This window comes from Quercus suber, unplaced genomic scaffold (genome assembly GCF_002906115.3).
Source record: "Quercus suber isolate HL8 unplaced genomic scaffold, Cork oak 2.0 scaffold_219, whole genome shotgun sequence".
NCBI lineage: Eukaryota > Viridiplantae > Streptophyta > Magnoliopsida > Fagales > Fagaceae > Quercus > Quercus suber.
The window spans coordinates 43,417-115,062 of NW_027069677.1; the positions used below are offsets into that span (position 1 = coordinate 43,417).

Below are 71,646 nucleotides of genomic sequence, written 5' to 3' on the forward strand. Positions count from 1 at the left end.
AATCTATGTGAGTAAATCACCATGTGTGTGTATGTGTGTGGAGTTATCTTTTGATTTTTTTTTTGTTGAGTTTTGAATCTTGGACTGTGCGTGTGTGTGTGTTGGGGGGGGGGGTGTTGTGGAGTTATAATGTTCTGATTTTAAAAAAAAAAAAAAAAAAAAAAAAAAACAAACGTCAATTTCATATAATTTCACTAATAAGACTAATTTTATAATGCAACAATTATAATAAATTACGGCAATTATTGTGAAAGTTGAAAATTTTTGTGTCCAAACTTATTGATTGCTTATTGCCAACAGCCAATATTAACATTGCCTAAGTATATTTAAACATCCCACGCCAAACAATGCCTTGAACCTGCCCTCTATTTCTTTTCTTTTCTTTTTTGTTCTTTATTTGACAGGGATAGCTCCAGGATTTTTGTGCAAGGGAGTCAATAAGACTATAAGTTCATTTGACATTTTTTTTTTCTAATACAATAAACATATTAATAATTGTTGTTGAGTGATTTTTTTTTTTTTTTTTTTGCAATTCTTTAATTTATAAGTTTACAATTCTTTAAATATTTTATATTTTTATTATCCTTTTGTGGAACTGTAGAGGTTCTTTAAATCCAAATTTCAAGAGAAGAGTTCTAGAAATAATGGTGAATCACTTTCCTGTGATAATGGTGATCACTGAAACAAGAGTTGGGAGAGATAGAGCCAAGAAGATTATTGAAGACCTTCCTTCTGATGGGTCTCTTGTGGCTGATACAATAGGATACGCTAGAGGCTTATGGCTACTCTAGAAGAAGGATGAGGTGGACATTTCAGTACTCTCCTCCACAAAACAGGAAATTCACGCAACTGTGAAGGTATGCTCTAATAACCTTTCCTGGCTTTTATCATCTATATATGCTAGTCCTCGTATAGTTGAAAGGAAAATTCTTTGGTCAAATCTGTCGCAAGTAGCTCAATTACACAATATACCATGGTTGCTTTTGGTAGATTTTAATGAGGTGCTTACTGGTAGGACAAGTTTGGGGGCAGAAGCATTAATCTCAATAGAGCCTTGGATTTTAAAGATTGTTTAGAATCTTGCAACCTTTTGGATTTAGGTTTCTCTGGGCCAAAATACACCTGGTCAAACGGAGACAGTTGACAAATTTAATTCTGGAAAGAATTGATAGGTGCTTTGCTAACCCCTCTTGGAGAATTCTTTTTCCAGAGGATTCGATAACGCATCTACCTAGGGTTTTTCTGATCATTATCTGTTTATTGGAGCTTGCAAAACCACCAGCTGAGATAAGAAACAAACCTTTTAGACTTCAGTCAATGTGGCTACTGCATCTTGAATTTCCTGGTGTAGTTAAAGAATCATGGGATAAGGAACCTTCACTCAATAATGCGATTTTTTTTTTACAAGGAAAGCCAAGCATTGGAATGTAAATGTCTTTGGTAATCTATTCGCTAGAAAAAGGAAGTGCTTGCAAGCCTAAATGGAGCGCAAAAAGATTAGCAAATAATCCTTGTGATTCCCTTATACAGCTTGAGAAGCAACTGATTGAAGATTATAACCTCATTATGCTTAAGAGGAGGAGTACTGGGCACTTAAGTTCCATCTAAATTGGGCTTCATTTGGGGACAGGAACACATCCTTCTTTCACGTTTCAACTATGGTGAGAAGGAACAGAAATAAAATTTGGTGCATTAAGGAAATAATGGGGAGTGGATCATGGAGGAAGAGGGAGTTAAGGAGTTCATTTTGACTGGATATAAAAAGCTATTCTCAACTGAGCTGATTTACTCTACTCTTCTTTGGAGGTCAGCCATTTCTCTAGCTGGTTTTTTTTTCGAAAAGGAGAAAATAGACTTAGTCAGAAAATTTCGGAGGAAGAAATAGAGCAAGCTTTGGGCTCTTAAGGCCTTCAAAGCCCGGGCCTGATGGTCTTCATGCAGGCTTTTTTCAATATTTCTGGCATGATGTCAAAGAATCAGTGTTATGGAGATTAAGAGGATTTTTGCTTCGGGGTCTATGCCTGACTACTTGAATAGAACTTTAATCTGCTTATTCCTAAGTGTCAGCATCTAGAAACATTTGGAAGCTACAGACCCATTAGCCTGTGTAACTCTGTGTATAAGATTGTTTCAAAGATTATTGTGGGAAGGATTCGTCCTCTTCTCAACAAACTTGTCTCTCTAGTTCAGGCTGCATTTGTTCTAGGCAGGAGAGGTCTGGACAATATTATAATTGCACAAGAGCTAATCCACTCCATTGATAACAAAAGGGGGAAAGAGGGGTACATGGCGATCAAAGTGGATTTGGAGAAGGCCTATGATCGGCTTGAATGGAATTTTATAATAAAGTCCTCCAAGCTTATCATTTTCCTAGCAAGTTGATCACTTTATAATGAGATGTGTCTCCTCAACAAGTATCTCTATCCTATTTAATGGAAGCATGATGGACTCCTTCCAACCCTCAAGGGGCAATTGACAAGGAGATCCTTGTCCCTATACCTGTTTATTCTTTGATGGAGTACCTTGGAAGCCTTATTGACAAGGAATGCATTGAAGGGGATTGGGCCCTATTAAGGCATCCCGAGGAAATTTAAGATATCACACTATTTTTTGCAGACAATTTATTATTGTTCACGAAGGCTAATAGGAAGGGAGTGAGCCATAAAGGAGGTGCTGGATCTGTTTTGCATTGAGTTTGGGCAGAAAGTCAGCTTAGCTAAGTCTAGGATCTACTTCTCTCATAATGTGGAAGTTGGTCTAAAATCCAAGATTTATGAAAACTAAACATCTAAGCTACCAACAACTTAGGAAAGTGCCTAGGATTTCCTTTGAAGCATAAGGGTTCAATCAGAATCAGTTTAAATTTGTTCCTGAAAGGGTCATTAACAAGTTGGCTGGTTGGAAAGCCCAGCTTCTAGCTTTTGTGGAAAGGACAGATTAGTTAAATTGTCTTGTCTGCCATTCCGAACTATGTAATGCAAGGTGCTACCCTTCCCTCCCATCTGTGTGATAAGCTTGACAAGATCAGTAGGGATTTTCTATAGGGCACCACGCAAGAAAAAAAGAAGATGCATATGGTGGGGTGGAGTAAAATTATCAAAACTAAAGAGGAAGGAGGACTTGGCATTCAGGCAGCAAAGGCAAAAATATAGCACTTCTAGCTAAATTAAACTGGAGAATGTACCATGAACGCAAATCCCTTGGGCGAAAATTTTATTGAACAAGTATTGCACCCAAGCTCGAAGAAATGCTAAGGACCCAAACAAACTTCCTTGTTCTGTTAACTGGAAAGCAATTAAACAAAGATTCCCAATTTTCATGAAGGGAATAGGATGGAATGTAGGGAGTAACTCCAAGCTAAAATTCTGGTCTGATAATTGGGTCAAGGGTAAATTAGTTAAAGAGCTAATTCAAGGACCACTCTGCTAGGTAGAGCAAGAAATCACTATTGAAAAGATGAGACAAGGAGGTAAATGGCAATGGAATGCCATTTCTTTTGATCTGCCGCTGTGTATAAAAGTAGCTTCTTGCCACGCCCATTCAGCTATATGGGTTGAAAAGGGACACTATGAATTAGAAATCCTCAAAGGATGGGGAGTTCACTGTGGCATCAACGTACACTTTGGCAAGACCTGAAGAGGAGCATAGTTATGGTTTCAAAAGGAGTTGGATTTGGAAATCGACACACTACCAATGATTTGTCACTTTTTCTGGCTGTGTCATCATAATAGTGTTCCAGTTAGGGAGGTAATTGCATCGAGAGGAATTGAATGTGAAGCTGTGTGCCTTTCTGNACAAGTAAGGTATTCCCATGTCAAATGGAATAGACCAATGGAAGGATGGTGTAAGTTAAATTCAGATGGAGTTTCGTTGGAAATCCAGGGAGAGCAGGGGGGAGGATTAATTCGGGATCATAGAGGTGCCTGGATCAGAGGTTACTCTCGTAATATAGGATTCACTACAAGTGTTATTGCTGAATTTTTGGCATTATGGGATGGGCTACAGCTTACATTACAGTTGGGAGTTGTTTGCCTGAAAGTTGAACTCGATGCAAAAGTGGTGGTAGACCTGGTTCTGTCTACTTCAGTCACTAACAGGGACTATTCCTCTCTCTTGAATGATTATAGGTACCTTCTCACCAGGTTCCAACAAACCAGGGTGAATCACACCTATCAAGAAGCAAATAGGGCAATTGATGGACTGGCATATGAGGAATGTATGCAGCAAGAAGATTTTGTTATTTTGTTTTATCCCCCTACCCTGATATTGTAGCTTTTGTTAATGAAGATGCCACTGGTCTGTACTATTTAAGGCGTGTAGCCAATACTTTGTCTTTCATGGCTATCTAAGTTTAATAAAGATCCCTCTTAACCAAAAAAAAATGCATTCACCAAGTCACATAGCCAACAACCACTCACATGTCATATTCAACAAAATTAAAAAACCATTCACAAGTCACAAATTTAGTCAAATAGTCAAAGTGCACAAGACAACCCATAACTCAACTTTATATCAAATCAATACAGCAACACTGCAACAATAAAGAAAATCAAAACACTATAACCCATTAACCCCCACAAGCCCACACACACAGTCAAACTTAGAGAGACTCAAACTCACAATTTTTTTTTTTTTCAATCATAACTTTGTCATTAGAACAAGCTGCGAACAAACTGTCACCTCATAAGCAATAAGCCGGTGATGGCATATGCATGAGATCATGATCCTGAAAACAAGATCACAGTGACGTATTACCTCCTCTATAAATGATTATAAATACCTTCATAGCGTTATACTCCAAATGCATTCGCTCAACACTGCATTACACTAAATCCGTATCTCTAATTTTCTTCATCTCCAAGCAAGAAAGAACTTGATTTTCTATTCCATAATGGAGGTTGAGAATAAAGAAATCCTAGACAATGAACCAAATTCGGTTAAGCTTAAATATGTGAAGCTAGGTTACCACTACTTAGTCTCCAACGCCATGTATCTTTTCCTCGTGCCACTCACTATAGCTTCCACTCATCTTTCTGTCGAACATTTCATCCGTTTGTTCAATTATCTTAAGTTCAATCTCCTGTCAATTACACTATGCACTGCGCTTGCAGTTTTCCTTGCAACCCTTCACCTCATGCGTCGTGCTAAACAAGTTTACTTGTTGAATTTCGTATGTTACAAGCCCGAACCAGGTCTAATGTGCAGCCGAGAAGCTTTTACGGAAGCATCTAAGCGTAATAGGAGTTTCTCTGAAGAAAGTTTGGCGTTTCAAAAGAAGATTTTGGAGAAGTCAGGGTATGGCCCGAAGACATATGTCTCCAAATCACTCTTAGATGTTCCAATGAACCAAACTTTCGAGGAAGCGAGGAAGGAAGCGGAGATGGTGATGTTTGGAGCAATTGACAAGTTGTTAGCAAAAACAAGGGTAAATGTTGAGGATATAGGGATTCTTATTGTGAATTGTACTCTTTTCAATCCAACACCATCCTTATCAGCCATGGTTGTGAATCGCTACAAGCTTAGAGGGAATATTTTGAGCTATAACCTTGGTGGGATGGGCTGCAGTGCTGGACTTATTTCAATAGACCTAGCCAAGCGGTTGTTAAAGGTTTGTGTGCATGTTATGAAAAGGTTTGAGATAATTTTTATAGACCATATATGTACATGTGGTGCGGTAAGATGTTTGAGTATTAACCTTGTTGCTTTTTTATAGAGAAGAGAAGATAAAGATAAAAAATTAATTAGTACAAAAGATAAGGATAATCGAACAATAGTTACCAGTCGGCCAGCTATAACAAAGTAATGTAAATTTTACAAATTATTTTTTATTAAAGTAACTTCTTTGCAAAATAATCTACGATAAATATAATTATAGATGTTAATAAGTATGGAAAACAGAAAAAAATTATTCTTATCTATTAAGTGTTTATTTAACTTGAAAAAGAAAAACTTGAGTTCTATGATGCAAGAATATATGTTTTTGTACTCTATTAATTGATCTAATCCAACTTTTTAAGCAAAAATTATTTAATGTGTTGTCTTTTAGTTAAAACTAGTTGCTAAGTCATGCGATACACAAGAAATCTATTAAATATATAAAAAAAAAAAATAAAATCAACAATGAATAAAGAATAGACAAACCCATGGAATGAATTTGAAATTTTTTCAAAAAGAAAGAAAGCCTTAAGTGAAGTTTTGTGAATATGATACCTTATGTTTTGTGAAAATGAAGATCATATTTGATATATTTCATAAGCAAATAAATATCTAACCATTTAACAAACCCAATAAAGAAGAGGTTCGAAGTTTTTAAGGCCGGACTGAGATCGAACCAAAGTTGAATTGTAATGACATTATAATTAATTTAATATTATTTAAAATATAATAAATATATTAAATTGGTAAAAGTTGACTAAAATAGTCCAAATAAATATAAAAATATATCTTTCAAATATATTTTTAAATCACTACTTTTAGGTAAATAAAAATATTAAATTCTAAGTAAGCATATATAGATATTGAAGTTTGATAGTCTAATAATATGTTAAGTTTTTAACCCATATTTTCTTCTTCTCATAGGATTTTATTTCCTTAACCAAAGAGTCTCCAGTTAAGTGGGCAGACAATCTAAGGAAGCTACTAAAGCAGTGTTTGGATTCAGATAAAAGCAGTGCGTTTTGCATCTGTGTTTTTTTTTTTTTTTTTTTTTTTAGACATTATAATTAATTTAATAATTAATTTAATAATTATTTAAAATATAATAAATATATTAAATTGGTAAAAGTTGACTAAAATAGTCCAAATAAATATAAAAATATATTTTTCAAATATATTTTTAAATCACAACTTTTAGGTAAATAAAAATATTAAATTCTAAGTAAGCATATATAGATATTGAAGTTTGATAGTCTAATAATATGTTAAATTTTTAACCCATATTTTCTTCTTCTCATAGGATTTTATTTCCTTAACCAAAGAGTCTCCAGTTAAGTGGGCAGACAATCTAAGGAAGCTACTAAAGCAGTGTTTGGATTCAGATAAAAGCAGTGCGTTTTGCATCTGTGTTTTTTTTTTTTTTACCAGAAGCTCATGAACACATACCTGCCAGTGGGTCTCGTGCACTGTGCACGAGAACCACTACCACTTTCAACGTCCACACATTTCACTAAAATGGTGCACGGGACCCACTACCACTTTCAATGTCCATACATTTCACTAAAATAGCATTGTCAGTAGGTCACGTGCACTATTCACGGGACCCACAGACATTTTTTTTCACCAAAACTTTAATTAAAAATGAGTTTTACAGCATTATTCACATATTTAAAAATTATTTTGCTACAGTATTTTTAGTTTTTAGTTTTCAACAAAATAAGCTGTATCCAAATAGACTCTAAAGAAAAGTGAACAATATTAACATAGAATGAAAAGTTATCAAGTTCCAAGAATGTGTTGGCAGCACAACATCTACGCAAAGTGCTTCAAACTTTCATAGTTGGCCTTTTTATTTCTTTGGATAAAAAAATTTCAAACTTTCTCTTCATTTTATCTTTGAAAATTTTAGACCGTGTATAATCAAATTATCAGCTGCTAAAACTTAAGTTTCCTCAATCGTGCCTGTGAGTTTCTATTCTTTTTTTTTTTTTTTTTTTTCCATTTTACCTCCCCTGTTTCTTTTGTCACCAATTTCTTTCATTTTCTTTATCTCATCTCGCTATCTCTTCTCTATCATTTGAAGAGAGAGACATGAAATGGAAGATCTGAGAGCGAAAAGAGAAGGAGTGCAAAGTCTGAAAGAGACTGAGGTGCAAAGAAGGAGGTTTTGTGATTTGTGGGTTTGGCTTGTATTTGTGATTTATGGGTTTGGTTTATGCTGCTTGTGCACTATATTTGAGGAAATTTATGGGATGAAGATGAAGATAATGAAGAGAGAGAAGAGATTATTTTGGTTTTCATGATTTATGGGTTTGGTTTGTGCTGGGTGTGTAATGTGTTTGAAGAAATTTATGGGATGAGGAGAAAGATGACAAAGCCAGAGATGGCGTGTTTTGGTTTATGCTGAGTTTGTGATATAGAAGGCGATGGAGATAGGGATAAAAGGAAGAGAGAGTTGATTGGTGTTTTTTTATTTTTATTTTTATTTTTATTTTATTTTTGATGTTGAAAACATATTGATGGGATTGATGAACTATATTTCCTTGGACGACCTCATCAAATACATTCGTCCACCTCGACACGGCATGGACGAAGGTAGGCGAGTCATGAATAAGAGAATTCAATACCTCGAACAGTTACCAACTAGCTGTTAAACCGTTAGAGGCTCATCAAAACTCACATTTATAGTCATAGAAGGAGCAACCGTTGAAGACCAACTACTCCAGATGAACCAAACTCTGATATTCTCTAGGAAATGAGCAAGGAGATGGACGAGTAGAGGAACACCATCAAAGGGAAGACAGGTCAAAGCCTGGATAGAATGGTCAAAATGACGGATTCACCTTTTATGGCAGCAGTCTTGGAATGCCTAGTGCCATCAAAATTTTGCCTGCCCTAGCTTGAACCGTTTGACAAACTTAAGGACCCCTTGGACCACCTCAACACTTTCAAGACGACACTAGGTCTTCAACAGCCTCTTGACAAAATCCAAGAAGTTCGTGGTCTCACTCGCGAAGAATCCTTCAAAGACGATGGAAGAGATGCTCCAGAAGGCACAGAAATACATGAACCCAGAAGACGCCTCAGCCGCGATAAAGGACATAAAGAAGTCCAATGAAAAAGTAAGGAAAGAAGGCGACAGGAAAGGACAAAAAGGGAGCGCTTAGATCGTTAGACTAACGACTAGGGTAAAAGGAAAGACGAAAAAGCCCCTCGAATGGTAAAATTCATCCCTTTAGTTATGCCTGTTAACAAAATTTTGGTGTAGATTAAAGATAAGCACTACCTCAAATGGCCAAGGCCATTACATTCGTCACCCAATGTGTGTGATAAGAAGAAGTATTGCCGTTTCCACAAGGATCATGGCCACTACACAGAGAATTGTAGGGACCTAAAGGAGCAGATAGAGGAACTCATACGTAAAGGGAAACTGCAAAGGTTTATGAAGAAGGTGGAACCTAGTAGGTCCAGAGACCATAACAAGGACAAGTGCGAAGCCTCACCAAGGGATGAGGACCACAAAACCCAACGTTTGCCAAGTGTGATCGGGGAGATAAAGACGATCACAGGTAGGCCATCTATAGGAGGGTCACTTAGATCCCTTAAGAAAGCATATTAAAGGCAGGTGAACAATGTCTACATAATACCCCCTTGAAGCAAAGACAAATGGACAAGGATATGTTTTTCTCAGAAGAAGATACCAGGGGAATGAAGTAGCCTCATGACGACCCCTTGGACATAATGCTCATTATAGAAGGGTTTAATACTAGGAGAATCCTCGTGGATAATGGCAACTCCGTGGACATCATCTACCTCTCCACTTTTCAATAGTTAAAGCTAGATCCAAGAAGGCTAAGTCCTTTTGAGTCCCTCCTCATCAGTTTCAATAGGGTGTACCCTAAAGGCATAGTGACGTTGACGATCATAGTAGGATCTTATCTGCGACAGCTGACTCATCAGTTGGATTTCCTAGTGGTAGATTGTCCCTCTTCATACAATGTGATCATTGGGAGGCTCACACTCAACCGCTGAAAGGCAGCCACATCCACCTATTGCCTGAAGGTGAAATTTCCAATGGAAAATGGTGTAGGTGAAGTAAAAGGAGACCAAGCACTGGCTAGGGAGTGCTACCAAGCAGTGTTGGCAACCAAGAAAAATTATATATGGATGATCGAGGAAAAAGAAGAAGAGAAGGTGGAAGCCCTGGAAACTGTAGGGCTAGTAGACAGGGAGCCAAAGAAAACTACCAAAGTAGGGACGACCATAAGTGCAGACATGAAGAAGAAGCTAGTCCAATTCCTTAAGGAGAACCTAAACATTTTCGCCTGGAGCCACGAGGACATGCTAGGCATATCCACGAAGGTTATCTAACATAAGTTAGATGTGGACCCTGAGAAGAAGCACGTCCAGCAGAGGTGACGAGTGTTTACTCCAGAAACCAGGCGATCATGGACGAAGTAAACAAACTACTAGTAGTGGGCTTCATCCGTGAAGTCTACTACCTGGATTGGCTGGCCAACGTCATCCTTGTAAAGAAGGTAAATGGAAAATGGAGGATGTGCATAGACTTCACATACTTGAACAAGGCCTGCCCAAAGGACAGCTTCCCCCTGCCAAGGATAAATTAGATGGTGGATTCCACAGTAGGGCACAAGCTCCTGACTTTTATGGACGCATTCTCGGAGTACATCCAAATAAAACTGGCAGAGGAAGACTAGGAGAAAGCTACATTCATCACAAGCCAATGGCTCTATTACTACAAGGTGATGTCCTTTGGGCTGAAAAATGTAGGAACAACCTACTAAAGGTTAGTAAACAAGATGTTCAGCAAATAGATTGGGAGGAACATGGAAATGTATGTGGACAACATGCTCGTCAAGAGTAAAGAAGAGTCTACTTACCCGGACAACTTCCAAGAGACATTCGTGACTCTCAACGGTATCAAATGAAGTTAAACCCCAGCACGTGCACCTTTGGAGTTGCATTAGGGAGGTTCTTAGGGTTCATGGTGTCCTAGAAGGGAATAGAAGCAAACCTAGAGAAGGAATTAGAGATGGCGTCACCCAAGATCGTGAAGGAAGTCCAGAAGCTCATAGGAAGGATAGCAGTGCTCAACAGGTTCGTCTCGAAAGTAACGAAAAAATACCTACCCTTCTTTAAGACACTAAAGCAGGCCTTCGTTTGGATGGACGAGAGTGAGAAAGCCTTCTAGGAACTCAAGTAATACCTGAAGGGGTGGAGTAAGAGTCATTCTCATTACTCCTGAAAGAAAGATGCTCAAATACAGAGTTTAACTAGCATTCCCGATCACCAACAATGAACCTAATATGAAGGAGTACTGATAGGATTAAGGGTCGGGAAAGCACTAGGAGTCAAAAACTTGCTCCCCTAGAGCGATTCAAAGCTCGTCATAGGCCAGATAAAGGGGAAATTCGAAGTAAAGGAAGAAAGGATGCAAAAATACCTGAAATTGACGAAACTATTGACACAAGAGTTTGACCGGGTGGAGTTCACACAAATCCCCAAAACCCAGAATATAGGTACAGACGAGCTGGCGAAATAGTCGTCGTTAGAAGCAGGACCAACAAGTAAAGTCCTGGAGATTGAAGTCTAGAGATTCCCTAGCATCAAAAAAGTCTATACATTCACAATCCATAGTGAAAGCAGCTGGATGACCCCAATCTTATCATTCCTTCAGGACAGACGGCTCCCACAGGATGTCGAAGAAGTAAGGAAGGTCAGGAAGAGGGCAGCAAGATTCATGATCTTGAATGATACCATGTACAAGAAAGGCTTCTCCATGCCCTAATTGAGGAGTGTCAACGAAAAGGAAGCTAAATATATTCTGGAGGAGATACATGAAGGAATTTGCAAAGATCATACAGGCTCGAGATCCTTGATTAGCAAAGTTATCCGAACAGGTTACTTTTGGCCTACCCTGCAGATGGATGCAAAGAAGTTCGTCAAGAAGTGCGATAAATGCCAGAGGCTTGGAAGCATCCAATGCATCCCATCTGAGAAACTAATGACAATATCCTTCCCATGGCTATTTGCTCAATGGGGACTCGACATCGTTGGCCCATTACCCCAAGGTAAAGGATAGGTAAAATTTTTACTAGTTGACGTTGATTATTTCACAAAACGGGTTGAAGCAAAAGCATTATCAACTATAACAGAGACAAAGGTCCAAAACTTTATGTGGAAGAACATAGTCTGCCGATTCGAGATACCATAGACTATCATATCAGATAACGCACGGTAGTTTGATTGTCAAGGTTTTAGGGAGTTCTACTTGGGATTTGGAATCAAGAACCAATTCTCATCCCCTGGGCACCCTTAACGGCCAAACAGAAGTCGAACCAGAACTTGCTTAAGATCATTAAGGCTCAGCTAGATAAGGCAAAGGGAGAGTGGCCTAATGTTTTGTGCGCATATAGAACTACAGCAAGAACTCCAACAGGAGAGACCACCTTCAACCTCACTTATGGCACCGAAGCAGTAATTCTAGTCGAAGTAGGAGTTATTAACTTGAGACTAGAAGCTTTCGACGAAGGTAGGAATGACGACCAACTGAGAGTCAACTTGGATTGCTTAGACGAATCTAGAGATAGAGCATCACGCAAGATGGCAAAGTACCAGCAGAAGATGTCCGAGTACTACAACAGAAGAGTGAAGCTCAAATGACTTAATATTGGAGACCTCGCCTTCGCAAAGTCACACTTGCCACCCACAACCCAACTCAGGGGAAGCTCGGTCTAACCTGGGAAGGACCCTACAGAGTCACCCATTATTCCAGGCAAGGCAACTATCACCTGGAGACATTAGGCAGGAGGAAACTACCACGACCATGAAATATTGAGCATTTGAAGCAATACCATTAGTAGATGTAGTGGACGAATGTATTCATGTTTGAAATAAAGCAATAAAAGAACTATTTAGCCAGTGTGATGCATGTGTTAAAAAAAAAAGGCTAAGTAACAAGATTCCGCTTAGACAGATGTAAGTTGCTAACGAAGCCAAAGATGACAAGATCCCTTCAATGGGTGTAAGTCACAAAAATTAGTTAAGTAACAAGATTCCATCTAGACAGATGTAAGTTACTGACGAAACCAAAGATGACGAGATCCCTTCAATGGGTGTAAGTCACAAAAATTAGTTAAGTAACAAGATTCCGCCTAGACGGATGTAAGTTACTAACGAAGCCAAAGATGACAAGAACCCTTCAATGGGTGTAAGTCACAAAAAAAATTGGCTAAGTAATAAGATTCCGCCTAGACTGACGTAAGTTACTAACGAAGCCATAGATGACAAGATCCCTTCAATGGGTGTAAGTCACAAAAATTAGTTAAGTAACAAGATTCTGTTTAGATGGATGTAAGTTACTAACAAAGCCAAAGATGACAAGATCCTTTCAATAGGTGTAAGTTACAAAAATTGGCTAAGTAACAAGATTCCGTCTAGACGGATATAAGTTACTAACAAAGCCAAAGATGACAAGATCCCTTCAATGGGTGCAAGTCACAAAATTCAGTTAAGTAACAAGATTCTGTCTATACGGATGTAAGTTATTGACGAAGCCAAGAATGACAAAGTCCCTTTAATGGGTATGAGTCACAGCAAAAATTTTAACTAAGTAACATAGACAGGGGCAAGTAACTGACAAAAAAAGGAATGGGGAATAAAAGAACGAAGTAGACAGAGATCACATGCAAAGAATCATACAAGGCAAGAAAGTAAAAAAGTACAAAATTTCTAATGTAATTGAAGGCCCAAAAACAATGGGCAACCAACATTGTTTTAACATTATAATCAAAAGCCCATAAACATTGAGCTAAAAACATTGTTCTTAAATTAAAATAAAAACATTGTTCTAGAAGTAGAATAAAAAAGCCCAAAACACACTAGGCCAAAAAAAAAAAAAAAAAGGAGATTACAAAGAAAAGGTTGACGAACATAAGCAAGCTCAGGCATTAGCAATTGCGTCACCACCAGCGGGAGGTGGAAGAGCACTCTTAGAAGTATCACCCTCAAGAGCTGTGGACTGGGAGGCTTCGTCAACTGCCATTTCTTTGTCCACCTTTTCCAGATCCAAGTTCTCTAGATCCACTCCGGTGGGGTGCCTGACGAAGTATCACCTCAAGAGCTTAAGTCCTTTATAGTACCAATTGAAGAGTATAGTGTTGTACTCTTCAGTCCGCTAGAAAGCCTTAACGGCCTTGGCAGCAACGGTCTTGACTTTCTCCTTCACTGCTAGGAGTTGCTCATCCTTTTCTAGAGTGAGCTACCACTCAGCTCTGAGGTTGTCCCTTAAGGCCTTAGCCTTTTCCTTGATGGTTTTGGCCTTGTCCATGGCAACAATCAGGTCCTTCTTCAGTTTGGAGTTCTCTACCTCCAGAGCCTCCATTCTGGACATCGCAGATGTGGACTTTGCCTCCTGAATAAGATACTTTGAGGTGATATGAAGACTCCCCCAGCACTTGAAAAGAAAATTAAAATTTCTAGGACAATGCAAAAAGAAGAGAAAGAAAATGATGGAATTGCACAAGTACATTACCTGTACGAGTTTGTGGATATGACAACCCATAACCTCGTTGGAGGGTGTGCCAGAGAAGACTTTCAATTCCTCGGCAATGATGACCTAGTGTGCCCTTGCCACCATGAGTCAAGCGCTATCCCAAACGCTGGATGAATGGGAATCAGCCTTTTCCTTCCTTTGTCAGCCATCAGTGACTTCTTTCGAATGGGAGTAATCTCTTTGACCAAGGTAGCCGGAGAAGCTGTCCTCGTCATCTCAGTGTCAGGGGTAGCTAGAGTGACAGAGACTCCCTTCTCTATGATGTGCACTATCCTTTTCCTGAGATTAGATAGAGGCTCGTTCTTCTTGGACCTCATTTTCGCATACATGTCCTAGTTAAATTTTGTCGTCATTCCTGCAAAAAGGAAACACTTGTTAAAAAAAAAAAAAAAGAGAGAGGATAGAATCAATGATGAACTAAATAAAGTGCTTACTTTTCTTCTCTTCATTCTCAATAGTGCGCAGGATGAAAGCGGAAGGCTCTGGGCTAAGGCAGTACAAAGCCAAAGTGCGAGGATCGACCAAATCCTTGAAATTGTCAATTGACTTCACGTACTCAATAGTAGCCTCAACACGTTGCTTATACTTGCTCTTAAGATTAGGCCATCTCTTAGTTGCACGAGACAGCAAACAGAAGAATTAGTAATGACAGAATGAACACGAAAAGAATGAAGGACAAAGGACTGGTAGAAATAACGACGCACCTAAACTCGGGGTTCTCCACTGACGGAGCAACCTAGGGAGATCACCCTAAACCTCGTCAGAGGGAGTCTCCCATTCATCCTCGGACACAAAAAAGAATCGAGACTTCTAATATCTGAATGACGAAGGTAGGTCCCGGACGATCCTAGTTTTCCTCTCCCAAGGCACCAATTCGTAGTACCCATGTTCCTTGGACTCCTTTAGATGATACAAATAAACAAGCTCGTCCACCTTAATCATATCTCCTTTAGTAGCAACCAGCTATATCTCCATACAGCTGACCACTATCCTCCACGAATTGGGCATAAGTTGCCTAGGAGCAATATTGAAATGGCCTAGAAGGTCCATAATAAAAGGGTGGATGGGGAATCTAAGCCCGCTTAGGAAAGCTGCCTTGTAGAAGCATACCTCCCCGGGCGAGAAGTGACAAGCTCGTTCCTTCTCGTGAGAAAGACGAACCCTAACCCTATCAAGAAATTGGAACCTAGCCTTGAACCTAGAGAGTGTCTCATCATCTAGACTACACACCTCCCCAAGGGCATGAAAAGCCCTAACCTCCCGAGGGACGGAGATTGCGATGTCTTCCTCCACCTCCACAGGATCATCGCTAGACGACAACTCGATTTCATGCTCACTCAATCTTACTTCAGACATTGCTCCTGCTCACTCACTAAACCCTCAAACCAATCAATTGACTGATAGAGCAAGGGGAGTAAATCGGCCAATGCAACGCTTAAACTACTACCCTCAAAGACAAAGTTTTCAACTAAAGGGAAAAAGGTACGGGGAAACACCTAAAGAAGCCCCCAAACGTGCAAAGAGGAATGAAATTGAGGGGCAAGCTATCCTAACTTCAGAGCTACTAACCATGGAAAACCAGAAAATAGAGGAAGAGAGAAGATAATCCTAAAAGCCCAAAAACAGAAAAGAAATTAGAAATCAAGCACAATTTATTTATGCCATAAAAAAGCAAAGGAAAAGGGAAAAGAGAGACATACCTCAAAAAAAGCAACCACAGAATGCGAAAGCTCGAAGAAAATCGCAAGAACATATTGGAGAAGAAGAAGCACAAAACAATGATTGAGAGTTGGAAAAAGTGAAGGGGAAAGAGGAAAGAAAGGATGTTTAAAAACTAGGCATAAAAATTGAAATTCAGCGGGAAACCCAAGAGTCACACAAATAAGGCATTAACTCCACAGGTCAGAACACGCCATGTGGCCACGATATCTGTGGCGCCGCCACTACGCATTGAATGTGGAACAAAACCCTAAGAGCCATGTCTGGTTAGAAAACCTTTCATCTTCTGATGGTCGTCTTGGCACGCTGCGATGACCATAGAACCTGGGGAGCAGCTGAGGGGACAGACGAACTCTATTTCCTTGGACAACCTCATCAAATAAATTCGTCCACCTCGACACGACATGGACGAAGGCAGGCGAGTCATTAATAAGAGAATTCAATACCTCGGATAGTTATCAACTAGCTGTTAGACCGTTGGAGTCTCATCAAAACTTGCATTAATAAGCCCTAAAGGAAGAGCACTAAAGCCACAATTAAGGCCCCAATGGCTAGAAACTACAAAACAATATATACACATTCATCATAAACAAACAAGGTATATAAATTCACCCAAAAATACTCTTACTTAGATACTCTGATATCCAGACCTTTCTTACTTCTCTCAAAAAGCTTCTATACACTAACTTTGGCATCAGAGACATTGTGGCAGGCACCATATCGATGACCATTTTAGGAGAGCTTTTGTCCTACGTTTTGCAAGAATAGTGATGAGGATTTAGCTTCATCTGGACGAACCAACTTGACTGACGTTTTACGCATCATCACATATAACAGAACTAATTTAACTTTAAATTTGTGGAGGAAAAAAAGTCAGAGAAAGAATTACCCGTCGAAGTCATTGTTAACCAAAAAGTCAAAGGGAACTTTTTTTAGTCGACTTCATATGCCTTCTTCTACTTCTTTTTCTGGAAAAATCAAAAACCAAAAAGGTCGTTTTACTGGGAAGTAGTTCTCTTTTTTCTTGATCAGAATGTCTAGAAACAAAGATTGAAATAGGTCTTTAAGTTTAGAATGATACATGATCCTTCCGACCGGTAAGAATCTAGACTTGGATTGTTTCTCAAATTCTCTCAGTTTTTCAATTTAACCAAATTTTGTTTTAAACCGTATGGGATAAACTTTAAAGTTTAAAGCCCTCAAACGGTGTAAAGAAACAGAACAGGGCAGAAGAGCAGATCTCAGTTAGAGTGACTTTGAAGTTTTCATTTGGAATGCGGCATTTGGGTTTGTGTTTTTATAAAGAAGTTTGATATGAAGACTCTCAAACGGTCGGTCATTATAATGCTAGTATAGCATTATAACATCTCTAACATCCTTAAATAACGTAAATAAATTATTTTATTCTCATTGTGGAACAGGTGCAACCTAACTCCTATGCACTAATAGTAAGCATGGAAAGCATGACTCTCAACTGGTATCGCGGCAATAGCCGATCAATGCTCCTCTCAAATTGCCTATTCCGTCTAGAAGCAGCTGCAATCCTCTTACCAAACCGATCATCAGATCGCCGTCATTCAAAATACCAACTCATTCAAACTCTACGTACTTACAAAGGTGCAGATGATAAATGTTACAATTGTGTTATTCAAAAGGAAGACATGGACAAAGAACTTGGCATTTCACTCTCCAAAAATTTATTGACAGTGGCCGGTGAAACCCTTAAAAACAACATCACAACATTAGGGCCATTAGTCCTTCCCTTATCGGAACAAATCCGATTTTTTGTGAATTTAGTTGGAAGAAAGATATTTAAAATGAAGATAAAACAATACGTTCCAGATTTAAGTTGGCTTTCGAGCACTTCTGTATACATGCAGGAGGGAGGGCAGTGTTAGATGAACTAGAGAAGAACCTTGGGCTGAGTGAATGGCATATGGAGCCCTCAAGAATGACCCTTTATAGGTTTGGGAATACTTCTAGTAGTTCCTTATGGTATGAACTAGTTTATTCTGAGGCCAAAGGGAGGATCAAGAAAGGTGATCGGGGGTGGCAGATTGCGTTTGGATCAGGATTCAAGTGTAACAGTGTTGTGTGGCATGCATTGGGAACCATCAATCCGAAAAATGAAAAGAATAATCCTTGGATTGATGAAATTGATGACTTTCCCGTTTATGTTCCCAAAGTAGTAGCCATCATTTCTTAAGACTTCTACTTTAAAAAAAAAAAAAAAAAAAAAAAAAAAAAAAAAAAAAGAGCATCCATAAATGTTTGTGTATTTATTTTGATTTGGAATTTGCATGCCTATAATCTATAAAAGCAAAATAATAATAATTAAAGATTAATAATTGTCTGTGTATTAGCTAGAGCCTTCCGTATCGCAAGTGAAATTATAATAATGCTCTTGCTCTTTTTCCGTTCATTCCTCGATATTACTAGTTGGGAATTGTGTCTCCAATTACTTACTTGAAATTATTTGAATTGTTTATGAGATTGAAAAAGTGAGAGAAGAGAAGAGAAGAGAAGAAAAAGACATAATAGCGTAGCTAGATCCACCAAAAAAATAATAATAATAATAATAATGATAGAGTTTAAAGTGTCATGCCATTCACACCAAATAAAAAAAAAAAAGTGTCATGCCATTCAAAATCTTGAAAGACGTGATATTGATACATTTTTAAATTTTTAATATTTAATTTAAATTATTAGATAGCATTTCAAGTAAAGAAGATTACAATATAGAGAAAAAAATATTGAAAGATTACATTTTTAATTTTTGAAATTATTGTGATATTTCTCTAACATTGATGATATACATAGAAAGACTGAACTTAGGCTAACCCTAGATATAGTACAAGTTATGATGTGCAGTACAAGTTGTATTTGTCCATTTAATCTAGACTAATATTTCTCTAACATCCACCGAAATAAAGCGAGTAAAATTTTTAAGTATTGGCTAATTCCATGACAACTTTTCTTGTAATTGTTTGTTTTGATGTTGTAATGTAAAAAGTGGTAATAAAGGCTGAAGGTTCACGATTATGTTTATTGTGTAAGAATGACTAGCTTGGTCATCCAAGTTCTTTCTTTTATTTCAAAGAATGAAAAACGGGTAAGGTGGGTGAGCATCGAGTCTCATGTGAAGACAAGTAAGGTTGGCTTCTTCTTAACTTGAATTTGTGTCCGAACTTCCTGTGTTTTGAGATCCCAACTTTGCACATTTGATTGAAGGCCTTCTAAAACTGCGTTTTGTGCGTTCTTGGTACTGTTGAAAAGATTAGTCATTCTACTTTCTAAATTTACCAACTTTACACAATTTAATAAGTTGTGGTTGGAGAGATATTCAATTGGAAAGTGATGATGCTCAGAGATTGTCAGTAGAGATGTTCGTCTAGAGTGAAGTCGTACACAGCCAATCCAGATCCTAAGGCAAGCCAAATTGTAAAAAGGAAGAGTGTGGTCACCGGTGTGGCGCCAATCACAGAGCCTCCGATGCCAAAGTTAGAACAGCTGGAGGTGAAAGAAAGTAATGTGGATGTATTATAAAATTTTGTATGTACCTCTCTATCGGGTCTTGTCAATGGGTATATATATGTTCTTTCTTCTTCCTTTTAGCCGTTAGTTCTGCCTTAATTGATGTGCGCATTGAAAGCGAGACCACTGGGCTAAGCTGGGACTCGCTTTGGCTGACAACTTATTTGTGTGGTGGGCTTGGGCTTCCTACACTGGGTTGTTCTCAACACTGAGACCCAATGAGGTCACTTTTCTCTCTTATCCTGCCTGGACCGCTCCCCCCTCTTTACTGTCTGTTTCTCACCCTCTCCCTCTTTCCCTCTCTCTCTACTTGGCTTCCTTTTCTCCACCTCCAACAACCCCCCCTCGTCCCTGCGTTCCTCTTATTTGTAGCTTAAACTTTGTGGAGTGGCTGTGATTATTTTCAGGTTTAGTGCCCCAAGCGGTCCAATGCTATCACTTGTAAGTGGGTGGTTAGGTGGTAGTGGGAAGCGGTTCAAGTGGCCTGGGAACTTGTTTTTCCCACTCTGCGAGTATCCTCGGCGGAGGTGCTGTCTGAGGAGCCGCCGAACATGCAACGAACGGGGCACCTGTTGGTCGTTCATATATGCTCGGAGAATGGAACAGACGATTCGCCGAGAAACTCTAAAGTGGTACATTATGGGCTCGCGGGCCATTCACCCAAATCGGGCCCCTAGGCCTAGATGGGCCCTGGCGTAAAGTGTCGTACAATAGCCCCCCCTTGATTCGTCCCCGCTCTCGAGTTGAATCAAGGATCCCAAGGGGTGGCAATCCACCCGGGAATCCGAAGAGTCAGTGTCCGTCAATTGAGGAACGTGTTAATGCGCTTCTCAAAAGACTCGTCCAAACTTGACTAATGGCCTAGCCGTCATTATTGTTTGACGGTTTGCAAACCGAGGCGTCACGCATGTGGCAGTTACGACAGTGATTCGCGTGGTTCCCCATCAACGGATCATTTAATGCATCTTGCCTGGTCTTTTTATCCCTATAAATAACCATTTCTGTCACTTTCATCCACTTTTGCATTTCTCACCATTCGCCCTTTTACTCTGCCGAGCATTACTCCTTCGTGGTTCATCTCTTAGCCTAGAACATACCTCCTCCTTAGAGCCCAGTAAGTTCCTCTCATTCATTTTCTTCTCCCTGCTTGTTCCATTTCATTTTGTTCTTCAGTATTCTCAGTATCTCTTTTCTTCTTAGCATTTTTGCCTGTAGAATGGGTTACTCATACCTCCTTTCCTCTGCCAATGCTTTAGCTAGTTTTAGGGTTGCCTTCAATGTTCCTAGGGACATTGATATTGCCTACTGTAACATGGGCGATATTGACATTCAAAGGCGCCGTGGTGTAAACACGGTGTTCTTTCCCTTGATGGCCATTCTAGAGGGTGGACTTAGGTTCCCGATTGACCCCCTAGTCTTTAGTACCCTTAGGTTTTATGGCCTTTGTCCTGACCAACTCCCTCCCAACTTGTACCGGGTAGTGAGTTGTGTGAGTAGGTTGAACCAGTTGTACGGGTTACAACTAAATCACCATGACATTAATTTTATGTACAGTTTATGTGGCAATATCGAATCGGATTATTACTTAAAAACAAGAGACGTAACGGTACGACTCATTTCGTGCCTACCGGACTCAAATAGAAACTCGGCTAGAGACTTTGTTCGGGTGAGTGGCAACTGGTTTGCCGAGGAACTCCCATGCGCATTTTCGCCGCGCGATGTTGGTCGGTACCATGCATCGTCCATCTAATTTGTTTCGATTTTGATTCGTGTATTACTACTGACTAACTCTTATTTCCCGTGTAGAGAGCAAAAGGTTCAGGCCAGATCTCAGGGTGGTACATGTTCGGGACTTGAATTTTGTTCTTAGGTTGGAAATTTTTGTTCACACCGACGGACAACTCCGAGCGTCTCACCTTATCCTCGGCGTAGATCTCGTTTACTCGACTTGGCAGGGGTTTAGTCAAGCCTTGTTAGTTGACAGCCCGCCCCTTTCCTACATAGACGTTCTGTACTCGAACTTTCTTCCTCCCAAGTTTACCGTTGGTGAAGCGCGTGCTCACGGTCCCAGGTTTATTTGTTCGGACGAACGACCGCCCATTCGTGACGAATCGGCTGAGCGTGTGTCGCGAGCGCGCCGAGAGAGGGCTCACGAGCAGGTTCAGCAAGAAGATCCCCCTCTGCTCGAGGACCATATAGAGCTCGGGGATCCTGTTCAGCAGGTTGAAGGCGTGGCCGCAGAATCAATCAGCTCATCTAAAACAGAATCCGACTAGGGCAACAAAATGGTGGTCAGGAGAAAAATGACGATCAACCGCTTCATCCCGAGCACACAGCCTGCGCAGCAACAACAGCAACCCCTTGCCCAAGATCCCATTCCTTCCCCTACCCCCGTGAGCTGTGCCCGAAAGAGGCAATGCACGACCGAGCAGATGCAGACAAGCTCAGGCGACGCGCCATCCAGGCCACCGCTCCGGCCGTCCTCGGGCATCGTAATTCGAGAGCAGACGGCACCCACCACGGCGAACCTGGCGTCTTCGTCTCGGTCCTCGGCTGAATGGCAGCTCCCTTTCCAGCTAGACGGCAAGCCCCTTCCTGCCACAGCCACCGTACGAATGTGGGAAAAGGGTCATGGGGGACACGTTGCTCAGAGTCTGGCGCGTGGCCTTCTTCTACCTAAAGATGTGCACGCCTTCTTGGAAGGGACGGATGAGTCTTTGGGAAGGCGATTACAGTGGCACACCATAGCGGTAACTGTTCTGTCCTTTTTATCATTCTCGGTTTATTACTCGTCCTTGTACGTGCACTTTTTCTTTCCCCTTATAAATATCGTTATAGTGGGTAGGTCGCGCAGTTATCGTACATCGTGGACTGGCGGATGAAGGAGCTGGCCGAAGATGCCGAGCGGGAGAAAGCTTTGAAAGATGTTGCAGAGGCCACAGCCAAGGAGAAGATGAAACATGCCAAGGATGCAGCGGAAAAAGTTGCTGCTGTAGAGAAGGCCCAGGCTCTGGCCAAAGGGAGGTCCATGAATCTTGAAGTGCAATTGGGGGGAACCGAGCTTAAGCTGGCAGAAGCCCAGAGTTTAAACGTCATACTGGAGGGATAACTAGCCGATTCAAAGGCGGCGTTGGAAGCTTGCGGAAGCAAGTGGTACGACAAAGGGTTCGCCGACGCGGAGAACTCAGTAGAGCCAGTCATTCGCTAGGCTCACCTGCTCGGTTTTGAAGAGGGCTGGTTCGCTGCCTTCCAAGTCATGGGGGTTCCCGAGGATTCCTCTCAGCAGGATCGCGGCAAAATTCCCTTCCTGAGCCCCCCACTGCCACGCAGAACGCTCCACTGGTGATCGATGAGGAAGAGACCACCAGCATGAAAGAGCTGGTGGACGCCATCGATTCTCACGCGGAGCCAGTCGATATGGAGGCGATTAGCCATTCTCAGGCTGGGGGGGATGCCCAATTGCAAACATCTTCAGCCGACCAGCAACCTCCCGAGGATCCATCTTTTGTTCAAGCAGCAGATCTTTGAAGTTGACCACCGTACCGGGTTTCTTGCGCTTTATTCTTCCTTTTCCTTTACAATGCTTAACCGAACTGGATTGCCTACATCACTAGGCTGTGGTGACAGAACAATTTATTTATTTTACGCCTTTATTTTCCTTTTGAGTTGCCCGGTTTTTGGCAATTAAACATCAGTTTAATCTTTAAGTGCTGCTCTAAGTTATATTTGTGAATGCTTTACTATGGGATGCTTTCAGTTGACCGAGCGGTCCATCTTCATTGGTTGTCGGGTTTTTTGTTAGGTCCACCTTGCCCAGCAAATAAGGTTGGGCCCCTGTCCTTAGAAGCAAATAAGGTTTCCACCCGCTTAGTGACGGGAATCGAACCGAGGGTTAGGCTTCTGTCCTTAGGAGTAAATTAGGTTTCCGCCTGCTCGGTTATAGGAATCGAACCGAAGGTCAGGCTTCTGTCCTTATGAGTAAATTAGGTTTCCGCCTGCTCGGCGATAGGAATCAAACCGAGGGTCAGGCTTCTGTCTTTAGGAGTAAATTAGGTTTCCACCTGCTCGGTGGTAGGAATCAAACTGAGGGTCAGGCTTCTGTCCTTAGGCGTAAATTAGGTTTCCACCTGCTCGGCGATAGGAATCGAACTGAGGGTCAGGCTTCTGTCCTTAGGCATAAATTAGGTTTCCACTTGCTCAGCGATGGGAATCGAACCGAGGGTCAAGCTTCTGTCCTTAGGCGTAAATTAGGTTTTTGCCTACTCGGCGATAGGAATCGAACCGAGGGTCAGGCTTCTGTCCTTAGGCGTAAATTAGGTTTCCACTTGCTCGGCGATAGGAATCGAACCGAGGGTCAGGCTTCTGTCCTTAGGAGTAAATTAGGTTTCCACCTGATTGGCGATGGAAATCGAACCGAGGGTCAGGCTTCTATCCTTAGGCATACATTAGGTTTCCACTTGATCGACGATGGGAATCGAACCGAGGGTCAGGCTTCTGTCCTTAGGAGTAAATTAATTTTCCACCCGCTCGGCGATAAGAATCGAACTGAGGGTTAGATTTAGAACAATGCCAATGCACACGAACAAACATCATTTCTCTTATTAACGAAACACGTACACACAAGACACCTCAACTTCAGTGATAGTACTTTTTCAGATTGTGGACATTCCATGGTCTGGGCAATGGTCTCTCGTCTAGGTCTTCTAAGTAGTAAGCCCCGGTGCCGGCCACTGCGGTCACTCGGTAGGGCCCCTTCCATGTTTGCACCAATTTCCCTGCGCTGGTGTCTCGCATGCTTCCCACGGCTCTTCTGAGAACCAGATCACCGGCTATAAATTCCCTTGCTCTTACGTCTCGGTTGTATCTCCGTGCGAGCTTCTGCTGATATTTCGCGACCCGCATGGTCACCATTTCCTGGCATTCTTCCAACTTGTCCAAGCACCCCACCATCAGTTCGTCATTCTGGATAAGATCAAACCCCGCGATTCGTGCACTGCATAAGTTTACCTCGGTTGGGACAACTGCTTCCGCTCCGTATGCGAGAGAGAAAGGAGTCTCCCCGGTGGATCTTCTGGGAGTTGTCCGGTAAGCCCATAAGACTTTGGGCAGCTCCTCAGCCTAGTTCCCTTTCGCACCCACTAGCCTTTTCTTCAGCCCATCTACAATTACCTTGGTCATAGCCTCGGCCTGACCGTTGCTCTGGGGATAAGTTGGAGTCGAGTACCTGTTTTTTATACCAAGTTCACGGCAGAATTCTCGAAACGCCCGACTGTTGAATTGCAGTCCGTTGTCTGATATAAGGGAGTTCGGCACCCCAAACCTTGTCACTATATTCTTCCATACGAATTTTTTCACATCAACGTCCCGTATGTTGGCCAGAACTTCCGCCTCTACCCATTTGGTGAAATAGTCAATGGCCACAAGCACAAATCTTCGATTTCCCGTCGCACGGGGGAATGGGCCGATGATATCCAGGCCCCACTGAGCAAAAGGCCAAGGACTGCTGATCGAGTTCAAATGACCGGCAGGTTTATGTATCAAAGGGGCATGCTTCTGACACTGTTCGCATCTAAGTACATACTCGGCGGCGTCCCTCTACATTTGAGGCCACCAAAACCCTTGAGTCATTGCTCGGTGTGCCAATGAATGTCCCCCCACGTGGCTGCTGCACACCCCATCATGTAGTTCTGCCAAAAGCTTGCCCACCTTCTCTGGGTGTAGGCACAATAGGTACGGTCCTCTGTACGATCTTCGGTACAAGGTCCGGTCTTCAGACAGCCAATACCGGGGAGCCATTCTACGTAACTTGCTGCCCTCCTTTTCATCACTTGGGAGTCGGTCTTCTGCCAAAAAGTCAATGATGGGGTCCATCCAGCTTGGCCCAAGGGTTTTGACAGCTGCAGCTTCAATCCCCATACTTTTCAAACCATTCAACACTTTGACGCTAGGCTCTGAAACCAACTCCACTTTAATTAGCCAGGGTATCTCTTCAGCTACCGATGATGCCAACATGGGCAGGGAGTTGGCATGTCTGTTTTGGGTCTGGGCTACTTGAAATACCTTGATCGTGCTAAAGCTGGACATAGCCTGTTTCACTCGTCCTAGGTACGCTTTCATCCAGGGATCCCGAGTTTCGAAACTGCCATGCACCTGATTAACCACCAGACGCGAATCTGAGTATACCTCCACCTCCTGAGCACCCAGGCTAGAAACTGTCCTTAGTCCAGCCAAAAAAGCTTCGTATTCTACCTCATTGTTGGATGCCTTGAAACACAACCTAAACGAGTGTTCCAACCATATTCCCTCTGGGGTGATTATGACGACCCCCGCACCAGCCCTTGTGCAGTTTGATGCACCGTCCGCGAACACCTTCTATGGGCGAACCTCTAGATGGCAAACTATCTCTACATTCCCTTTAGGCGAAAACTCAGCAATAAAATCCGCAAGAACTTGCCCTTTCACCGAGCTTTGTGGTTTGTACCGTATGTCAAACGAACCAAGTCTAGTTCCCCATTTTGCTATTTGGCCTATGAAGTCTGACCTTTTCAGCAATGACTGTAAGGGATACTCGGTTAAGACGTATACTGTATGAGCCTGAAAATAGTGCGGCAACTTCCTAGTGGCGTGTATCAGGGCCAATACCAGTTTTTCCAGGGGTAAGTATCTCGTCTTGGCATCAACCAGAGTCTTGTTGATGTAGTAGACGGGTTGCTGGATTCCTTTGTCCCTTAGCAGTACAACGCTCACGGCGTGTTTGGATACTGCTAGATACATGAACAAATCCTCACCCGGTTCTGGTGCCGTAAGCATTGGTGCTCACGCTAAATAATCCTTAAGATCTATAAAGGCTTTGTCGCACTCTTCACTCCATCGAAATCCATTCCACTTCTTCAACAGCTGGTAAAACGATCGGCAGCAGTCCGCGAATTTAGAGATGAATTGGTTAAGGGCGGCTAGCATCCCGGTCAACACTTGTACTTCCTTTGGGCTACTCGGTGGCTTCAATCTCCTTACAACTTCAATCTGGTCGGGGTCGACCTCAATTCCCCGGCTAGTGATTAGATAGCCCAAGAATTTCCCCGCCCCTACATCGAATGCACACTTCTCGGCATTGAGATGCAACTTGTGCCACCGAAGGACCCCAAATACTTCCTGAAGATCCTCCATATTCCGGGCCACCTGCTTGCTCTTCACCACCATGTCGTCAACGTATACTTCGAATGTACGCCTTATCATGTCTCGGAACATCCTTGTCATTATCCGTTGGTATGTGGCCTCGACGTTCTTTAGTTCGAAGGGCATCCTCGTATAATGGTAATTAGCCTCCGGGGAGATGAATGCCATTTTCTCTTGATCTTCGAACGCTAAGGCGATCTGGTGATACCCTTGAAAAGCATCCAGGAAGCTTATCCTCAGGTGCCCATACGTGGCATCCACCAGCTGATCAATTTTTGGCACGGGGACGGGATCTTTTGGGCATGCCCGGTTCAGGTCGGTGAAATCCACGCAAACCCTCCATTTGCCGTTCTTCTTTTTCACTACTACAGTGTTAGCTAGCCAATCCAGGAAGAATATTTCCCTTATTACCCCAGCATCCTTCAGTCTCCGGACTTCCTCATTCACAGCTTGTACGTGCTCCCAGGACGACCTCCTCAACCTCTGCTTCTTAGGGGTGGACAGGGGTTTGACCCCAAGTTTATGGACTATGAACTCGGGATCTACCCCCGGCACTTCATACAAGCTCCAAGCAAACACATCCACATTCTGTATCAGGACCAACAACATTTCTATTCTTTCCCGATCACCCATGCTTTCTCTAACATGGAAGTACTTATCTGCATCTGGCAATACCTTCACCTTGACCATCTTCTCGGCGCATGCGTCACCCTTCTCCCGCAGATTTTGTAATTGCTATAAAGGGATTCCCGACGAAGGGCAACTACGTTCGGCCTGCTCCTTCTGGTCGGTCCGCCCTTTCTTACAATTGACTACGGCGACCAGGCATTGCCTGGCTGCCCACTGGCTCCCTCGCACCACAGTGATACCATGGTCGGTAGGAAACTTCACCTTCATGTGCAGAGTGGACGAGACAGCCCCCATCGTGTGGATGTGACCACCAACGTGTCGTCGTGCAGTTGAATTGTCCCTTCCAAATCACTGTCGTTGAAAGCGATCAGCTCTTGGGTCGGTTTTACCTTCTTCACGGGGGGCGGCACGACTGAGCTACCTGTTGAGGCCACGGTCAACATCTCCTTTACTCCAGCCGCAGTGAGGCCCCTAGGGGCAACGTGGATGACCTCAATTATCCCAAGAGGAGGTGGAAGGAGGCTTTTTCTCTGTAGGGTGCCCTGCCTTACCCCTCGGTCTTCTGCGTCCGTCACAAACTCCTTTAAGTGTCCGGCCTTGACCAGCTGACCGAGATGGTCTTTTAACACCTAGCATTGTTCGGTTGTGTGACCCCTATCCTTATGGTAAGTGCAATACAAATTCTGATTCCTTATGGACGGGTCTCCTCCCATCTTGTTCGACCACCTGAAGTACAGTTCGTGCTTAATCTTGTCAATGATCCTATGCACTGGCTCTTTAAACCTTAAATTCACCTCCCCCACGGGTTCTTCTGGTTCCTGTATCCTCAAGTTTCCCCGGACTCTAGGTGGATAGATGTTCTGACGAGGGCGATTAACCACGGGCGCCTTTCCCTTGCTTTGGAGCTCGTCATCCTCTAGCTGTTTGTATTCTTCGATGCGCCTCATCAGTTGTCTCATGTCTTCGGGGGGTTTCTTGGTCAACGATTCCCGAAGTCCAGAGTCCTCGGGCAGGCCCATCCTGAAAGTGCTTGCAGCAATCTTTTCGTTCCCCCCACCGATCTCGTTGTAGAGCTCCCAATACCGAGCAACGTAGCTACGAAGGGTCTCCCCCACCCTTATCTTCATTGACAATAACGCATCCACTGGTTGTGGAACTCGGCTGCAGGTTACAAACCGTATTCCAAACTCCTGTATCAACTCGGCGAAGTTATGAACAGATCCCTTCCGTAACCCGTTAAACCATCTCAATGCGGTGGGGCCAAGACTTGAGGGAAAAACCTTACACATCAGTGCGTCATTGTGGGTATGCAAGGACATCATCTGGATATAGTGGCTGACATGCTCTACGGGGTCAGTTTTACTGTCGTAAGAGTTGAACGGGGGTCGCACGAACCTGTCCGACATTGGTGCCCGCTCGATGCTAGCCGAAAACGGTGACCTCGCAACTTTTCGTAGTGCACGGCTCATCGTATCCATGGATGCATTACGGGGCCGTCGCTCTTCTGGGGAATCCGAGCCTCGGTCTGCATACCCCCGTGACCACGAACGATCTCAGCTGGCTTGGGATTCCCGCGAACGTGAACGTTCCCTTCGCCGACGAGATTCCTGTGAATGGGATCATTCGCGGCGATGGCCGGATCTAGATTGATTAGACCCTGTCCCTTGATGATTATCCCCGGAACCAGACCTTCTCTCCCAGTTATCCCGGTCCCTTCTACGGTGCACATTCTCTGCTTCCAGTTCCAAATCTCTCACCAACCTACGCAACCGTTCAAGCTCTTCGTCTCTGTCATCGTGTTGTTTATGCCCTGACGCTACTGATGTAGTTCGTTGCGTTTGGAAAGATCCTTCATCGAGACCGGACCTCTCTTCATCCCGTTCGTGATTCCTATCTTCGAGTCGTTTCTGCCTCTGTTCTCGCCAAGAAGAACCCCGAGAAGATCCCGTCGACCCACTTCCCGCACCACTTACAGAATTTCTCCCGGCCATCCCCTCGTGCGAGTCTTATCAGAACCACGGCTTTGTAGGAGTTTCCCATAGACGGTGCCAATTGTGCGCACCGAAATCGAGACCACTGGGCTAAGCTGGGACTCGCTTTGGCTGACAACTTATTTGTGTGGTGGGCTTGGGCTTCCTACACTGGGTTGTTCTCAACACTGAGACCCACTGAGGTCACAAGTTGAACGGGGGTCACATGAACTTGTCCGACATTGGTGCCCGCTCGATGCTAGCCGAAAATGGTGACCTCGCAGCTTTCCGTAGTGCACGGCTCATCGTATCCATGGCTGCATTACGGGGCCGTCGCTCTTCTGGGGAATCCGAGCCTCGGTCTGCATACCCCCATGACCACGAACGATCTCGACTGGCTTGGGATTCCCGCGAATGTGAACGTTCCCTACGCCGACGAGATTCCCGTGAATGGGATCGTTCGCGGCGACGGCCGGATCTAGATTGATTAGACCCTGTCCCTTGATGATCATCCCCGGAACCAGACCTTCTCTCCCGATTATCCTAGTCCCTTCTACGGTGCACATTCTCTGCTTCCAGTTCCAAATCTCTCACCAACCTATGCAATCGTTCAAGCTCTTCATCTCTATCATCGTGTTGTTTATGCCCTAACGCTACTGATGCAGTTCGTTGCGTTTGGAAAGATCCCTCACCGAGACCGGACCTCTCTTCATCCCGTTCGTGATTCCTATCTTCGAGCCGTTTCTGCCTCCGTTCTCGCCAAGAAGAACCTCGAGAAGATCCCGTCGACCCACTTCTCGCACCACTTACAGAATGTCTCCCAGCCATCCCCTCGTGCGAGTCTCATCGGAACCACGACTTTGTAGGAGTTTCCCATAGACGGCGCCAATTGTGCGCACCGAAATCGAGACCACTGGGCTAAGCTGGGACTCGCTTTGGCTGACAACTTATTTGTGTGGTGGGCTTGGGCTTCCTACACTGGGTTGTTCTCAACACTGAGACCCAATGAGGTCACTTTTCTCTCTTATCCTACCTGGAACGCTCCCCCCTCTGTACTGTCTGTTTCTCACCCTCACCCTCTTTCCCTCTCTCTCTACTTGGCTTCCTTTTCTCCACCTTCAACAACCCCCCCTCGTCCCTGCGTTCCTCTTATTTATAGCTCAAACTTTGTGGAGTGGTTATGATTATTTTCAGGTTTAGTGCCCCAAGCGGTCCAATGCTATCACTCGTAAGTGGGTGGTTAGGTGGTAGTGGGAGACGGTGCAAGTGGCCTGGGAACTTGTTTTTCCCACTTTGCGGGTATCCTTGGCGGAGGTGCTGTCTGAGGAGCCGCCGAACATGCAACGGACGGGGCGCCTGTTGGTCATTCATATATGCTCGGAGAAGAGGATAGACGATTCGCCGAGAAACTTTGAAGTGGTACATTATGGGCTCGCGGGCCATTCACCCAAATTGGGCCCCCAGGCCCAAATGGGGCCTGGCGTAGAGTGCCGTACAATTGAGATATCATTGCCGAATTTGTAACGCCCATGTGGGGTGCTAAATGGACAGATATATTTCCAATAGTAAGGAACTTCATTATTATCCTCATAACGTTTCATCGTGGTTAAGGGACGATGGTTCAGTCTTTGCCAGGTAGTTTCCCCAGGGCTAGGCTGAGACGGGGTCATCCTCGTCCATTGTTCTTACTAGGTGGATGAGTAGGTGTATGAGTATATTTTTTGAGGCTATCAGAAAGCAAGGTGGTTCAAATGTAAAAATGTGCAAATTTGACTTTTTGGTCATTCTTGCACAAACAGTATCTTACAATTTGGAAATGTCTTAAGGTGACGTTTGTTCCAGGCTGTAGATAATTACCCCTAGTTTGTGAAAGTGCCAACTTTTTGGATGAACCATGCATGGTTTGTGACACCCTTGTTTGTAAGGTTGGCCCATCAAGATTATGTTTGGACCCAAAAATGGGTTTCGCCCAATTCTACCTACTTTTACATACTTTGTTCTTGGTCTTTCGGACATCGATTTGATTTTAGACAAAATGTGACGTAGATTTTATAATAAATAAAACCTACTTTGTAGCTTTTGGTTTTGGATTTGGCAAGTTATGAGTTTAGTAAAATGCTTCAAAATTCAATCTTTTACTTTAAAATCCCACTTTAATTAACCTTTTCAACCGACCCAAGGTAGAAAATGACAGACATAAGCCATCATTTAATTCATAGTGAATGACCCTAAATACCATCTATAAATACCTCACCAATCCCTTTAGATAAGTGGTTGAACAATCATTATACTCCAAACTACCAAAAAACTTCACACAAACACACCATTTATTGTCTTTATCCATCCTTGACTTAAGCTTCGAAGTGTTTAAGCAAGGTCACCCACACTTGTTTATCCTGAACTTAGGAAGTAGGACTGTTTGCTCTCATAAGTTGTTGTAGCAACCTAGGGGACAATGTCCTCAGCGCTAGAATCTAGTTTAACCGATCATTGAACAGTGATTTTTTTACGTTACTCTGAATATCACCCAAACACAAAACTGTTTCATGAAATGAAAGATTTCATTAGCTATGATGCTATTATCCTGAATATGATGCCTGGTACAAATGAAACTTGCCATGGAGTAAATAATTTACAGAGAAATGTTTTCAGCCTATTAGCCAAAATTTTGGTGATGCATTTGTAAATTACATTGCAAAGGATAAGTAAGTTGGACAGCGTTTTTTGTCTTTGAGATAAGATCAGTCAACATGTTATTCTACTCTTTGGGTATGAAACCAGAATAGAAGAAACATGGAACTGCTTCTATTACACCTCCATCATGTCCCAGAGTTTTATTTGGTTGGCTTAATTTGGCGGTACACCAATCCCATTTCTCCAATAGAAGCAAAAGTCTCCTGCCTTGTTGACAGGATCAACATAGATTGTATGGTAATAAAAAGCCAATCCAATGAAAATGGATTTGATTATGTCTTTACTCTCTAGGAATTTTAGGAGAGAGACATTCCAGCTTTGTGTCTCTTTTAGGCCCTTGCGATACGATGCTCAATCGCCACTACCCAGTTACTCTAGGTGCATGTCATCTTCCAAAGGGTTAAGTGCTAGCACTTCAGGAAAAAAAAAAAAAAAAAAAAAAAAAAATTNAGTCATTGCTCGGTGTGCCAATGAATGTCCCCCCACGTGGCTGCTGCACACCCCATCATGTAGTTCTGCCAAAAGCTTGCCCACCTTCTCTGGGTGTAGGCACAATAGGTACGGTCCTCTGTACGATCTTCGGTACAAGGTCCGGTCTTCAGACAGCCAATACCGGGGAGCCATTCTACGTAACTTGCTGCCCTCCTTTTCATCACTTGGGAGTCGGTCTTCTGCCAAAAAGTCAATGATGGGGTCCATCCAGCTTGGCCCAAGGGTTTTGACAGCTGCAGCTTCAATCCCCATACTTTTCAAACCATTCAACACTTTGACGCTAGGCTCTGAAACCAACTCCACTTTAATTAGCCAGGGTATCTCTTCAGCTACCGATGATGCCAACATGGGCAGGGAGTTGGCATGTCTGTTTTGGGTCTGGGCTACTTGAAATACCTTGATCGTGCTAAAGCTGGACATAGCCTGTTTCACTCGTCCTAGGTACGCTTTCATCCAGGGATCCCGAGTTTCGAAACTGCCATGCACCTGATTAACCACCAGACGCGAATCTGAGTATACCTCCACCTCCTGAGCACCCAGGCTAGAAACTGTCCTTAGTCCAGCCAAAAAAGCTTCGTATTCTACCTCATTGTTGGATGCCTTGAAACACAACCTAAACGAGTGTTCCAACCATATTCCCTCTGGGGTGATTATGACGACCCCCGCACCAGCCCTTGTGCAGTTTGATGCACCGTCCGCGAACACCTTCTATGGGCGAACCTCTAGATGGCAAACTATCTCTACATTCCCTTTAGGCGAAAACTCAGCAATAAAATCCGCAAGAACTTGCCCTTTCACCGAGCTTTGTGGTTTGTACCGTATGTCAAACGAACCAAGTCTAGTTCCCCATTTTGCTATTTGGCCTATGAAGTCTGACCTTTTCAGCAATGACTGTAAGGGATACTCGGTTAAGACGTATACTGTATGAGCCTGAAAATAGTGCGGCAACTTCCTAGTGGCGTGTATCAGGGCCAATACCAGTTTTTCCAGGGGTAAGTATCTCGTCTTGGCATCAACCAGAGTCTTGTTGATGTAGTAGACGGGTTGCTGGATTCCTTTGTCCCTTAGCAGTACAACGCTCACGGCGTGTTTGGATACTGCTAGATACATGAACAAATCCTCACCCGGTTCTGGTGCCGTAAGCATTGGTGCTCACGCTAAATAATCCTTAAGATCTATAAAGGCTTTGTCGCACTCTTCACTCCATCGAAATCCATTCCACTTCTTCAACAGCTGGTAAAACGATCGGCAGCAGTCCGCGAATTTAGAGATGAATTGGTTAAGGGCGGCTAGCATCCCGGTCAACACTTGTACTTCCTTTGGGCTACTCGGTGGCTTCAATCTCCTTACAACTTCAATCTGGTCGGGGTCGACCTCAATTCCCCGGCTAGTGATTAGATAGCCCAAGAATTTCCCCGCCCCTACATCGAATGCACACTTCTCGGCATTGAGATGCAACTTGTGCCACCGAAGGACCCCAAATACTTCCTGAAGATCCTCCATATTCCGGGCCACCTGCTTGCTCTTCACCACCATGTCGTCAACGTATACTTCGAATGTACGCCTTATCATGTCTCGGAACATCCTTGTCATTATCCGTTGGTATGTGGCCTCGACGTTCTTTAGTTCGAAGGGCATCCTCGTATAATGGTAATTAGCCTCCGGGGAGATGAATGCCATTTTCTCTTGATCTTCGAACGCTAAGGCGATCTGGTGATACCCTTGAAAAGCATCCAGGAAGCTTATCCTCAGGTGCCCATACGTGGCATCCACCAGCTGATCAATTTTTGGCACGGGGACGGGATCTTTTGGGCATGCCCGGTTCAGGTCGGTGAAATCCACGCAAACCCTCCATTTGCCGTTCTTCTTTTTCACTACTACAGTGTTAGCTAGCCAATCCAGGAAGAATATTTCCCTTATTACCCCAGCATCCTTCAGTCTCCGGACTTCCTCATTCACAGCTTGTACGTGCTCCCAGGACGACCTCCTCAACCTCTGCTTCTTAGGGGTGGACAGGGGTTTGACCCCAAGTTTATGGACTATGAACTCGGGATCTACCCCCGGCACTTCATACAAGCTCCAAGCAAACACATCCACATTCTGTATCAGGACCAACAACATTTCTATTCTTTCCCGATCACCCATGCTTTCTCTAACATGGAAGTACTTATCTGCATCTGGCAATACCTTCACCTTGACCATCTTCTCGGCGCATGCGTCACCCTTCTCCCGCAGATTTTGTAATTGCTATAAAGGGATTCCCGACGAAGGGCAACTACGTTCGGCCTGCTCCTTCTGGTCGGTCCGCCCTTTCTTACAATTGACTACGGCGACCAGGCATTGCCTGGCTGCCCACTGGCTCCCTCGCACCACAGTGATACCATGGTCGGTAGGAAACTTCACCTTCATGTGCAGAGTGGACGAGACAGCCCCCATCGTGTGGATGTGACCACCAACGTGTCGTCGTGCAGTTGAATTGTCCCTTCCAAATCACTGTCGTTGAAAGCGATCAGCTCTTGGGTCGGTTTTACCTTCTTCACGGGGGGCGGCACGACTGAGCTACCTGTTGAGGCCACGGTCAACATCTCCTTTACTCCAGCCGCAGTGAGGCCCCTAGGGGCAACGTGGATGACCTCAATTATCCCAAGAGGAGGTGGAAGGAGGCTTTTTCTCTGTAGGGTGCCCTGCCTTACCCCTCGGTCTTCTGCGTCCGTCACAAACTCCTTTAAGTGTCCGGCCTTGACCAGCTGACCGAGATGGTCTTTTAACACCTAGCATTGTTCGGTTGTGTGACCCCTATCCTTATGGTAAGTGCAATACAAATTCTGATTCCTTATGGACGGGTCTCCTCCCATCTTGTTCGACCACCTGAAGTACAGTTCGTGCTTAATCTTGTCAATGATCCTATGCACTGGCTCTTTAAACCTTAAATTCACCTCCCCCACGGGTTCTTCTGGTTCCTGTATCCTCAAGTTTCCCCGGACTCTAGGTGGATAGATGTTCTGACGAGGGCGATTAACCACGGGCGCCTTTCCCTTGCTTTGGAGCTCGTCATCCTCTAGCTGTTTGTATTCTTCGATGCGCCTCATCAGTTGTCTCATGTCTTCGGGGGGTTTCTTGGTCAACGATTCCCGAAGTCCAGAGTCCTCGGGCAGGCCCATCCTGAAAGTGCTTGCAGCAATCTTTTCGTTCCCCCCACCGATCTCGTTGTAGAGCTCCCAATACCGAGCAACGTAGCTACGAAGGGTCTCCCCCACCCTTATCTTCATTGACAATAACGCATCCACTGGTTGTGGAACTCGGCTGCAGGTTACAAACCGTATTCCAAACTCCTGTATCAACTCGGCGAAGTTATGAACAGATCCCTTCCGTAACCCGTTAAACCATCTCAATGCGGTGGGGCCAAGACTTGAGGGAAAAACCTTACACATCAGTGCGTCATTGTGGGTATGCAAGGACATCATCTGGATATAGTGGCTGACATGCTCTACGGGGTCAGTTTTACTGTCGTAAGAGTTGAACGGGGGTCGCACGAACCTGTCCGACATTGGTGCCCGCTCGATGCTAGCCGAAAACGGTGACCTCGCAACTTTTCGTAGTGCACGGCTCATCGTATCCATGGATGCATTACGGGGCCGTCGCTCTTCTGGGGAATCCGAGCCTCGGTCTGCATACCCCCGTGACCACGAACGATCTCAGCTGGCTTGGGATTCCCGCGAACGTGAACGTTCCCTTCGCCGACGAGATTCCTGTGAATGGGATCATTCGCGGCGATGGCCGGATCTAGATTGATTAGACCCTGTCCCTTGATGATTATCCCCGGAACCAGACCTTCTCTCCCAGTTATCCCGGTCCCTTCTACGGTGCACATTCTCTGCTTCCAGTTCCAAATCTCTCACCAACCTACGCAACCGTTCAAGCTCTTCGTCTCTGTCATCGTGTTGTTTATGCCCTGACGCTACTGATGTAGTTCGTTGCGTTTGGAAAGATCCTTCATCGAGACCGGACCTCTCTTCATCCCGTTCGTGATTCCTATCTTCGAGTCGTTTCTGCCTCTGTTCTCGCCAAGAAGAACCCCGAGAAGATCCCGTCGACCCACTTCCCGCACCACTTACAGAATTTCTCCCGGCCATCCCCTCGTGCGAGTCTTATCAGAACCACGGCTTTGTAGGAGTTTCCCATAGACGGTGCCAATTGTGCGCACCGAAATCGAGACCACTGGGCTAAGCTGGGACTCGCTTTGGCTGACAACTTATTTGTGTGGTGGGCTTGGGCTTCCTACACTGGGTTGTTCTCAACACTGAGACCCACTGAGGTCACAAGTTGAACGGGGGTCACATGAACTTGTCCGACATTGGTGCCCGCTCGATGCTAGCCGAAAATGGTGACCTCGCAGCTTTCCGTAGTGCACGGCTCATCGTATCCATGGCTGCATTACGGGGCCGTCGCTCTTCTGGGGAATCCGAGCCTCGGTCTGCATACCCCCATGACCACGAACGATCTCGACTGGCTTGGGATTCCCGCGAATGTGAACGTTCCCTACGCCGACGAGATTCCCGTGAATGGGATCGTTCGCGGCGACGGCCGGATCTAGATTGATTAGACCCTGTCCCTTGATGATCATCCCCGGAACCAGACCTTCTCTCCCGATTATCCTAGTCCCTTCTACGGTGCACATTCTCTGCTTCCAGTTCCAAATCTCTCACCAACCTATGCAATCGTTCAAGCTCTTCATCTCTATCATCGTGTTGTTTATGCCCTAACGCTACTGATGCAGTTCGTTGCGTTTGGAAAGATCCCTCACCGAGACCGGACCTCTCTTCATCCCGTTCGTGATTCCTATCTTCGAGCCGTTTCTGCCTCCGTTCTCGCCAAGAAGAACCTCGAGAAGATCCCGTCGACCCACTTCTCGCACCACTTACAGAATGTCTCCCAGCCATCCCCTCGTGCGAGTCTCATCGGAACCACGACTTTGTAGGAGTTTCCCATAGACGGCGCCAATTGTGCGCACCGAAATCGAGACCACTGGGCTAAGCTGGGACTCGCTTTGGCTGACAACTTATTTGTGTGGTGGGCTTGGGCTTCCTACACTGGGTTGTTCTCAACACTGAGACCCAATGAGGTCACTTTTCTCTCTTATCCTACCTGGAACGCTCCCCCCTCTGTACTGTCTGTTTCTCACCCTCACCCTCTTTCCCTCTCTCTCTACTTGGCTTCCTTTTCTCCACCTTCAACAACCCCCCCTCGTCCCTGCGTTCCTCTTATTTATAGCTCAAACTTTGTGGAGTGGTTATGATTATTTTCAGGTTTAGTGCCCCAAGCGGTCCAATGCTATCACTCGTAAGTGGGTGGTTAGGTGGTAGTGGGAGACGGTGCAAGTGGCCTGGGAACTTGTTTTTCCCACTTTGCGGGTATCCTTGGCGGAGGTGCTGTCTGAGGAGCCGCCGAACATGCAACGGACGGGGCGCCTGTTGGTCATTCATATATGCTCGGAGAAGAGGATAGACGATTCGCCGAGAAACTTTGAAGTGGTACATTATGGGCTCGCGGGCCATTCACCCAAATTGGGCCCCCAGGCCCAAATGGGGCCTGGCGTAGAGTGCCGTACAATTGAGATATCATTGCCGAATTTGTAACGCCCATGTGGGGTGCTAAATGGACAGATATATTTCCAATAGTAAGGAACTTCATTATTATCCTCATAACGTTTCATCGTGGTTAAGGGACGATGGTTCAGTCTTTGCCAGGTAGTTTCCCCAGGGCTAGGCTGAGACGGGGTCATCCTCGTCCATTGTTCTTACTAGGTGGATGAGTAGGTGTATGAGTATATTTTTTGAGGCTATCAGAAAGCAAGGTGGTTCAAATGTAAAAATGTGCAAATTTGACTTTTTGGTCATTCTTGCACAAACAGTATCTTACAATTTGGAAATGTCTTAAGGTGACGTTTGTTCCAGGCTGTAGATAATTACCCCTAGTTTGTGAAAGTGCCAACTTTTTGGATGAACCATGCATGGTTTGTGACACCCTTGTTTGTAAGGTTGGCCCATCAAGATTATGTTTGGACCCAAAAATGGGTTTCGCCCAATTCTACCTACTTTTACATACTTTGTTCTTGGTCTTTCGGACATCGATTTGATTTTAGACAAAATGTGACGTAGATTTTATAATAAATAAAACCTACTTTGTAGCTTTTGGTTTTGGATTTGGCAAGTTATGAGTTTAGTAAAATGCTTCAAAATTCAATCTTTTACTTTAAAATCCCACTTTAATTAACCTTTTCAACCGACCCAAGGTAGAAAATGACAGACATAAGCCATCATTTAATTCATAGTGAATGACCCTAAATACCATCTATAAATACCTCACCAATCCCTTTAGATAAGTGGTTGAACAATCATTATACTCCAAACTACCAAAAAACTTCACACAAACACACCATTTATTGTCTTTATCCATCCTTGACTTAAGCTTCGAAGTGTTTAAGCAAGGTCACCCACACTTGTTTATCCTGAACTTAGGAAGTAGGACTGTTTGCTCTCATAAGTTGTTGTAGCAACCTAGGGGACAATGTCCTCAGCGCTAGAATCTAGTTTAACCGATCATTGAACAGTGATTTTTTTACGTTACTCTGAATATCACCCAAACACAAAACTGTTTCATGAAATGAAAGATTTCATTAGCTATGATGCTATTATCCTGAATATGATGCCTGGTACAAATGAAACTTGCCATGGAGTAAATAATTTACAGAGAAATGTTTTCAGCCTATTAGCCAAAATTTTGGTGATGCATTTGTAAATTACATTGCAAAGGATAAGTAAGTTGGACAGCGTTTTTTGTCTTTGAGATAAGATCAGTCAACATGTTATTCTACTCTTTGGGTATGAAACCAGAATAGAAGAAACATGGAACTGCTTCTATTACACCTCCATCATGTCCCAGAGTTTTATTTGGTTGGCTTAATTTGGCGGTACACCAATCCCATTTCTCCAATAGAAGCAAAAGTCTCCTGCCTTGTTGACAGGATCAACATAGATTGTATGGTAATAAAAAGCCAATCCAATGAAAATGGATTTGATTATGTCTTTACTCTCTAGGAATTTTAGGAGAGAGACATTCCAGCTTTGTGTCTCTTTTAGGCCCTTGCGATACGATGCTCAATCGCCACTACCCAGTTACTCTAGGTGCATGTCATCTTCCAAAGGGTTAAGTGCTAGCACTTCAGGAAAAAAAAAAAAAAAAAAAAAAAAAACTTTACGTCATTGTCATATATATGTAAACAGTACTTTGAAGATTTCCTTCTTCTTTTTTTTCTTTTCTTTTTTAATAAAGTATCTTAGATGTAAAATGATGATGCTTAGATTGTCAGTAGAAATGTTCGTCCAGAGGGAAGTCATCCACAGCTGATCCAGATCTTGAGACAGGTCAAACTGCAAAAAGGAAAAGTGTGGTCACCGGTGTGGACCAGCCACAGAGCCTCCGATGCCAAAGTTAAGGTAGCTGGAGGTGAAAGAAAGTAATGTGGATGTATTAGAAAATTTTTGTGTATACCTCTCTATCGGGTCTTGTCAATTGATATATATATAGTTATTTCTTCTTCCTTCTAGCTGTTGGTTCTGCCTTAATGGAGTTTCATTGCCAATTTGTAACCCGGGGGGGGGGGGTCACCAACTAGCTCTATCACTTGCCATTTTGTTGTGATATTAAATGTAATTAATTTATTTCATTAACATAATAAATGAATAATCGAATTACTTTTATTATTATTATTTTTTGGGTAATTTGTGACACATTAGTTTGTAAATATTATATAGTGAAATTTGTAATATTCCCAATGTCATTCATCATTTTTTTTTCTTTTTTCTTTTTTTGTGATTTGTGGCACATTAATTTGTAAAGATTATAGAGTAAAATTTATAGTATTACTACCATTTCTCATAATTTTATGAATTACATTTTTTGTGTGTGAATGATGTCCATGAAATATATACAGTAAAATACTCTCTCATTTGTATATTTAGTCTTATTTTTATTTTATTTTGTGATTGATTATAAGTATCTTTGTCTTATAAATAATAAAGATTATTCAGTGTACATACTACAAAGTGGGCTGATTGTCAAGCCGAAGTGTCAAACCTTGAAAAGATCCAATCCAAGCGTGAAGCAAAGAGAAAATAAAAACAAATCCCAAGAGAATGACTTGCACAAGCAGAGGCTAGGCAAGTCCAACAAGGCGGAAAAGGAACAAAGAAAAAAAAGAAGTGAGGCCCAAAACATATAGACGTGGATGAAGTTTACAAGAATACAAGTTTTCCAAGTCAAGCAATTAATTAGGTCTATCATCAAAGGACAAGGTCATTTGTTTGTGTGATTACAAAGGCCCAAAACAAAGTAATAGTTTGAAATATATAGTTGCACATAATTTGACTTTATTTTAAATTTAAATATATAAAAATATTATTTTACGAAGTATTAAATTCACCTTACCCTATAACCTTGGGACAGTAAAAATTTTTTTAAATTTCAAGTAGTTTGTCCTCCATAAATTATCATATTTTTTAATATTTCATAAGATGAGGAACAATCTATACAAAAATTCTCATTGGTTGCAACCATTCACAATAGTTGCACTAATCAGTAATCTCCGCAACCTCACCCCCTGGAACATAGTGTGTCCTGGCTGTAAACATCTACCATGACTATCACTAAGTACTTTAACCAATTTCACGTATACTTATAAAGGAAATATTAATGAATGTCCATTGATTTAGAAATTATTTTTAAAAATATTTTATAAAAAAAATAATTATGTTGATAATTTTTAATATTTCTCATAAAAATAATATTAAAACTTTTTTAATATAGTTTTAAAAATTATCTTAAAAGAATTCGTTAACATCACTCTTTTCATAATAGAAATTGCTAATTAATAAGAGGAGGTAAACATTACTTTGCGGTTTGCCACAAATTTTATTAAAGAAAGGACTGAACAGCCTGAAAGAAGAGTGGTTCAGTTGCTGGTTTTCATTAACTAATGCACTGAGCAAAGTGCCCGTGTATAGAGTCTCTTTGCATTCAAGTTTTGCAGGCATTGTTCAGTGAGTAGGAATGAGTGATAAAGGTTGGAAAATTTTGTGCCAGAGTGGAACATGTGGCATTGGCATGGTTTAGGTGAGGACCGTGTAGTTTTGTTTTTTATAAAAAAGTTTTTAAAAATATTTCTAAATCATTGCTTTTAGACATGACATAACTTTTCTGAACTCTCTTCTTTAATTCTCCTATTAGAGCCTTTAAAGCTTTCAGCGTCGAAGTCTGACTTGCTTCTTGTCAGTTCACCATATTACAATGATGACTGGGTTGGATGATGAGGCCGAGCTAGCGCAACAGAGTGTACATGTAGATGTAACATGTTGCTGTAGAAATGCTTGGAATTAATCGAAGAAGTACTGGGAATCTAACTTTTATATTTAGTTTTTCTTCTTCTTTACGTGTGGTGCTTAAGCATTTACATGGTTTCGTTAGCCGTTGGCCGTTGGAGAATGAATTAAACATTGAGGATGCAGTTAATCGTATATGGTTGATCAACTTGATCTGAGAAATAAATAGATCTGGCAATTTGTCAGATTGATCAAGAACAACACGTTTCTCTTGAACGGGCTGCCAAACCTATGACCCATGTTTTGTTCACATGAAAAATAAATAATAAATTGAAAATATGATATAGTTATAATAAATAGATCTAGCAATTTGTCAAATTGATCAAGTTTGGATTCAACACGTTTCTCTTGAACAGGCTACCAAACCTATGACCCATATTTTGTTCACATGAAAAATAATAATAAATTGAAAATATGATAGTTATAATAAATAGATCTAGCAATTTGTCAAATTGGTCAAGTTTGGATTTAACACGCTTCTCTTGAACGGGCTACTAAACCTATGGCCCATATTTTGTTCACATGAAAAACGAATAATAATTTGAAGACCCGTATTTTGTTCACATGAAAAATGAAGAGTACTTTGAATAATATGATAGTTATAATAGGAGAGGAAAGATTTGAACCCTGAATCTTTCTGTTTGGTAGAGTGAATTTTATAAAGCATAAAAATAAAAAATAAAAATAAAATAAAAGAAAACTTTTTGGAGAGTCTTTGGTTTGGAGAGGAAAAAAAAATGATGGTGCGGCCCGGATGTTTTATCCTTAAGCCTACTAAAAAAATTTCTCTCCAAAATAAAGAATTTGATAGGTAAATGACGAAAATACCCATGTGCACTTGCACATGGACTTGTCCAGTATGTTGATTTTTTTTTTTTTCTCTCTATGTTGCCTCTTCCTTCTTCTTTTGTTCTTTTTTCTTTTGAATTTTTAGACATGATTTTTATTTTTTAATAAATTTGGGTGATTGCTTTTTTTTTTTTTGTCAATTTTTTTTTTAATTGTGCATCATTTTTTAATAAGGATATATAAGTAAATTTATACTTCCACTTTTCCACTTCTAACTAAACAAAAAGGAGGGAAATTAAAATTTTTTTATCCTTCCACTTTTCCACCCTTCCAACCAAACAAGCTCTAAGAATTACCAATTGATAAATAAGGCTCTTGACTGGAAAATAATAATAAAATATACATAATTATATTGTTTTTTACTTTTTTTTCATTTGAACATAAATTAGATAACAAATAACCAAAAATACTCAAAATAAATGTTAAATTATACATAATACTTAAGAATATAGAGCCAAAAGTTGTTCACTAATCTTATCCTCACACAAAAAAAAAAAAAAAAAAAAAAAAAACCTAGATGTAAACCTAAATGGGTCTTGTGGTTAGAAAAAAAAAATGTTAAAAAATTTCACATCATTTTGTTGGTGATGTGGCCATGTAAGAGTGAAAACTGAAAATTTTTTAGTGACTTGGATTAGAAAATTTGATGAAAAATTGGTAGAAAATAGTGAGAAGAACTGATTAAGTGAGGTACAAACGTCAGAGAACTAGAAGAAGAGAAGCGTAGAGTCTGTAGAGGAAAAGAAAAGAAAATTTTCCTTTGTTAAAAAATGGGTCGATCCAACTAACTAATGAGTCAACTCGACCTGACTCAGACTTACATTGGTTCTGTTTCAGGTTTGACACATTTTGTAGTGGGTTCAAAAAAAGCATGATCCATACCCATATTTTCTTCTTTGGGTTCGAGCAGTTTAACGAGTCTAGGTCCAATTTTGCTAGTCCCAATAATAAACACTTGCAATGACAAAAGCAATCAGAGAACGCTGTTGTGGGGGTAATCTAAATGTCTCCAATAGTTCGAAGTGTTGTAAAATACACATAAAACAATAAAATATCAAAACATGGGTTGGACACAACAAATCTCCACCTCCAGCCCATGAGTTGGACTCAGTATTTAGCCCTTTGGAATTTGGATGCTCCGTTTGGACATAACAACAAATCTCCACCTCTTAGTTGATGAAACAATTTCGGTATTATGATCATCCGCTTTTTGCAAATTTCCTCCTATTTTTGTTAATTTTTCAAGCCTTAAAGTTTTTCTTTATGTGTTCCCCTTTGTTGTAAACACTTGACTTTTGGCTATATCGTGCCTCTTAGATTTTCTACCCTTACTCCCCCTATTCTTTGTGACAAAAGTCTATGCATTATCATTTCCCATGTTAGTTATTCTTGTTTCTTTATTGAACAAGCTATCCTTGATCAAAAAAAGTTGTAACACACCATTCAGAGTAGAGTTAATTACTAAAAGAAGCAACCAAAGTCTCCCAACTATTAGGCTAAGAGCTTAGAAGCAATAGTGTTGGCAACTCATCATCAATCATTATCTTTTTTGTAACCATCTAATTCACCAAGTCTTGCAACTTAAAAGCTTTCAAATTTCAAAACCTTTATTTTGAGCAATCTTCCTCATTAAAACTATCCAATATTTTTCCAAAGAGTATGTACATTATTCTCATGAGATCATGATCAGTAGACTAGCATCGACGTACTATTTGATACACCTAGTGGTTTTTCTATGCATCTTCTCTCACTCTTTTTCAGACGTATTGCATGGCTTAGCATTATCACCCTAAATATGGTCGTGCAAGTCCTTAAAATAAAGGATGTCATCCATCATCAATTTTTAAATTAAATAATATAATGCTGAGAGTTTTAATCATAGCGCTTGATGTATTCTACATTTGATCCAACACAAGACGACCATGAATTAAATTAAAATAACCCCAAGTAAGAGTGAAATAAAAAATCACGCAAGCACCGAGAAAAAAACCACATAAGAACAAACCAAATTTAAGTGGAAAATTCACTAGAATAAAGGGAAAAACTATGAGGCAAATCTGATCAATCAATTATAATAAATAGAATACAATACTTAAGATTGTGCCCAAATCTTGAGTTCTAAATAAAGTGGAAAAAAAAATTAAAAAATAGCTCTTTAGTAAGGTCGTTTTTTGGCTAGTAAGGTCGATTTTAGGAGGATTTTGTAGGGAATTAACCCGAAATTTCCAACCTGTGAGAAACCAAAAAAAAAAAAAAAAAGGCCAAAGAAAACAATTACACGCACAAGACAATATTTACGTGGTTCAGCAATTTTCCTATGTCCATGGAGTTGCAGGGATTTCACTATTATCAAGAAAAAATACAAAATGCGGCAACAGTGTTTCAGTCTCTCAAAAATGACAACAACAACAACAAAAAAAAAAAAAAAAAAAAAAAAAAAAAAAAAAAAAAAGATTCCGCAATCTACGCGCTTAAGGATTCCTATAAGGAAAAGACTTCTACTCCAAGGAAGAAAGGTCCACCCTTTACTACTATAAAAGCCCCAATACCCTCATAGGCCGAGGTACGCATAATTAACCCCTCTCTAGCACTCTAGAGTTGAAAGAAGTTCTAACTTGACCTTCGGAGGGTATTTGGCCGGCACCACACCGGTGCTCTCTGCGAGGTCCTTTTCTTTTTCACTGTGCAGGTGTTGTCTTTGAGCGTACACGCGTCGTGCAACTCACTGGTGGGATTTTCGGCATCATCAAAAAGGGTCAGAATTCATCATCATTATATTATGGATGTGCAATCTTAGAAAGACTTGTGCAAGCAAATTTGTTCAAACATAACAGTCAATACATGCAGCGACAAACAAAAACATGACAGTAGGTTGAACTACAAATTAATCGATATCAAACAAATGTATTACTAAACACAAACATAGCAGTCAATAAATGAATGCCTCAAAGTCAATCAAAGCCACACAAGAATGTCCAAAATCCAGGAATAATCAGATTAATTTTCAGAATACACTCATCTATTTGTGCGAAGAGAAAGGAAGCAGAGAGGCTATAAGAGAAAGGAAAGGAAGAAGAAGTACCGGGCGCATGTAATAATAGGTAAACTGAAGAATACTGCCAGCATCAAACTCTGGTGGTGTCTTCAGTTGGCCAAATTCATCATCAACCTTTTTTAGATCAAGGTTAACTCTTTCTAATTATAAGTTTTTTCTTCAAAAGGTAACTGTTGATCCATTCAGGATAAAAGAGATTACAATGGACAAAAGCCCCTGCAAAAGCATATTATAATAAAAAAAATTAAAAAAAATGGATTAAATAGAATAGGACATATATGCCAAAGGGGAGCTGCTCATACTGAAATTATCTCTTTGATTCAATTGAAGATTCATCAGACGATAATTCTTCTGAAAATTCATCTGCAGATTCTTGTATGCTCAACTCGCATCTTGAAACAAGAAACAATTAAACTTAATAACTTAAGATATGACCAAAATAAAAAGGTTAAAATCTCATATTAAAGCATACCAAAAAAAAAAAAAAAAAAACCATTCATGTTTACTGCATTTAATTTTTAAGAACTAAATAGTTTGAGGATTAGCTAGCATTTACATGGACTTTGAAATGGCCTCTGATGGTTCTGTGACCAACTCCATTGTTGCTTGGATAGTTTGTCGATAACTGTACAAGAAAGTCACAACAATATTTAATCTTATTTCACACTACACTATTCTCAAAAGACACACGTAGGCGAAGGGAATAAGAATTAATAAAATAAAATGTCATGTTAACGAGTGTCCTTAGGACATTTGTTAATAATTCATTTTAGGAAAGTTTTGATACCACTTTTATGGAAAATTAAAAAAAAAAACTATCAAAATATTAATTACTTTTTTCTTTTTTTCATTTCCCATAAAATTTTTCTTTAAATGGATTATTAACTAATGTCCTAAGAGCACTCGTTAGCATTTTCCTAAAATAAATTACTATGTTAAGCATTGATGGAAAATGCTATAATTTAATTAGAAAAGCGTGAATTCATACGGTCTAGAGTTATTCAAGAAAGATATCCAATTTTATACCAGCTTTGGAATAGTCTTGATTGTTGTCTAGCCAAAATTTAAGATTCCAGTATTTGGATTGAATAGTTGTACAAATGTGAGGCTTTATAGTTTCAGCCTACAAACGTTCAAATATTAAAAGGATTTAATCACTGTCAAAATTTATGGCCTTGACATCCTAAATCCTAATTATGGCTTTTTTTTTGGGGGTTATTTTAACAAATGTCTTTAGGACAATTGTTAATAAATTATAATAGAAAAGTTTTTACACTATTTTCATGATTATTCTTTTAATAAAATATTTTTAAAAATAGTTTCTAAACCAATGCTCTTATGCTAAGAGCATTGTTTAATATTTCCCTCTTTTTTATTTTTATTTTTTTAATTCTTTATTTATTTATTTTATATATCACTACTTTTCTTTCTTAATGCATCTTGCTAAGATTGGAAATAAGGAAGTCAAATATTATTGCATTGCAAAAGATGATATATCATAACTTTCAGCATTTAAGAAAAATGAAGTCGAAACTTTTTGTTATCTTACCAAAGTTATATACCACTGTGGACCTTTGGTGCGGTGGTCACTCCACAAGTATAAATACTTGTGGAGTGTAGAAGGCAATGACCGAGGTTCAAGTCTCTAAGAAGGAGCTTTACACAACACTTAAATTAGGTTATAGTAGAATTTCTATCTTGTAATTAAAAAAAAAAAAAACATATCATAATTTTAGACATTAAAGAGGCTAAAGTCAAATTTTACTGTCTTACCAAGTTTAGAAACTCTAAATTTGGATATAAGAGAGAGTCTAATAAGCCTGGTCAAACCTGTTGATTAGAATTACGTAGTTGGAAACTAAGAATAATGAGAATTTTGATTTTTTGCTACACACGCTTTTTGTGAAAACTATCATGTTAAGCTTAAAATATCCAAAATAAAGAAAGCTTTAGAGATAAAATACAAGAATGGCCTATTCGGCCTTACAAATAATTTTCAAAGTGAATACAAGGTGGGTCTAAGGTTGAAAGACCCAAAGAATTACAAAATTCAGTCATTGCAGAAACGTGACAATTGTTAAAGAAAAAATCATTTTAAAATGTTATGAGATTTTATATATTGAAACATTCCATCATAGAGAATGAACAATCTACTGTTCACAATTTCCCGTATATAAATACATGTTTCTTTGAATGGAGCATGAAAATTGTTCCATTTGTACACAAATGGTTTCATGAAAACTTTAGTGGTCTCTATATGTTTGAGCATTATACTTTCATAAATTGAGCCATTATTTTAGTGCTCGGTATGAATTAAATTACATTTTCTTTTTGTTATGCACTTACATATTTGTGTTATGCAAACATGTTAAGGGATACTATGCTAAAGACTGTTATGGATGCATCAACCACCCATAAGCCACAACAATTTTTATATATTTGTGGTTAATAACATTTGTGAATTTTTTACTTGACAATGCTGCTCCAAGTCTAACACTTTGCACAGTAAAAGTACTAGACTATTTATTGTACCTATATTCTTAAGTCTATAAGGTTTAGAATGAGAACTTGTCAAAAAGAAATAGCCAAGAAAGAGGTAAAAAACTCTTAAGTGGAAAAGGGGAATACATCCAAAGATTGTGAAAATTCCTATGACACCACAATTGGCGAATCAAGCCCTAGTAACTTTGAAACCAATATCAACCCAACAAAGAAGAGCTCATTGAAAGGAAATCATCGTAAAAGGATACCAAAAGTCCCACACACACATCCAAGTCATTTGTCATGTGAGCAAAGTGGTTCCAAGCCAAGCATGCATGTTCTAACATCCTTGCAAAGGTGGGCTCGGATATTCAATTTCTAAAAAAGTATCCAAGGCCAACAAGTAAATAAAACCTTAAACTTTCTCGTATTAACTTTCTAAGACTTAATTGTCAAGCGTAACGTATATAGTTTACATTTAAGGCATTGCATAAATTACCAATTAAATACAAAATTAATCTTTAGCATCATCACTCTAAATACCATAATAATATATGGGCATTAAGAAGGAGAAGCCAAATCCTAAGATGACTATTGGTTGTGCTCAAAAGCGGAAAGTGATGAATTGCATTATTTAACAATTCATCTCTTTTTACCTTTTAAATATCTGCAACAGTGTGTTATTTTGAAAGTTAACATCTCATGTGATTGAGCAAGGTCAAAAAGGAGTGTGTGTATATATATATATATATATATCTACCCTCATATAGATTCAAACAGAACGTACAGGAGGGGTTCAGCCAATTGGTTGAATTACTCGAAACACCGATGGACTACCAAGTTTAATAGTAATCTTGTGACGATGGTCAACTAAGCAGAAAATAGGCTTATAAAGATTGCTAAATGTGAGTTTAGTAAAGAAGAAATTTGTAAAAACAAAGAGAAACCTATCAAGAATAGAAGTATCCAAGATAATCGACGGTCTCTACTTCAGTCTCGACACTTTAAAGAAGCATATAGTCAATTGCTTCATTCTTTACACATCATATAATTCTTCCTGCTAAATGTGAATCTAGCAAAGAAGAAATTCGTAAAAACATAGAGAAACCTGTCAAGAATAGAAGTATCCAAAATAATTGACGGTCTCTACTTTGTCTCAACACTGTAAAGAAGCATATAGTCAATAGCTTCATTCTTTACCCATCATATAATAATTCTCTATGATTTATATAGAGTATGCTTTGTCGAAAGACATTAATTTTTGTGCAACATGCAATTGCCTCTTTATATATTGTCATTCCTAACAAAATGCAGCTAGCTCTATTGAAGTGAGTCATCTTAAATGAACATGGTCAAAGCATTCCCATAAAAAATATGATTAAGCCCAAAGAAAGGAAAATACAAGTTCAAACCATGATAGACAATTCCTCTGGTTGTTGTCAAATAAGAATTGCACCTTTCATGTCTGAATAAGGGGCAACAATATAGCCTAGTTTTTATGTCTTCAAAAGATTGAAGCAAAAGAGACCTAGGCCTTAGATATTAAATATCATGTTAAGCTTAAAAAATCTTAAAAGACAAAAACTCGTCAAGAAGATCTCAACAATATAAAGATTAAGGTATGTGGTAAAATAATGTCATCATTTAAGGTAACTCATTTATTTCTTTCTCTTTTGATATTCGTGTGCATCTAATTTATTTCACCCCACTCAAGTATCCTATGTGGAGAACTAAGTAATTAGCTAGGAAATTCTACAAAAGAGAATTAAGTCATTAGCTAGGACACTACATGAAAGAATAGCTAATGAGATACACAATAAAATCTTACAACATTTTTATAATATTTATTTTTAATTGCACAATTTAATATTTTATTATTTTTTTGGACCTATGAGAGAGACTAACACCTTAAATATAGTCTAAAAATTATCCCAAATAACAGTTAAAATAGCCCAAACAATAATAAAATTATGCCAAATAATAACAAATGAATAACATATTTACCACAAAATGCATTCAAAAACAAAAAATAAAAACCCATATTTAGATGATTTTTTTTTCATTTACTTCAATGAAACTTATATTTATTTTATTATTAATTATTTATATTTTCAAATATACAAATATTTTATATATTATATATAAACTTGGTAAAATTTTAATACGCATTTAGTTATACTTATTTGTAAATTGTTTGCCATACATTACAATAGCTAGTTCAAGTATAAAGTGGAGCATATGTTAGTACATGTAAAGCAGAGCATTCAATATATGTATATGTAGATGTTTGCTTATATTCTAAATGGAGATTAAATTCAAAGCAGTCTTGGCGTAAAAGGCTACTTTTATACCCTACGACACATCAGATTTTTACACGAAGAAAAATAGAACATGACACACACAATACAATCACACACTATAAATACTTAATATAAAAAAAATTAGAAATTAAATTCCAACTAAGCTGAAAGGTTAAACCCAATCTTACAATGCAAAGCCGTCCGGGATGGTCCCAATGACATAGCCAAAGTCTGACAGGTGCCAATAGATAGCATCAACAAGAATAATGAATTTTCAACTAAAATGTGTTACTGAGACTCTTTGTGCAATTCTGTGCATAACACCGTATGTTGTAGCCTCAAACGCAAAGAAGTTCAAATTTTGAAATAGTGAAATGTGTTAGGGTCATATTTTTTATATATTGACTTATTCTTTGACAAAATGCATTTTATTTGTAATTGAGTAAATCTAAGTTGGGTTTAGTGTACGTTTGGGTTAAGATGAAAAATGAAAATTATTTCACTATTCAGCTTATTTTTGCTACTATTCATGGGCCCCACTGTACTATTTCAACTAACTTTTACTTTTATTTACAGTATTTTTCAACAATAATTTTTTTAGTTTTAGCAAAATAATAAGCGGTATCCAAACACATCCTTAATGTATCAAGAAGTGTGTTGCTCAAACATAATAAGTAGTATCATTAAAAACATGAAAGATTGATCCAAGAAACAAGTGAAGAAAAACAATTTTAGTAATTCTTGACACTAGCATCTATCGAGAATTAATGGTGAAGTTTGACACATGCTCGATATATCGAGACTTACGATTTAAGAACCTTAGATTTGAATTTCAGCCCATGATAACTTGGATGATTAGTGTTTCCCTTTCTACAACCCTAGACCATATAAAAGGCTTATTTTAAAGTCATCAAAGACAAAAAGACTCAATTAGAGAACTCATGCACTTCGTGAGAAGTTGCTGCGTTTGTGCATCTTAGGGTTTTATAACCAAGTATTTTTAGATCTTCAACGTGCTTTGAAAAACGTTGCAAACAATGACAATCAATTAGTTGCTTGGAATTAGTCACGTACTGTGATCTGTACATGCGAAGAAGTCTTTTACAATAGCAAGTCCAATTGGGGATTAGTGTAAAGATTCAACTATAGGTTAGTATTTTGAGATAGTTTAGGATAGTAGTAAGATTCCTTATACTTGTAATTGCTTGTTCTTGATTAGTGAGTTTTTAAGAATGGTGACCTGAAATTTATCCGGTGGAGTTTTTGTCTTGCGAAAGTTTTCCCCATTTATCAACAAATCACCACGTCATTCAATTTTCGTTGCATATTAGTTTATTTGGTGATTTGTTGATGCCTCTATGAATTACATATAATTTGGCTTAATTAATCAATTTAAATAATTGAATTAATTAATCGGGGTCAATATATAACCCAACAAAATGTTCTATGGCTTGTGTTTGTGATGACCCTAATGGTCTATTTGGATTGAGAGGAAGGGAGAATAGAGTAGAGCCAAATTGGCCCAAAATTAACTTATTTAACCAATTCTACTCTACTCTCACTCCCTCCCTTCTTAATCCAAACGGGCCCTAAGTTTTGCATCTTCATGTAACACAAGATCATGAGTTTCATTAATGATCTTTACTTTTAGCTCGCAATTTTCGTAAAAATATTGATATTGTTTCGTGGGTATTGGATTGTGTTGGTTTTTGTTGAGTGAGGTGAAACTATCAATATGGGTTTGGGTTGGTTTTCAGCTATTTGGATTTTAATTTTTTATTATAGTACATTAAGTACTTATGAGAGTAGAATTGTGTGTATCACATATATTTATATATATATTTATTAGCGCAAAATTCTGACATGTCACATTGTTATTGGAGGGGTAAAAGTAGACCCTATGATGGGTGTAATCTCTTGTACATGACAATAAAGTCAGCGAATTGAACCACCAGATAAGTTGGAGAACAAAATTGGAAGCCTAAAAGCCTTTGGGTTCATGGTTTGTAAGTCAGTCTCTTAACATCCAAGTGTTGATGAGTCACGACATCTAATCTGGACCAAATTACGCACAGCGCATTAATTGAATACGCAAAGCTTTTAATTTAGTCATTATCTGATTAATACAGCCTTTGCGAATTTGTCCGCTATTCTCACTTGATTCCCATTATATGACCTCATTTTTGTTGGACTTCCACTTTCATTGAATATATACGTGTGTGGTAGTCTAAGTCTTTTTTTTTTTTGGTAAAGTGGAATACAATAAAAGAAAAGAAAGGAAACAGAAAAACAAAGGCATAGCAGCACAGCTACTGCTACGCCTGCAATACAAAGTTTCTAAGGCATCCTGCCTAATTTGATTCAAAATACATGAAGGGGGATTATCAAAATAAACAAAATCTGTACAGTGATCTGCTCCCATCTTCGCCAAAGCATCGGCACATCTATTCGCTTCCCTATAGCAGTGTTGAACTCTATGCTGTGGGATCCTGTTGAGAAGAATTCTGCAATCATCAACTAAAAGAGATAAGGAACTAGACCGAACATTGTCATTACAGTGGTAGTCTAAGTCTGAACAATAGTAGAGGCCACTAGACTACAACTTGGTAGGGACTTGATATTAATTGGATGAGAAGAAAATGTATTTATTTTGTGTAGCGAAAGGCTTGCATCTAAACTCACACTTCTATATTAAGTCAACTAAACGTCCAATGTTGTAATTAAGTCAACTAAACGTCCAATGTGATTCCTTCTCTCTCTTTCTATACAATTGTTTTTTGTTTTATTGGTTGGACTTTTATGTTCTCCACCTGCTAACAGTCAACTCAGTTATGTTTCGTTTATTTTCCTTTTAGTACAATAGATTACTCATCATCACTACCTTCCTACTTTTTTTAGTTTCTCTCAGGAAATGAATTCGTGGGTTCTCTCATCTTCTCGTTTTCTTGTTTCTCTATTTTTCATATTCTTATTTTTCATCAAGATTCCTCTATCTTTAGGCGATGAAGATATGTACGAGAGTTGTAGCAATATGTTCAACTGTGGAAAGTTGAATAACATTGGTTTTCCTTTTTGGGGAGATAACCGACCAAATAGTTGTGGCTATCCTGGATTAAAGCTCAATTGCCAGGGAAGTGTTGCTACCATTAAGATTATGAACGTGACGTACCAAGTGTTAGGTGTCAATCCCGATGCCCAAATACTCAACATTACGAGAGAGGACTTCTCGGCTGGGATTTGTTCACCAGAGTTCGTGAATTCCACCCTCGATCCTACACTATTGGATTTTGGCGTTGGTTTACAGAATCTTACAATAGTCTATGGCTGTTTTCATTTGATACCTTTCCCCGGACAATTCGATTGCCAAATAAATGGTTTTGCGCACATCACATGGGGAGCTGATGGGCCTGGGGAATGTAGAGTAAGCGTAGTTGTTCCTGTTCTAGTTAAGTTCGGTCCGTGGACAGGAATAGAAATAGATCAGTCAAAATTAGAGGAAGCCATTGGAGAAGGATTTGATGTAAAATGGAAGGTGGATACAGCGGCATGTCTGAATTGCACGGTAAAGAAGGGAGTTTGTGGTTATGACCTGAAGCGGAATCAGTCAACGTGCTATTATTCCTCACCAGGTACGTATACTACTTGTCAATAATCGATGTGCAATGATTCTTTTACATTTTTGGTATCCTCTTAATTAGTCTCTATAGATTGATTGGCAATATTGATAATTTTTTAGGGGAAAACTTTTGGGGTTGGGTCTGAAAACTAGTACTCTAGAATTTTTTAGATCAGTCGTTGATAAATAGCATGTTTGAATATTTTAACAAAAACAATAATCCCCAATGCCCCAAAAATATATGTAATATGGTCTTCAATTTTTTTTTTTTTTTTTATTTTTTATTTTTATTTTTATATATATATATATATATTCCATAATGGTGTTTAAGAAGAAGAAAATCCTAGACAAAGAACCAAATTTGGTTAAACTTAAATATGTGAAGCTTGGTTACCACTACTTGGTCTCCAACGCCATGTATCTCATTCTTGTGCCACTCACAATAGCTTCTGCTCATCTTTCCGTCGATGATTTTGTCCATTTGTTCAACAACCTTAAGCTCAATCTCATGTCAGTTACAGTATGCACCGCTCTTACGGTTTTACTTGCAACCCTTCACTTCTTGGGTCGTCCTAAACAAGTTTACTTGTTGAATTTCTCATGTTACAAACCCGAGCCAGGTCTAATGTGCAGCCTAGAAGCTTTCATGAAAAGATCTGAGCTCAGTAGGAGTTTCTCCGAAGAAAGTTTAGTGTTTCAAAAGAAAATTTTGGAGAAGTCAGGGTATGGTCCAAAGACATATGCCTCCCAATCACTGTTAGATGTTCCAATGAACTTGACTATTGAGGAAGCAAGGAAGGAGGCAGAGATGGTGATGTTTGGAGCAGTTGATGATTTGTTAGCAAAAACAAGAGTAAAGGTTAAGGATATAGGGATTCTTATTGTGAATTGTAGTGTGTTCAATCCAACACCATCCTTATCAGCCATGGTTGTGAACCGCTACAAGCTCAGAGGGAATATTTTGAGCTATAACCTTGGTGGGATGGGCTGCAGTGCTGGAGTTATTTCTGTGGACCTCGCCAAACAGTTGTTACAGGTATTTGCGCATGTTATGCTCAGTTTTGAGATAATTTTGTCTCGCTTTTTTTTGAACATTGCTTAAACCGTAAAAACGTTTTTAAATATAATTAACAGAAAAGCACACAAAATCATGATGTAATTTAAATGTAACATTTAACTACTTTTGATATTGTAAAATATATAAGGAAATAAATAATGAGTTATTTATACAATAAAATGCGTCCATGTATATTTAAAGTTGCATTCTCATGTGAAACAATTCCACGAGTGTTCTTATAAAAATAATAATAATAATAATAATAATAATAATAATAATAATAATACCACATGAGTGTTGTGTTACACTCAAAAGTTCCAGGCATAGGGCTACACAGTTATCAATTTATACCGATATACCCCACGACATATATAGTGAAAGAATTTAATAATAGGTAATATTTTATTAATGGATGGAATTTTGAGGCTTTGTCAGCATCGAATGGGGATCAAAGTCGCTCAATTTTCCTCCAAAAATAAAAATAATGACAAAAGTTTAAATCACTTAAATATTTTATATTTGTTTAAAAGATAAAAGAAGCTTGAAATAAAAATATATATGAATTCTTTGTCAGAAATATATGAGTTTTGGGTGAGTAGTGTTTAAAAAGAAGACTACATGCTTCTCTACTTGAGAGTTACACGTTTGTTCTATTCTGATCAGAACGTGCATTTAGATTTTGTACAATGACTCAATGAGTTAACACAAATAACGTCAGACACTTAAGTTTGTTAGTATTATGGTCGGTGTACCCATGTTAAATTTCTTAATTTTTGATATATCCATGTTAATTTTTTTTTTCTTTATTGGGTTTGGTTTTGTATTTAAAAGTTACCGTATGTATATAAATATATACGTAGTATCTCAAACATCACTATATATATATACACTTCATATATGATACATTACATTAAATAATGTAAACGAATCCTTATACTCTTATTGCGTAACAGGTACAGCCTAACTGCTATGCATTAGTAGTGAGCATGGAAAGCATGACTCTCAACTGGTATAGTGGCAATAACCGCTCAATGCTCATCACAAACTGTCTGTTCCGCATGGGTGCAGCAGCGATCCTCTTATCAAACCGATCCTCTGATCGCCGCCATTCAAAATACCGACTCATTCATACTGTACGCACCCACAAAGGCGCAGATGATAAATGTTACAACTGTGTCATTCAGAAGGAAGACACAGAAAAACGACTTGGCATTGCACTCTCCAAAGATTTATTGACAGTAGCTGGTGATGCCCTTAAAACCAACATCACAACATTAGGGCCATTAGTCTTACCCCTATCTGAGCAAATCCTATTTTTTCTGAACTTAGTAGGAAGAAAGATATTTAAAATGAAGATGAAACATTATGTTCCCGATTTTAAGTTGGCATTCGAGCACTTTTGTATACATGCTGGTGGGAAAGCGGTTTTAGATGAAATAGAGAAGAACCTTAAACTGAGCAAGTGGCATATGGAGCCCTCAAGAATGACTCTTTGTAGGTTTGGAAACACTTCTAGTAGTTCCTTATGGTATGAATTGGCTTATTCTGAGGCCAAAGGGAGGATCAAAAAAGGAGATCGGGTGTGGCAAATTGCGTTTGGGTCAGGATTTAAGTGTAACAGTGTTGTGTGGCACGCATTGCAAACCATCAATCCAACATATGAGAAGTATAATCCTTGGATGGATGAGATTGATGACTTTCCCGTTAATGTGCCTTAAGTGGCATCCATTGTTTCTTGAAGCTTCTCCTAGGAAGAAAAACATGAATGAATGAATGTGTGTTCTTCCCCGTCATTAGAATTTGCATGCTCCTCATCTATTAAACTTAAATATATGTCTTTTACTTTTTACAGTAACCATAAATGTATGTCTATGTATTAGGTTTTTATGTATAAAAGTGAAATTATATTAATGCTTTTATTTTTTCTTTTCTTTTTTCCTTTTCATTCCTTGATATTATTAATTGGGAGCAGTGATTGAAATTTCTGACTTGGAAACTTTTATATTTAAGAGAGTTTCTTGTATTGCCACTATTTACAATTTGTCACACGCACATATTTAAATATTAATTTCATGTAATTGTGTTCCACTTTATATTTGACAATCACAATTTATCATACATTATTTTTACTTACCTTATAAAATAACTGAAGTTCAAAATAAAATAAAAAATAAAAAATCAGACACATGACACTTTATATTTAGTAGAGCATAAATTGAAACGCAAAAAGTGGTATCGATGATTTTCTATTTCTTTTTTATCTATTACAAAATTACCAAAGTTTAAGATGGGAAGAAAATCAAACACATGATATATGGTAATAAGTGGAGTATAAAGTGAAACATAAAAAGTATAATAGAGGGTTCCTATTAAAAAATTAGTGGAAATCCAGAACAAACAAAAGCCTATAAAAAATAAAAAAAAAGGACTAATTGTTGCCATATCCTATTTAACATTTAATTCCAAACCACAAAAATTTACAATTAAAGATAATCGTTGAGAACAAAAAAATTGATAAATTGAATACTATAACAATGAGAAAAAATTATAATTTTGAGAAAATATAAAAACCAAACTATTTGACATAAAAATAGCATTTTTAATTGGACTCTATCAAAACTACTCAACATTTTTGTTTTACTCACCAAAAATACCCAAAAAAAAGAGAGATAATTTGTTTTCCTTTACATTAGCTATGTCAACACCTAAACATACAAACATGGTAAGCCTCTATTTTTCTTTTCTTTTCTTTTTTTGTTATTATAACTTAAATTAGTAAATTGCCTACGAAAAATTTGGGGGTAATGAGAGAAAGAAGAAAGAAATAATATATTTTCAAAACTATAAGTTTAAGCATTTTACAGTTATGAAAACTTAATCTTTAATAAGATAGATCCCTTTTTTAAGAGAGAGACAGAGAGAGCCTTTGCCCCTTGATGTTGTGGGCAGCATTGAGGATCTTGATGTATTGTTCAAATTGAGAACATTTCTTGAGGTAGTTAACACCTTCAATACTGTAGCACCACTTGAGTTTATGTATTAATCAATTAAAAGGTTTTCTTCTTCTTCTTCTTCTTCTTTTTCCCAAAAGGGAGGGCGTGGGTGTGGGCTAGTTGGCTACTTTCATTTTTTTAGATCTCTTTAGGTAATTAGATTTTAAAATGAAATTAACTGTAATTGTTGAAACCTTTACTTCAAATCTCTAGCCTAAACTATAATATATATATATATATATATAAATTAAAAACAATTCAAGGTGAGGGAAGACCATGGCCCCCTTTGGTCTCTAAATATAGTTAATGTTCCTAATGTTTTGAGAGGTCCACCATCTCCAGATTCTCCACTATAGCTTTAATTTATTTTATTTTTTTAATTTAAAAATAGCACATATTAGACCCTATTTATTAAAAAAGAGTATGAACTCAGACATGAATGAGACTGTTAAAATAATAGTTAACAAATGATGGTGAAATTTATCAAAACTCAACAAGGAATTCTTCTTCTCATCCCCCCACCCCCGCCAACAAAAAAGAAAAAAGAGGAGAGGAATTCCTCATCGATCCATCTAAAGTATTGCATGTGTTTTTTTTGGTTAATCCATGTGAAATGGTAACGTTAAAACCCACCCTATCACTGATCTAAACAGCAACGTTTCAGCCTAATTAACAGAATTGATTATGCACTTGTAATTAAATTAATTTTTCATATTTTTCAGTGTTTGGAAGCACTAAAAAAGATAAGTTAAAGGAAATTATATTTAGTCAACAGAAAAAGTATGGTTTATTTCTAGAAATTGTTTTCTACTAAATTTTTTTTAGAAAATAACTCTATCTTACAATAAGTTTTTTTTTTTTTTTTGGATAAGTATCTCACAATAAGTTAAATAAGAGAAGTTATAAAATTATTTTTTAACTCATTTAAAGATACTCCCAAACATAAAAAAAAAANTCCTCTTAATTTTCTCTTTCTACTGATTGAATGGTGATGACGCCGCTTTGATGGTACAGTGCTGATATCATGGCCATTGAATATTGTGTACATGTTTCTAGGTGAATATTGGACCTATACATATTTAATTTAATTTTGCCAGGCTTTTCCTACTGACATCAGCGAGAAAAGCCGTGTTGATGTCATGAAAGCTGAATCACACGGTTTGTAATTGATTATTATTATTATTGAGGTGTAATCCAGTATTCCTTAACTTCAATTGACCGCCAATCCAATTTAATATTGTTCCTTTGCGTGGAGCCAACTCAGCCTCTTCTAGAAATATTTTGTACACTTGTTATGTATATATATATATTTTAAAATTCAATTATTACCACGGTTTTAAAAAATGGTATAAACAAAGAACCGTTTTTTGTTCTGATTTTCAATTTATGATTAATTTTAAGGATTTTTTATTGACCGAGATTGGTAACTAGTTTTAATTGAATCGATTCGATGAGCCAATTTGATTTTTAAATTATAATTTTTACTTGTATATAAGAATAGAAAAAGGAAAATTCAAATCTTGATTTTATTCGAGAATGTCCGAATGAGATCAAGTAATGTCATTGAAACTCTTATTAAAAGCTTATAATATAATAATAATACCCTACTAGGTAGGTTTTCAGTAGAACTTATTTAATTCTGTGAAAGATATGCTAATCCTCTTAATTACTAAGAAACTAATCATTTTTATTTTATAACTCTACGCAGTTCAGATGATTATTAAAATCTTTAAAGATTTACTTATATTTGTTAGGAGAATGACACAAATGATCCATATGAATGAGTAATAATTTATAATTTATTAGTTTCTGTGGTCAATATCTCACTATTTAAGTAGTTTGATCTTGTTCTAATATTTTTTCTTTTGTTTAACTATTTTTTATGAGGGTTTTTTGGAGTTTAGTTTTGAATATCTAAGCAAATTGATGCTTATAATAAATGGGGGAAAGGGGAATCGACTTTGATACTCATTTATAGGAGACTTTTGAATAATGCAATTGGGTCATAAAACTCTTTACAATAATCTTAGCATATTGATATGATTTTGTATGTGTTTGGTATGATTTATTTTTTTGTTTATTTGATTAGATGCAAATTTTTAAGACCTTCTCTCTTCAGAGTGCAATTTATTTTACTTAATCATTTTTTTAATAAAATAAATCAATAAATTAAAGGTTCCTAATTGGATACTCAACAATATGGAAGAAAGCGAAATCAATACATAATGTTGTGACCAAATTGGTAATGACAAATTACATTGTGGACCTCAAGTTCTATTACTTTAAATTTTATTTTTATTTAAAATATTAATTTTAATTATAAATTGTGTTTTGATAGTTAAATTCAATATTATTTTTGGTTAAGAATTCATTTTAAGAAGGTTTTGATATCACTTTTATGTTAAATAAAAAAAGCTGTCAAAACATTAATTTTTTTTTAATAAAAACTTTTTTTAATTGGATTGTTAATTAATGTCTTACCGCACTTATTAACATGACCCTAATATTTAAATATAAAAAATGTACCACTTAAAATTTTTACCTAAAACCCCTCAAAGTTGTTGAGCCGGAGCTGATGGCTTGGAATAAATGTCACTTGCCATGCATGCATCAATTAATTTATAGAGAACATTGAAGAGTTTTATCCTTACTGATAGGATCAGTATCGGTCGCATTTTAAAATCCAGACCAAAGAGAATGAGAATGTGTTTGGTTTGATCTTTGTCTTAAGGAATTTTAGTTGTCGACTAGAAAGAGATTCAGGGTTTGTGTATCTAACTAGGGGCCCCCTACGATGCTTAATTACTTGCCTCTACGTACCCATAAAAATGCAGTTTCCAGGATATTATTCTTATTATGGTTGGGGACATGATTTGGTTGGCACGGTCTGATTCATTGATGATTCAAGCTGCATACCATCTTCCAACAAGTTAAATATTATTTATTGATGAAGGTAGACCTAACCAAAACACAACCCCCCAAAATTCATGAAATGACAAGGTTAAAGAACATAAAAATATTTAATTATGATATGAGTTATAACATACATCTTTTGAAAAAAAAAAAAAATTACATGTATTGTTAATTCGTTGACTTAAACGTATAAATTTATTGTGATCGTATGTATTTTTCTTGATTTTTGAGCATAATTTGACTTTATTTTGTAAAATATATAAAAATACAATTTGATTATGACTTAAATTCATAGTAACAAGTGCCTTTAATTCAGACACTCGTTAACAAAACCTTGTCGGTAACTTTCAAGTATCTTTTTTTTTCCTCATAAATAAAAATATTTATTGAATATACTTTAGAAGATGAAGTGCTTCACTTTATATAAAAATCAATTTTCATGGATTGCAACCATTCATATTAATTGCACCAATAAATAATCACCACCACCACCTGGTGCATAGTGTCCAGGCTGTAAACATCTACCATGACTATCTCTAAATAATGCTGCCTGTAAATTTATAATTAGTAGTCAGTGGAGGACAATTGCTATAAATAAGGGTGGGTAAACATTACCAATGAGGACTCATGAACATCCTGAAAGAAGAAGAGTAGTTCAAATGTTCATTAACTATCGTGCTGAGCAGCAGTACTGTTCCTGCAATTGCTCGTGAGTCGTGTCTTCTTTGCATTCAAGTTTTGCAGGGGGGAGTAGGAATGAATTATAAAGGTTGGAGAAAATTTTGTACCAGAGTGGAACATGTGGCACACTTAGCATTGTTTGCGCGAGGACCGGCCGAGCTTTAATTTGTTACCCATCAAATTAACCTAAACACCCTTTGTGTTCTTTTACTACGACCTTTATAGCTGTCACTGTGATGACCTGATTTAGATATTACATTGATGACTGGGTGGGTGAGGGCCGAGCTAGTGCAAGAGAAAGTGGCACTATGTAATTGTGTAGGTACGAGACACACATGTAATTTAAGGTTCGATCATTACATTTACATGGTTTGGTTTGCTGTTGGAGAATAAATGCTATAGTTATTTACACATTGATGATCCCATTGATTGTATGGTTGACCTGAATAATGAACAATTACCATGAGAAAAGAAATTGAAAAGACAGCATTTGGTGTCTGACCTAAATAACTTTGATGCTTGGGTAGTTAGAGAATATTCTTATAGGAAATTAACTTGGACAATTTACGAGTATTGAGTGTGTTGCCTCTGATATGACATAGAATTTCGTTTATACCCAGGACCGAAAGAAGGCCTTGGCCCCACTTCACCCATAAAAACGTTAAGGATTTAAGCCCTCGTTAATTAAACAAAGACCCCAAAATTGCATTAAAATGAGAGAAAAGTTGATAGATATTCTAAGGACATTAATTTATAGGGTCATGTTAACGAGTGCCGTATGATATTGGTTAACAATCTAATTAAAAAAAATTTATGAAAAAAGAAAAAAAAATAATTAATATTTTGACAGTTTTTTTTCATTTCCTATAAAAGTGATATCAAAACTTTCTTAAAATGGATTCTTAACCAATGCCTCAACGGCACTCGTTAACATTTCCCTAATTTATAAAATATTTTAAAAAACTTTTTAGGGAATTTTTTTTATTTATTTTTTTGACAATTTCTAATATCAAAAATTTTCTAAAATAATCCATTAATAAATAACCTAAGAACATAAATTAATTGAACTCTTAAAAAAAATCTCAAATTTGTATATTGATAATTGATATTTTAAAAATGAAAAATATAGGCAGGTTTTGCATTTTTTGAACTTTCTCCATCTCCAAGAAGATCCCAAAATATTGATTTAATAGAAATCTAATACAATTAAAACCCTAAATTGTTTCACCAAAAATAAATTGGTATGTGCTTGTTATAAATGTGTCTAATAATCATTGACTATCAATTATCTTATCAACCTGTAAAATAAATATTAATAAAAACTATTTTAGTAATTTTGAATCTTAAAAACAAGAACGTTTTTAAACAAAATAAAATATAAAGAGTTGAATAAGTAGTATTTAACTATAAAAAAATCTACTAAAATTTATGACATTGGCTTTCAAAATGTATTAAGCCAATCCTGTTTATACCGAATATAGCTAGCTAGGTGGCATATTACAAAGGACCGTCATCTTGTGTTTAGCAATCGTAATAATTGTGGGGTTGGAATAACAGTGGTATCATTGGTGAAAGCTGAGGAACGCGATCATTGTTTTATATATACATATATTGTATTGATCCGGTTGAGCCAAGTACGTGATCGAAGAACTTATGTACATGATGAGCTCAATCAAACTAATCTGAGCAAAGATCTTGAATGGAGTGTGTCATTTCTATCCGTATCACACATATTTTATGCATATCTTAACTGCACACTTTTGATCTGGCTGTTTTAATATCATATTTAACTGTTAATTGAATGAAATATTCACAAGGAAAATGTTGACCAAGGTATAGAAATAACCATTAAAATATAAGTACTCTGCCAGAAGAGAATGGGACGTAAGGTAAAAAGTGATATGACAGTAGTGTGAAAACAGTGAAGTTACTGACATTCGAGTGGCTAGTTAGTAAGATACTGGCCAACAAATTTTAGGATTTGGGTTTGAGTTTCAAACAACTAATTATATGTTGGTATTCCTTATATCCTATTTTCATTTCAAATAGCCGACCTAAAAAATAAGTAAGTTTTTCACATAAATTGAGAGTGTAGGGTCTCACTCATGAGCGAGTAAAATGTTACTATAGTTACGCTAAGGTAGGAAAGTTATACTATTGGCCCCTCTACCCATTAACCAAAAATTAAAACAGTGAAGTTGGTGCAAACTTCAGAGATAATGGCCAAAAAAATAAAAATAGTCCAAAGGTATGGACAGCAATAACAAGCACATCTACATATTAATTAACTACCCTAAAAAAGATTATAAAGGAGCTTCATAGATTGCATTCCAACTCCATTCTCAACACTACACCTTTCAATCTTGGTTGGCAATTTATCAGTCTCTCTCTCTCTCTCTCTCTCTCTCTCTCTCTCCAACCATATTAAACCTACTTTTCAGTTCAAATCCTTTTGTATTCTCATAATTTTGCAAAGTAAGAAGTTTCAATTTTAGGCCACTAGACTACTAGAGCAACCAAAAAGAAAAACAAAGACAAAGGCTCAATTTGAGTTTGTGTTCAAATGGGGAATGAGAATAAACAAAACCAAGACAAGGAACCAAATTCAACCAAACTTAAGTACGTGAAACTTGGTTTCCACTACTTAATCTCCAATGCTTTGTATCTCTTTCTTGTGCCCCTCACTATAGCTTTGTCTCATCTCTCTGTCGAAGATTTCATCCATCTCTTCCACCACATTAAGCTCAATCTGGTGGTAGTAATTCTATGCACAATGCTTACATTTATCCTAACAACCTTTTACCTCATGAGTCGTCCAAAACAAGTTTACTTGTTGGATTTTGCTTGTTACAAGCCAGACTCATCTCTAATATGCAAAAGAGAAACTTTCATTAAAAAAACCAGGCTTGTTGGGGACTTCACAGAAGAAAGTTTAGCGTTTCAAAAGAAAATTTTGGAAAGGTCAGGGTATGGTGAAAAGACATATGTCTGCAAAGCTCTATTAGACCTCCCAGTTAGAAATTTATGCTTGGAGGAAGCGAGGAAAGAGGCAGAGATGGTGATTTTTGGAGCAGTTGACCAGTTGTTAGCAAAAACTGGAGTGAAGCCTAAGGACATTGGGATTCTTGTTCTGAATTGCAGTTTGTTGAATCCAACTCCATCATTGTCAGCTATGATTGTCAACCGGTACAAGCTTAGAGGGAACATTTCATGCTATAATCTTAGCGGGATGGGCTGCAGCGCTGGACTTGTTTCTATAGACCTTGCCAAACGGCTGTTACAGGTAAGTATCATGAGATTAGATAATGACTTTCCATTGATTTTAGTAATTTTTTTATATCCGGAAAAAAAAAATATATATATATATATATATCTGCCAATCATGCATATGCTTTGAAGTTTTACATAAGAGCTTCCGAATCCATTATATAAAAATGAAGTTTTACGTCATAGGGAATTAATTTGTAGACTTTATAAAATTTAGTTTTCAAGTAAGAAATATATCTATATCTCTAAGAATACCGTAAAAAATTATAATCTAACTATTTAAGAACAAAACAAATAGAATATATCCCCAAAACTAAAACCATGGATTATATATTAATTATAAAATTGGTAGTATCATACTACCAATTTTACTACATTAAGCTTATAAGTTGGTGTTTTTTTTTTTGAAAAGGCTTATAAGTTGGTGTTACCAATTACAAAGAAGTAATTTAAATATTCACTTATCCCAATAGTTAAAACTTACTAATTAAATTTATTGTCATATGAAATTGCAAAAGGTTTTCCATAATTAATTACATCTTGCGTTCAGATAGCACATGAGTACTTCTGTCCTACCAGAAAGCTAGTTACACCGTGTAAGAAATGAATGAGGTTGGAAGCATCATTACGAAAGTTCATTTTACTGCAGTTTGTTTGTTTGCTGGAAATTTTCTTTCAAGGACCGTACGTTTTCCTTCATATATCCTTGTATTTAATGCATCAATAATTACATGAACAAAGTTTTCCGCTGAACTTACAATAATATTTATATATACTATTCAAATAAGTTATATGACTCATTAAAAATATTATACGACTAAAAGTATATATAGAATTATAGATCTTGTTTTTAACCACCACACAATAGATTGGAGAATGTTTCTTCCATATTAGTTTGGAGATTTTTTTTTTTTTAAAATTATATTACCTCAAGACTGAAAGGAATTAGGATCACATATACTCTCTCTTTTTTTAATGGAAAAAGGACTCTATATACTAGTTTGTCTTCCAGGAATGTATGTTTTCATTTATATATCATGGAGTTTAAGTGATAATCTAGTGATAATGGAATCCTTAATCTTTAATGGTGTCCCATTTAGCAAGGAGTATTTAGCATGTAGTTAATTGATTCTTGTACTGCATTTAGACTTTCATTGATTAATTAATTAAAAGTATATATTGTGCCACTTTTTTAGAATGTCTTTCTATTAAATAAGAAATTAAATTGATTTTTAAATAAAGTGACATAATATATATACTTATATTGATGAAAAACTAAATCTCCCCCCATAGAATGTATGTATAATCGTTATTTTGAAATAAATGAAAAAGATCATATTCTTAGGCAGACTAAATGTATATAATCGAAACCTCACTTTGTAACAGTTACGACCAAATTCCTATGCTCTAGTGGTGAGCATGGAAAGCTTGACTCTGGCCGGGTACGATGGCAATGTTCGCTCAATGCTCATCCCAAATTGTCTCTTCCGTATGGGTTCAGCGGCAATTCTTTTAACAAACCGATCATCCGATCGCCATTGTTCAAAGTATCAACTGGTTCATGCTTTACGTACCCACAAAGGGGCAGATGATAGAGGTTACAATTGTGTCTTTCAAAAAGAAGACATAAATAATCGACTTGGCGTTGCACTCTCCAAAGACCTATTGCCAGTAGCTGGAGAAGGTCTTACAAACAACTTTACAACATTAGGGCCATTAGTCCTGCCCTTTTCTGAACAAATCCTATTTTTGGTGAATTTCATTGGTAGAAAAGTTTTTAAAATGAAGATAAAACAATATGTTCCAGACTTTAAGTTGGCATTTGAGCACTTTTGTATACACGCAGGAGGGAGGGCAGTGTTGGATGAGTTAGAGAAGAGTCTTGGACTTAGTGAGTGGCATATGGAACCCTCAAGGATGACTCTTTATAGGTTTGGGAACACTTCTAGTAGTTCCTTATGGTATGAATTGGCTTATACAGAGGCCAAGGGGAGAATCAAGAAAGGCGATCGAGCATGGCAAATTGCATTTGGATCAGGGTTCAAGTGTAACAGTGTTGTGTGGCGAGCATTGCGAACCATTAATCCAGCAAATGAGAAGCATAATCCTTGGATAGATGAGATTGATAGCTTCCCTATTCATGTGCCTGAAGTAGCTCCAATTGATTGTTAGACGTGATCCTTAATTATAGGAAGAACATTATGCATTCATGTGTCTTATTAATTTCTTTTAAGTCTAGAGACAACTCTTTTCGCAATCTATTTCACAGCTTGTTGAGATGTTAAGTTGTAACTACTGCAATATTATTTTTATTTGGATATATCTAAATAAATAAGGGATTGTTGTGCTCATAATCACACAAGAAATTTGGGACCATAGAACTTATCTAACTTCGTTTAAGGTTGAAATTTTAAAGGACACATGGACCCTGTCAAAACTTACATGGAAGTAGTAATCATCTTAACCGATGTAGCATTTGCATCAACATGTGTTGATAGAAAAATGTGTTAAATTTACATATTTAAACCTCAAAATTACTCACCTTAGTCAAGCTAAAGACATGTAAATTTGTAAAATTGCTATAGTAACTGTGTAAATATACACAGTTACTATAGCTTTGTGTATCATTATTTTAACTCTCTCTCTCTCTCTCTCTCTATGGAGATAATAATAAATAAAGAATGAAAAATGATTATTGAATTAAAATAGAATGTAGAAGAATATATAATCTAATGTTAATGTTTTTGAAAAATGGTTGTATAAAATAGAAAAGTAAGTTCTTATACTAAAATAGATAAAAATTGTTACATAAAAGCTAATACAAATACTCGGAGGCCAACGCTCCATTATTAATAGCATGGAGATCGAAGTACTCTTCAATAGATACACCATACAAGGTCTCATAATGAAATTCCCCAACCCCCACAAAAAAGAAAAAAAAGAAAAAAGGGTTTCCATGTCTAGCTCGGAGTGTTGTGTTTGTGTTGGTGACAAATTGACAATCCATACAACAAGATGTAAAAATAAAAAATTATCAAAAAAATAAAAAATTACAGAATTTTGATATTAAATGCTTTCCAAAATGGTCAGGAAAAAACCATCAGATCTAGTAGAGTAAAAACTTCCCCTATAAAATAATTTGTTTAGAACAATATCCTTTTTAAAAGAAATATTTAAGACTATCACAATATCAACCACGCATCGGTTTTGGATCACAAACACTTGTTTCTCAAAACAGAGAACTCACAAAAGTAACAGATGTATATGATTTCCCAGGAAATTAATAATGTGGTTATTTATTCAATGTTCATAAAATAAAATAAAAAGAGGCATTGACTATGATATACTTTCGTTGACTTGCTTTGATCTCGCAAAAGTAACAGATGTACATGATTTCCCAGGAAATAATGTGGTTATTTATTCAATGTTCCATTAAAATTTTAAAAAAAATTTAAAAAAAATTTAAAAAAAAAAAAAAAAAAAGGAAGAAGAAGAAGAAGAGACGTTGACTTTGATACTTTCGTTGTCAAATTAAGGTCGGTAACCAAGCTATGTCAACACCTTTGGAAAATCCACTACCGAACACTATTTGATATCTGGAACAAATTCCAAGAGAATCTTTTAAAGCTGTGAGGATTCCTTAGGATACAAACTATTTTACAAAAAATTTTACAAACTGCTGATGTGGTGAGTACTTATTGATAAATGAAAATATGATATTAATGATTGGCCTAGATGAAAATCAATAAGAGCATTTCTATCAGATTAATCAAATTTTTGTACTGTTTGGAGTATGAATTGACAGTGACTTTTACCTTTATCTACCAACTTTTTCAAATAAACTATCCAACAAATTCTCTATCTTATTTAAATATTATTTATTCATTCGTTATTTTTTTTTTTTAACAACTACACATCTTCCAACATTTTTTTATTTAATACCATATTATTATAATAGAAAAAAATGATTTGAAGAATGCACAGTAGCCCATTAGACTTGATGGCTACTGTTTATTAGCCAAAAAAAAATTCTGGATATAGAGAAACTACTAGAGCATGAACAGTAACATATAGAGCAAAAATAGTAATATATATTGTCTATATTTTGGATATGCATACTCTGTTGGAGATGCTTTAAGAGGTTGGCCACATCAACATTTTGTAAAAATGTTGTAAAATAGTTTATGGCTGTAGCATTACTCTTGTTAATAAATAATGTGGTTATTTATTCAATGTTCCATTAAAATTTTAAAAAAAATTTAAAAAAAATTTAAAAAAAAAAAAAAAAAAAGGAAGAAGAAGAAGAAGAGACGTTGACTTTGATACTTTCGTTGTCAAATTAAGGTCGGTAACCAAGCTATGTCAACACCTTTGGAAAATCCACTACCGAACACTATTTGATATCTGGAACAAATTCCAAGAGAATCTTTTAAAGCTGTGAGGATTCCTTAGGATACAAACTATTTTACAAAAAATTTTACAAACTGCTGATGTGGTGAGTACTTATTGATAAATGAAAATATGATATTAATGATTGGCCTAGATGAAAATCAATAAGAGCATTTCTATCAGATTAATCAAATTTTTGTACTGTTTGGAGTATGAATTGACAGTGACTTTTACCTTTATCTACCAACTTTTTCAAATAAACTATCCAACAAATTCTCTATCTTATTTAAATATTATTTATTCATTCGTTATTTTTTTTTTTTAACAACTACACATCTTCCAACATTTTTTTATTTAATACCATATTATTATAATAGAAAAAAATGATTTGAAGAATGCACAGTAGCCCATTAGACTTGATGGCTACTGTTTATTAGCCAAAAAAAAATTCTGGATATAGAGAAACTACTAGAGCATGAACAGTAACATATAGAGCAAAAATAGTAATATATATTGTCTATATTTTGGATATGCATACTCTGTTGGAGATGCTTTAAGAGGTTGGCCACATCAACATTTTGTAAAAATGTTGTAAAATAGTTTATGGCTGTAGCATTACTCTTGTTAATAAGCTATATTAAAAAAGTTTTGACACTACTTTTATGGAAAATCTAAAAAGTTGTCAACTCAATTAATTACTTTATATTTTCTTATGAAAATATTTCTAAAAATATTTCCTAAACCGATGCCTTAGGCATTGGATAAAAAAACAAATGCTAGCCCTAGCTATATGTATATATATTTCATTCGTAAACTAGAATTTATTTATTGAATGTCATAAGATAAAATAAAATGGACCAATCAAGACAAAATAGACTAATTCCACTTTGTTCATTAAAAAATAATAATAATAACAAATAATTCCACTTTACACACTCATTTATATTATATTAACCTTTGATAAAATATTACTTATCCTAGAAGTTTAAGTTAACAAATAAAAATTGTATATTATGCAAACTTATCCCATATCTTTATCCCTAATTCTAGCATGACCATATAGTCGCTAACCCATACTATGCATAGGAACCAACCTATTTGTAAGGTAAACTAAAATAATTTTATAAAATCTAAAATTGATTAAGAAACAACAGTACTATTGCATGATTTGCTTTTGTATGACTTTAATTTATGTTACAATTTGATGAAGAAGTTATTGCTTGAACATGCAATGGCTTATAAAAAATTTGTTAGATAGTTTTAAATATTGCAAAAAAAAAATAACTCAAAAATTTAAATAATAAAACTTCTGAAAGACCAAAAAAATATTAAAAATTAGATAATTCACTACTTAGAAATTATTGAAATAAACAAAATATATATGACTAAACAATATAGAAATATAAGACAAAGATGGGTTACATTCAAAAGAATAATTTCAACTATTGCAAACTTTTTATCTTGTAAAAAATTACTAAAGAGAGTTTGATAGTTCATTTATGAAAATTACTTTTTAAAAAAAACATGAAAAACTATAAAATAAAATAAAAATAACAAAGTAAAGGAGAAGAAAATAACATAAGAATAGATCATATCTCTACTCAGTTAAAAAAAAAAAAGTGGGGTTTGCTTTGCTTTTATAGTATTCATGATTAACCTCACCAATTTGGAGATAAATTATCAATGTGTGAGTTTGAGTTTAAACTAGACTTGTTAGAGAGATAGAATTTCACTCCTTGTTATGTTTGAATTAAACAAAAATAATTTTGTTTAAAAAAACGCAAAAAACTCATTTTCGTCCCTACATTTTTATGCGATTTTCACTTTAGTCCCTAATTTTTTTTTTCCACTGCTTTTGGTCTCTATCCTGGACAACGTGTCTCGTTTTTATCACTGCCGTTACAATAGAGACAGAAATTGCACATGTGGCAAACGACATAAGTTAAAAATATTAAAATAATGTCCAGAAGTCTCCACGTCAGCATCTAAATTTAAAAAATTAATTTATTAATTTTAACTAAATAAAAAAATTTAAAACTGAAATAAAAACCAAAAATCACATGAATTGGAATCTAAATGTGTCTTGAACAAGAACAACAAGAACACAAACCCAAATCTAACAACACAAACCAGAAATTTTTTTTTTAAAAAAAAATCATTTAT

At 38.0% G+C, this 71,646-nt stretch overlaps 7 protein-coding genes and 1 pseudogene across 7 annotated transcripts; 3 read left to right on the forward strand and 5 right to left on the reverse strand.

The window, feature by feature from the left end:
* Positions 1-4,891: 4,891 nt before the first annotated feature.
* LOC112014196 (3-ketoacyl-CoA synthase 20-like) lies at positions 4,892-18,155 on the forward strand (annotated as a pseudogene).
* Positions 18,156-24,118: 5,963 nt separating this feature from the next.
* On the reverse strand, positions 24,119-26,293 carry LOC111989644 (uncharacterized). Its single transcript, XM_024021436.1, has 4 exons — positions 25,868-26,293; positions 25,157-25,747; positions 24,653-24,964; positions 24,119-24,445 (listed from the first exon to the last, which is right to left on the reverse strand). Exons 1-4 carry the CDS (start codon positions 26,291-26,293, stop codon positions 24,119-24,121), a joined length of 1,656 nt encoding a protein of 551 aa, XP_023877204.1.
* A 1,625-nt stretch (positions 26,294-27,918) lies between these two features.
* LOC111989645 (uncharacterized) lies at positions 27,919-28,767 on the reverse strand. Its single transcript, XM_024021437.1, has one exon. The coding sequence runs from the start codon at positions 28,765-28,767 to the stop codon at positions 27,919-27,921; it is 849 nt and encodes a 282-aa protein (XP_023877205.1).
* Positions 28,768-28,908: 141 nt separating this feature from the next.
* Positions 28,909-29,280, reverse strand: LOC111989646 (uncharacterized). Its single transcript, XM_024021438.1, has one exon. The coding sequence runs from the start codon at positions 29,278-29,280 to the stop codon at positions 28,909-28,911; it is 372 nt and encodes a 123-aa protein (XP_023877206.1).
* A 5,936-nt stretch (positions 29,281-35,216) lies between these two features.
* On the reverse strand, positions 35,217-36,065 carry LOC136070219 (uncharacterized). The gene has a single exon (XM_065779837.1). It carries the CDS (start codon positions 36,063-36,065, stop codon positions 35,217-35,219), a length of 849 nt encoding a protein of 282 aa, XP_065635909.1.
* Positions 36,066-36,206: 141 nt separating this feature from the next.
* LOC136070220 (uncharacterized) lies at positions 36,207-36,578 on the reverse strand. The gene has a single exon (XM_065779838.1). The coding sequence runs from the start codon at positions 36,576-36,578 to the stop codon at positions 36,207-36,209; it is 372 nt and encodes a 123-aa protein (XP_065635910.1).
* Positions 36,579-54,483: 17,905 nt separating this feature from the next.
* On the forward strand, positions 54,484-57,033 carry LOC112000318 (3-ketoacyl-CoA synthase 20). The gene is made up of 2 exons (XM_024032419.2): positions 54,484-55,219; positions 56,194-57,033. The coding sequence occupies exons 1-2, from the start codon at positions 54,503-54,505 to the stop codon at positions 56,956-56,958; spliced, it is 1,482 nt and encodes a 493-aa protein (XP_023888187.1). The 5' UTR covers positions 54,484-54,502; the 3' UTR covers positions 56,959-57,033.
* A 7,138-nt stretch (positions 57,034-64,171) lies between these two features.
* Positions 64,172-67,351, forward strand: LOC112000328 (3-ketoacyl-CoA synthase 20). The gene is made up of 2 exons (XM_024032431.2): positions 64,172-65,110; positions 66,481-67,351. Exons 1-2 carry the CDS (start codon positions 64,391-64,393, stop codon positions 67,264-67,266), a joined length of 1,506 nt encoding a protein of 501 aa, XP_023888199.1. The 5' UTR covers positions 64,172-64,390; the 3' UTR covers positions 67,267-67,351.
* The last annotated feature ends 4,295 nt before the right edge of the window (positions 67,352-71,646 follow it).

What these genes read in the sequence shown, in the direction of transcription:
- LOC136070219 (XM_065779837.1), bottom strand. Translation starts at nt 36,065, where the DNA reads ATGGATACGATGAGCCGTGCACTACGAAAAGTTGCGAGGTCACCGTTT.
- LOC111989645 (XM_024021437.1), bottom strand. Translation starts at nt 28,767, where the DNA reads ATGGATACGATGAGCCGTGCACTACGAAAAGTTGCGAGGTCACCGTTT.
- LOC136070220 (XM_065779838.1), bottom strand. Translation starts at nt 36,578, where the DNA reads ATGGCCGGGAGAAATTCTGTAAGTGGTGCGGGAAGTGGGTCGACGGGA.
- LOC112000328 (XM_024032431.2), top strand. Translation starts at nt 64,391, where the DNA reads ATGGGGAATGAGAATAAACAAAACCAAGACAAGGAACCAAATTCAACC. An exon ending in TTGCCAAACGGCTGTTACAG is followed by an intron (nt 65,111 to 66,480) that starts GTAAGTATCATG and finishes ACTTTGTAACAG; the next exon opens with TTACGACCAAATTCCTATGC.
- LOC111989644 (XM_024021436.1), bottom strand. Translation starts at nt 26,293, where the DNA reads ATGCTTACGGCACCAGAACCGGGTGAGGATTTGTTCATGTATCTAGCA. An exon ending in AGATAGTTTGCCATCTAGAG is followed by an intron (nt 25,748 to 25,867) that starts GTTCGCCCATAG and finishes TTGTGTTTCAAG; the next exon opens with GCATCCAACAATGAGGTAGA. An exon ending in AGGCCGAGGCTATGACCAAG is followed by an intron (nt 24,446 to 24,652) that starts GTAATTGTAGAT and finishes GATCTTATCCAG; the next exon opens with AATGACGAACTGATGGTGGG.
- LOC112000318 (XM_024032419.2), top strand. Translation starts at nt 54,503, where the DNA reads ATGGTGTTTAAGAAGAAGAAAATCCTAGACAAAGAACCAAATTTGGTT. An exon ending in TCGCCAAACAGTTGTTACAG is followed by an intron (nt 55,220 to 56,193) that starts GTATTTGCGCAT and finishes ATTGCGTAACAG; the next exon opens with GTACAGCCTAACTGCTATGC.
- LOC111989646 (XM_024021438.1), bottom strand. Translation starts at nt 29,280, where the DNA reads ATGGCCGGGAGAAATTCTGTAAGTGGTGCGGGAAGTGGGTCGACGGGA.